We start from the raw sequence: 69,018 nt of genomic DNA, 5'->3' as shown, positions 1-69,018 counted from the left end.
TTTCTCGCAGCAACACTTTGGACAGCCCTGTTTAAATCCTCAAAGGATAAGAAGAATACATTTTTTGAAAATTAACTAAAGTTGAAAGAATCAATCATCAAAAAACAGGCTAGAGTCAAATTTCTAGCAGTCTAGCAAGAATTGGGTTGTTGTAACACGATCACTTCTATTTTATCGTCATTGAGTTTGCGGAAGTCTTAAGAAGTCCAGAAACCGATATCAGAAAAGCAGGCCATACGTTGGGTTAGGCTGCTACAATTAGTGGATTTTAACGGGGCATGTAACAGGGTGTCGTCAGCATAGCAATGGTACTGTACTTTATGTTTAATAATGACCTGACTCAATGGCAGCATATGAATGTAGAACAGAAATGGACCCAGGTTTGATCCTTGAGGAACGCCATGAGTGAAATGTAAGATGAGGACTATCCAACAACAGTGGAAAAGGTTCGATTAGACAGATTGGAACTTTTTTCAATCGAGAGCAGAAGATTTCAGAGAAACCCAAGTTTCAAGATGGTGGAGGAGGATGGACTGATCTAATGTGGCAAAAACAACAGAACAGTTCAAAACAAAGTATGACCTGTGGTTGACCTTTCTCTAGAAGTCTTCAGAGTATGGGACACTTTCTTCATCAAATGAACCCTTTCTAGTGTTAAGACCATGTCAAGTTAATGTTCTGCTTTGTTTCTAACATTTTTGATGGTTCACTGTTTGGTTTGCATGTTGTAACATTTAATTATAACACTAAAATGTATCAGATTAGTTTAATTTCCATCAGTTGTGTACTAAACATTAAACACTTCATATCAATTGTTATCTTATTTTTTTGATACATTCAAATATATGTTGTATTTTGTCATCTGAAGAATCAATTAAAAGAGAAAAGCAAGCAGAAATGTGGGAACTCTGTCGGAACAGCAAACGTGTTTCTGTTAAGCAGCTAGCTTGATGAGACACCAACACACTAGCTCCAGACAATACACCCAAACAGAGCCTAATGATGGATATATCAGTTACACAAAACGGGATCCACCACAAGTAAATATAACAAATGACACTCTGCCTCTCCTCTAGCTGTCATTGCCTCTCTGCCCTCAGTGTGTTCCCGCTAACGCCACTCCCCTGATCTCAACACCCACCTGCTCACCTGCCCCTAATTCCTACATTAGTCACACACTCTATACATCAGCCTTTGCCATATCATCCATTGTGGAGCACAATCTTAACCCAACCAGAGTTATCGTCATCTGCCTTCTCTTTGTTTTTTCCTGCCTGATTTTCTTTGTTCTCGGTTTTGTTTGCCTTTGCTGATTCACTGCCTGTTTTCAAGCTCTACATGTAAGATCACCTAAGGTAAACTTCTTTTTCACCTCAGCTGCTCCGTGTCGTCAGTCTTGCAGTTGAGTCCTAAGATCTGGGTTTATGGACCTTAAACATAACAAAACTAAATATCTGGATTATTTTTTCTTCTTCCAGTCCCACTGAGGCTGTAGACAAAGAGGAAGAATATTATATGATTCCTTATGTAAGCAAAAAAGTTTGAATTGTAGAACAAGACCAAAGACAACGATCAAACAGATCTAAAATCAAATTCTCTGCCTGTCTTCCTTCAGGTGATTATATATGACCTGTTGCTAAGCGAGCAGTAGGTGAGTGATTGGTACTCTTACTGTCACAATGGTGTATTTGTGTTAAAGCAACTTTTGAAATATCAGACAACCATAAGTGTGGGTTGTAATCACTGCCAATAATATAAAGTACACTTATTAATAGATAAGGCCGGTGAAGTGACACACAGCTTGGACTTTGTCCTTTGGGAGCAATGTACCGATATGACTGCTCCACGCACCCTGACACCCCTATCGACCTTTTGGTTCACTGAAGTACAAGGAAATGGAGACCAAAACAAGGCTTAATAAAGGGTTAATATTGGACCAACATTCATCAGGTGGCCAGAAACATGACTCCAAATGAGCGCAAATGTTCCCCAACTTAAAGCTAACAAACTAAAATCAGTAATTGTGAACACGAACGTGATGCACCTGGTGGAAATTAGGGGTTTGAGCTTGTTGAATGATGGAATTTATGGTATGGAGGCAAGTATAGCAGTTGGTTTCAAATCCAGCCACTGTCTGTGTCTGTGTTGTTGGTGTGGCACTCCTCTGATTACTGTTCAGCTTACACACCTGCTCCAAGTCACTCACCTGCGACCGATCAAGTCATCAGCTCTGCAGTATATCAGCCTGATTACCCTGATTTATTCTGTTTCCTTGTGCTTTATTTTCTTCCTCTTCCTCAGTCAGCACCACACCAATCTGCCTTACTACCTGTCTGGTCCTGCTATCCAGACCTTCATTTCTACATCCAATCAATAAGATGTTGAGATGTTTTTGGGTCTGAAAATTAACACCACCTCAAAACACTTTGAAATAATAATAAAAAAAATGTAATTTATTTGGTCCTAATTGGCCTGTTATTGTTTAATACTTTCACTTTCTGCCAAAATGAAAGTTATCTTTATTCTGCTCTTTGCAAGGTCCAAGGAGAGTTTTGTCTCCTCGGTCACTTCAATAAACCAAAAGCTTGTGAACGATCACACAGAGGTAGTTTTAGATTCAGGTCTTCTGAAATGATCACTTCATCTGGGTGTCCATGGGAGGAAATCACTGTTCAGGCAGTGGTAATCAATACGCCACACAAAAAGAAAAATATACATTACTAAGAACATTTCTCCTGATTTATTCCCTTAAGCAGCTTTAAGTTTGGGGGAAAAAAACATCTAATTCATGCTGTATGAAAGTATCACGTACACTCAGCGCGTTTTACTGACTGATCAGCTGTTTTTGTTCACGGTTAAGAGGGAAACCAGCTTTGTCTTCATGCACCGCGATGATATTAATCGGCCACTAGATGTCCCCCTAAATCATGACCCTCACAACATTGTGACAGATACAGGCTTTAAACACAACAGAAGTTGGTGTGCGACTTTCTTAAACGAAGCGTTTTCTATTTGCAACCTCTTCTCATCGACTTTTTCTTTCCAGACTGTTTTATTTTGCATATTTTTATGATTTTTTTGATGGTGGGAGAGTCAAAATTTGTGTTAATTGTGTACAAATATCAAAAATTGTGTGTGCGCGTGTTGGACCAGCGTGATGTGACAAATGAGGGTTTTGTTGTTTTTTTTTTTTTTATTATTATTATTTTGATTTTTAAGATACTGAAAACCAACTGGTCACCACCAGCTGAGGTCAAACTGAATGAAATGACGGACTTCTTCCTAACACCGACGTATTTTCTAATTTCCAGGGAGCAGAAACGCCCTCAGCTTTGCGTGGTCCTCCCTCCAGCAGAGAGCAGCACACAGGAGGAGGAGCGAGAGGACTCCCTTCTTACGACCCCCGATGTGCAGATAAAAGTTAATAGTACTTTACTAGGACCTTTCAAATCCGTTTCATTTACTTCTACTCACATAAATGATCATGTATTATTAATGTAAGGTGACATTTATACTCATATTCAGCTTGTGAATTTCTCTCAGGAGATCAATAAAGTCTTCTTCCCTGATCTAACCTGTTACTCCACCTGTAATATTAAAGTGATGTACTCATGAATGCATCAGTAATTATATTCCAACAACGTGAAATATATTATTCTGAAATGTACCTCTCTGCATGTTGAAAACGTGTACTTTTGTTACTGTAAGTGTCCGATATTTTGACGCTAATACTGTTGCACTTCTGCTGAATCAATATGTGTACACCATGCTACTATTACTACAGTAAAAGATCTGAGTACTTCCTCCACTGCCAGGTTTCAGTCATTAAAGGATGATCTGTGAAAAAGACCCAGCTTGTGAGTTTTGTCACTGTTTTCACGTTTGATGCTTCTGCAGTGATTTGTTTCACAAAAACACAAACGGAGCGTGGAGGCCATAATGGGGATGCTTTGCATTTCAGCTCATTTATTGTTTGTTTTAAATTTACTGTGCATAAGGACAACATAACTTTTTATTGTTCATGTGAGAATAATATGAAGGATGAGTCATAATTTCAAACACAGACTAATAGTGTAAGATGTGAAAACTTGTGTGCTTTCAACCTCAGAGTGCTTTGAATAATGTCAGTTATTGGTAATGGTAAATGTCTGCACTAGCATATATATAATATATAGTTTAGCATTATTAAAGCAAAAATCAGCCCAAGTTCCCAGCTGATCAACTACAACTAAAAAAAATCCCAAACCTAATGATTGAATCAGAGGTCACACCATGTGCCGCCATTTTGGATTACCTGACGCCTTTGATCCATCACAAGTTCTAATGGATTCCATTCCGTGTGATGTCATACTGGGCAACATTCTAAGAACTGGGGTATATATACAGGTGCACCTGCCAGAACACAGACCAGTAGAGAAGTACCAAACGAACAGATAACAAACTCATCAATTCATTATCGAAGGAATTCACACAAATTGCTGCAAAGATGTTTTGCTTCCCCTGCAGACGAACAAAGGTAAGTACCTGATGCTCTCATGTCTCACCTGTTAGTTTGACTTTGTGCATTGAGAAGTTTGCCTCTGACTTTTGACAATATTCATGTTTTTTATTGATATTTCTCTGTGAAGCAGCCGAGTCTGTCATAAAGCTAATCGTATGTGTTTTCATGTATTTCAAACAGAAAAAAGATAAACTTGAAGTGGAACCTGGAGCAGACGAGAGCTCCAGCCCACAGAGGAGGTAAGGTCACTTTATCCTTAATATTTCTTAACATTTGTTTTGTTCTTCATGGCATCTTGTATGCTGTTTTATTCAATTAGGTGACACACACACACTTTTTTGTCATACTTTTATGGATATTTTCTGCATATTTCATCAATATAATGTCACAGATTCAGTCCAATTGCTGTTCAGGACATGATGACACCAGGATACAGTTGAATAATCATCAATTTTTTCTCTTTATTTCCAATGACAGTGCGGAGGAGAACCCAAAACCAAACGCTGTGGTCCCCGACACTCCGTCCACCTCTGCCACCACAGTCTCAGCCCCACCTGAGGTTCCCAAGGGGAAGGCCAAGAAGACTTCCTGGTGGCGTAGACGGTTTTCTCATAAGAAGGTATGTTGATCAGAGCTGATAGAAATGGTGCAGTCATGTGTGTCTGTCTCAGCGGTGTTTAACTTTATTCATGTTGTTATACCCAACAGAAAGCCAAACCAGTGAAGGAAGAAGTGGCAGAAGACACAAACCAGCCACCTCCCGCTACAGAAAAGAAGTATGACATTATTTTACTGTCTATTACACATCTTTTTGTTGATAATTATTCTGTACTTAAAACCTTGGTTTCATTCATGTTACTGGACCAGTATAAGATCTGTGTTTCTGTGTTTCTCTTTATCAACAGTGTCTGTACCACTGTGGAGACTGAGGGCGAAGAAGCTGGTGTCCAAGAGGCTCCACCCACCCCTGACTCTCCCGTCTCATCTGCAACCGAGACCAGAAACCAGAACTTGGAGTCTCCGGCTGAGATAGATGAAAAAACAGCGACAGGCCCTACATCTGAGACAGTAGAGGTCCATTCAAACGTTGAATCTACCAAGACAGATTCAACCATCATTAGAGACGACCCCCCCACTGATGTGTCTGAGTCCACGCAGTCCACCTCATCAAATGACGGTGGGAGTCCACAGGCCGAATCTGACGAGGTCGGTCTGTTGACAACATGTGACGGTGAAGCTGGTGTCCGAGAGGCTTCACCCACCCCTGACTCTCCCGTCTCCTCTGCAACCAAGAGTGGAAAGGCGGAGTCCAGGAAGGTCACCCCATCAGGTCTCGGTGGAAAACTACAGGCCAAATCTGACGTCGGTCTGTTGAAAATCCCTGACACAAGACCACATCCCCCAGTGAGGACAAAAAGCCTCTCCAGGAAGGAGCGAGACTGCCTTGGGTAAGTAACTGAGAACAGACTCATATCCACTCACACATGTCCAAATGTTGTTTTTAAACTTTGTTGTTTTTAAGCATGTATGTAAAGTTATTCCACGTTTAGTTGTGTAAATCTTCACTTCTGGAATACAGGAGGAGAAAACCAGCTCCAGTCTAAATTTGGTCCTCTGTGTTTTTGTGTTTCAGGCTTCCAAACCTTGGGCAGACCTGTTACATGAACTCCACTCTGCAGAGCCTCCTGACACTGACTCCTTTTGTCCAGGAGGTCCACAACCAGGAGTGGGTGTGGAGTTCATACCCCATATCTCAGCTCTTCAGGTGCAGCACCTCTACACACACTCACACAGATTATTTTCTGATCTCTCTGCTACCTTTGCAGGTCAAAGCTAAGCAACAAAACTAAAAATGCATGCATCTCTCTTGTCTTTTGTCCTTTCCTCTTTTGCTCTTTACAGGGGACTTGTGGAGGTCGCACACTCCCGTTTGTCTGCAGACAAGAAGGAGAAAGAAAGAGTCCTGGCTGCCTTCAAAGATACTGTCTCAGAGTTTAACTCAGAGTTTGAGGACAGCAATCAGAAAGTAAGTATGCTTTTTATTAACAGCACACAGCGGGACACCACGCTGATCTTTACTGGACTAGTTTTAATTGAATTTCCACCTCCTGAAACTCTTTTTTTCTGTGTGTTTCTGTACAGGATGCCTATGAATTCCTCAGCTGCGTGCTCAGTAACCTGAGTGTGCTGTCCAATGATTTGCACGCAGCAGCATTTGACATGGGCCTCAGTTACACCTGCCCTGTTAACGCTCACATCGGCTTCCAGATGCTCAACACCAGGACGTGCAAGGGGTATGAATCCACAGCCACTTACTCTTTTATACTTAGACTGCATAGATTTACTGTTGTTGTTTCATTGGAGTTGTCTCTTTTTTGTGCAGATGTGGTATGCAATTCTCAAGGTCGGAGGATTACATGAACCTGTTCCTGGACCTGGTGCCTGAAGGCTCAGTGAGCCAGTGTCTGCAGGACTGCCTGAAAGTAAGTACATCTACTCATCTACTGAGAGTGTGTGTGATTTCAACCCCAATTATGAGATTAAAACTAAAACCTGTTTCTTGCTTCCGTTCCCTGCTGCAGGAGACCCAGGTGGAGTATCACTGCGATTGCGGCGCTGAGGAGTCGTCACAGCAGAGCTCCTTCTTGACTCTGCCAAAGTGAGTAATACCATCCATAACACAGTGCGGTCATTTGTTGGGGTGAACTGTTTCCCTCTTTCTGTCCTCCTCTGTCAACTCGTGATCTGACCCCCTTTTTTCCTTCTCTTTGCTGTCAACAGTATCCTGATCCTCCAGCTGAAAAGATTCACGTTCACCGAAAGCTTCAGGAGCAAGAAGCTGAGCACACACGTTGTTCTATCGAAGGAGCTGATGGTGAATACTACATGCGGCATCATAGAAGAGGTAAATATGATACTCAGTGAAGGAAACTATGACTGTCTAACAGCCTTGTTTTCTGTTTCTAAACTGATTTGAGAAGGAATATTGAAAGAAAATAGAAACAGAAATCAGGCTGTCAAATATACATTACCCACATTAAAATGAAATCTTTCTGCAAGTGGAGCCATTTCATGCTAACTGTGTTCTTTCCTAGACTCGCTACTCTCTCGTGAGCATCATCAGCCATTTGGGATCCACTACTAACTTTGGTAAGTATTGCGTTCAGCAGCTGTTACATGTTCAAAATGAGTCTTCAGGTTTCAGATGAACCACTAATCATTAATTTGTCCTTACAGGCCATTACATCTGCGATGGTGTTTACCGACCACAGCATGCAAGAGGGATGGCAGATCACTGGTTCACATACAACGACGACAACGTGAAACCGACAACCACCGAATGTATCCTTCGCCAGCGACAGCGAACAGCGTACCTGCTTTTCTACGAGAAACAAGAGGAACCTTCAACACACACACAGCAAAGCAGAAAAACTACTGATTTCACCTAAACACCTACTGATTTAAAACATTTGTACTTTCAATAAAAAAAAAAAATCTTTTTTGAAAAAAGCAGTCTTTATTAATAACAATAGCAATGAAAGGTTAACTTTGAAAGGTTCACGAAAAAAACAAAACCCTGCAGCCTCACAGGAAGCTGCCACCTGCTCTCCTGCTGCCGCACATCAGCGACTGGCCTCTTACCATAACTGGAACCTACCATCTGCTTTGGACGTTTCCAAAGTGGATCGAATAACAAGGAAAACACTCACTCCAGATTTCTCTGTTACTGCTTAGAATTTATCTCTGGGCACACACACACGTACCCATGATGCACCAGGTTTAACAGAAGCAGCTGCACCCTTCCTTCCACATCTTCACACTGTCCTGTCACTCACTGCTCAGAGGACAATGCAATGCTACCCTCTATTGGACACATCATGCTACTTAAATTTGAACACTGATCTGCTTTCATCACACCATGCAGAGTTTGCTATGTGCATGTCCATTCAAGGATTTTACATTTCTTTGACTTCGACACGTGTCATCTTTAGTTCTTAGCACTCAGATGTAAAGTGTATTTAAACATGAGTTAGATTTTTCACACAGTTGATAGAGTTTGTTGCTTATAGCATAAAAAATGACTCAGAATTGTAAAGTGGTAAACATGTCAGTGCTTTAAACTGGTCTCATTTTCTGCAACAAGATGTGGACACAAGCACCTGCCAGCAGCTGGTACAAGACCTCAACAGACTATTGGCCAGATGACTGTGTGCAGCTCCACCAATGAAATGCTGTGAATCCACATTAATAACCAACCAGTCAGAGAGCACCACATTTTCAAAGCAGCTGCAGTGTAATCTGTTTGTCAAATGCAAGCATCATCACAAGAGGCACAAAGCTGTCAAAGCATGAGGAATCAAATGTTCTGTTGTTTCGTTTTTGCTTGTTTTGCACTCCATGCTGATATAAAAACATGAGTTAAAGAAGATCTGATGCTACAATATAAATGAATGTTATATTAACACTGACAGATTTCTGCAGCTCTGTGCAGCTGCACAAAAATCAAATGGTTGAGTCTCATGGTTCCACTGCTGTTTCTAGGAAACAACCTCAGACAAGCCAAGTGCAAGTTATAGTACCGACCAATGGCAGAGAGCTGTGATGCACCACTGACTGGAGGGGAAAGTGGGATATTTGCACAAGGAGGGCTGTACAGGATATTTTGAAAAGGGTGTCCAAGTGGTGGCACTACAAAACACTAGGTACTGATGTAATATGCAGTTTTGCATACGTCGACGCATATACATTTCCTATTTTGTATGTTTTATTTCATGAGTATTGCTATTCATGTCACATTTTAGAGAACATAGAGTTTCTATGTACTGCATGTATGTCTGCCACCTGATGAACTGGTGTAATAGATGTACTTTATGCTGTGTTCATTGTCTTGTAATTTTGACATTTGGTAAAATAATTTGCACTTTGTTTTGTGTTTACATGCATTCTGCCGTAATAAATCTACTCCCATTCCAGATTAGGGTGTATTTTTGTAGTAATGGTTATTTACAAACTGGCATGTGCCCCACATCTGCACTGTTTACAGCCACTGAAGAACCACACTGTCGGCTGCATGCCTTCGGCAATGAGTGGATCTAGTCAGTCTATGAATCCAACTACAATAAGACAATCACAGATGTGGATCCTTACTGCAACAAGACACTCTACATGTTTGCCTTCTGGACCACCAACGTGACTTACATCATGATGGGTCTGATCATTTTCTGCTTCTGCTGCCGTTGCTGTTGTGCCATCACTTGGATGCCGTATGAGATTATGACACAAATATAACAACCTTAAAAAAGCTTAATAAAAGACCACATTGGTGGCGGATGGTGGATTTAATCTGTGTGTCATGTTTGTTTTCATGTGGATATAAAAAAAAAATACAACATGATAATAATAACCTTCTGCCTGGAGTACATCATCTCATATTCTACCTTGAAAGCCACAGCTGTCCTTCAGGTTTTAGTAATATAATCTAAATGTAAAGTCAAATTTCATTATGTGATATCAAAAGAAAAAATACCTCAAGCACCAACATCATATGGTTTATTTGAGATCCATCTTTATCACAGAGGTATTATAATTTACATACAAAATACAAAATATAATAGAGTTGTATGTTCACTCTTATTTTCAAGACAGTATTTTACAACCCTGATTCCAAAAACGCTGAGACGCTGTGTAAAACATAAATGAAACCCACTGTGATCATTTGACATACACTCAACTGAAAACAGTACAAAGACAATATATTTAATGTTTGACCTCATCAGCTTCATTGATTTTTGTAATTATATGCTTATTCTGAGTTTGATGTCAGCAACACGTTTGTATGACACACGTGACACATGATTGGATAAAGGATATCACTACAGGAACACTTGTTAGTTTGCAAATGATCGCATTCTGTTTTTGTTTACGTTTAACACAGCATGCCAGCTTGTTTGGAATCGGGGTTGTATTACGTAAAAAAAAAAATATGTTTGGCTATTACTTAGAATATTTTCACACTTTATGTAAAGTTACATGTTTTCAGAGAGATAGTCGGGACTACCAATCTGACTGGTGGGCTTAGCTGTGATGTCAGCATGGATTGCTTGAGAGGTTCGCAAGTGCTTTGGCGTGGATGGGCTTATAGAGCAGCGTGAAGCTGGAGGGCCTGAGAAGGCCGTTGCCCTGTGCATCGATGTTTCCCATCAACACGTAGTTTTGACCTGGATAAGTGAGAAACAATGGTCAGAATATAGCGGCTTATATTCAGGACCAAAAAACATTTTGAAAGTGCACAAGATCAATTCAATAGTTGAGTACCAATACCACAATGATGCTCTTTTTTTTTCTACTATTTATGTAGTAGTCATTATTTATTACAATAATTACATCCAGCGGGACCCAAACAAAGTCACAACTGCACCCCATAGTCTTTTACTTTATACATTACTTCCTGAAATGACTGGGGCATTTTGGTTAAATATAGAATCACATCATTTGCATACACTCAGGAATAGACGAAGGCTGTAAATACGGAAAGGTGTACTGTACCTTTGATTAAGCCAGGGCATCTTTTGCACTCAGAGGTGAGTGTGACCGACTTGACGGGCCCTGATTTGGTGATATTCAGGCGTCCTGTCTTATAGGCCTTGATTAGGAACACTTCAACTGTCGCTGAGCCACTTGGACCAGGGGTCAAAGATGTGACCTTACCAGTGATCACTGACAGAGAGAGAAATACAAGAACAAAATTAGGATGTAAAGAAATAGAGAGGAAGTTTGATGAGGATGAGGGGGGCAGGTGATGTGACTCACCGAAGTCATGAGGACAGAAGCTGGATTGGAGAGTTCCTGTCCTCTTACAGGCTTGTGTACACTGTGGGTTCAGTGGTAAAGCTGAAAAAAAACACACATGGCAATAAACACAAACAAATGATCAGCACATTGACTTACACTTGCATGAATGCAAACAGCAGGTAGTTGATATTGAAATCAATTAATTCATCTCACGTTTCTTGTTCACAAGAGGCTTCTTCGTCACTGTCTTGCTTACTCCAGGTTTGGGTGTCACGCTGGGTTTAATCTTCGGTGTGACTGTTGCTTTAACTCCACTCTTAGAGGTTGGCCTTGCTGGTTTTACACTAGGTTTTAAAGTGGGCTTGGTCTTCAGTGCAGGCTTACGTGTGGGTTTAGTCTTAATGCTTGGTTTGAGCGTTGGTTTAATAATCTTAGGTTTGGGTGTAGATTTAGGTTTAAATCCAGGTTTAGGTGTAGGCTTTTTCACAGGTGCTTTAGGCGTGGGTTTAGCTAGCTTGGGTTTAGGTGTGGGCTTGACTGCAGGCTTGACGATAGGTCTGCGTGGTGGAGGTCTCGGTGGTTTCTTCACCAGTGGTCTTTTGGATGGTTTTGGGGTGGGTTTGGGCTGAAGGCTGGGTCTAGGTTTGGGGGTTGGTTTGGTGGGTTTGCTTGGCTTCACGGTTGTTTTTGCTGGCGTTGAAGTGGTCTGAGGTCCATAGATGAAATCTCCTCCGGCGGTGGGCGTCCGAGACCCACGGGGCACGCTGGAGTAGTGGGCCATGAAGCCATCTGAGGTCACGCTGAGATCAGAGACGAACTGGACAAGGAGCTCGTTCCCATTTGTTACGATAGTCCTAATGAATGGATCAGGAAAACAGAGAAAACAAAATGTGAGAAGGAGGAGACATGTGAGTATTCAGGAAAATGTTCATGCCATGCCATGTTTTTCAAAAGCAACTTTAAGACACTAACACTAATTTGTACTCAGCAATCTCACCCCGGTGCCCTGTCTCCGCAGAATTTCCCAATCCGCCGCGAGTTATCCCTCTCTCCCCCGTTAAACAGTGCCACATAGTCGTAGCGACAGTACGTGTCAGGCTCCAAGTCCAGCTTCTCGAACTTCACCTCAATCACCTGGGGAAGAGGTGGCAGTGAACACACAAACATGCTGGCACACGCTATGATATTAATGACGGGGAATGAATGGTGTGAGCTGGTTTATTCCCCAGTGCAGTGCAGACATAGGCAGCGGTGGTGAAGAAGGAGAAGGGCCAGAGTTTTGAAATACAGAAGGGCATTTACTCTCTCCCTCGCCCTCGCTTCCTTCCCTCTTTCCTTACGTTCAATCTCTTGGCACACATGAACACACCTTCAGGCGCTCAATGAAGTCTTTCATTTGGCCGCTGTCACACTTGCACACACATACGCTACGCTAGGAGCCAGAGGTAGAACATTTCCTTGTGATGGGCCCCTTCACTACTATTTTCACTCCTCCTTCTCCTCCTGCATCAACCAGCCTTATTCAACACACCTAGCTGCCCTATAAATAACATCATTGAACTGCATTTGATCACTTTTTGCGTAAGAAACATAAAGTATAAACATTGTGGATATTTTTCCAGCTGTCTAATGATGAAAAAGTCGTTAGCTGGCTGACAACTGAGAGCTGGTAATGCTAGCAGACATTTTCAACTTAGGTGACTGGAAAACGTCATAACTCTAACACACGATCCATCTTTTTACCCTTTTCCAACAAGTCTGTCCAGCGTTTGCTATCGACCAGATCGTCACTTTCATGCACATTCAATGCTGTCATTCAGCATTAACCTATCGTGTTGTTAAAATTGGACTCTACTTGAGAAGGAAAAGCTAGCATGCTAGGCTAAATAACAAGCTAGGCTAGCAAGACAGTGATTTTAAAATGACCACATTTTCCCATGCTTACGTTGCTTGGTTCAACGGAGATGTGCCACGAGCAGCTGATGCCTGCTGGGTAATTTGTGTTGGGCCAGTTGGGCGTCTTGACGGAGCCCTGGGATTTGGTCAGTCGTCCTCCACAGAACTGGTTCTCTGTGGGAATAAAAACAAGAGGACAGAGTCAAAGGGAATTAAAATGTTAATACGCAGACTTTAACCTTTTTCAAATAAGTCAAGGGGGGGGATCTGAAATAGCTTTAACAAATCACTAAAATATATGTAAGAACAGCAGATGAGGTGACCACAGTGCTGCCATTTAACACGAGATAAAACTGTTTATCCTGGTCTATGTGGGATTCACCTTCCATATGTGGCTTCCCAGCGCTGAAGGAAGCCAAAAAGCCTCTTCCTCCAGTGCCGTCATCTGACACCATCTCTAACATCATGGTGTTGGAGGTGGAGATGAGGGCGCCGGGCCGGAACGTTCCACAGAAACGACCCAGCTTCTGCACCAAGCGGGAGTGACCGTTGTAGACGTCCAGGTAGTCGTAGCGACAGGTGGGGTCCGCCTCCAAGTCGAAGAGGCGGAAAGCCAGCATGACCACATGACCCTCTGGGACCTGGAGGGGGTCACAGGTGATGCTTTGAGGAAAGACTACAAGAACAAGTAGTTACAGGCGTAAATGAATATTAATATTACTGATACTATAACGCTAAATCTCTTTATACAACCATCCTGCGCTCACAAGGTGAAACAAATCAATGGTCAATAAAACAGTTTTAAAGGTTTTCATTGATGTAACCATGTGAAGTGAAATGTGAATGTGAATTAATAATTTGATCTGTTCATTTGTCAGAATCCAAGCTTGTTTAAGAGCATCAAATACTCAAGATCAATTAGTGACAGTGGAAACAGGTGTGCCTTCAGTCCTCTGAAGCAGTGAGCAACTGGGCGGTGTCAAGCTGTGGGAGAAGGGGTGAAAGTTGTCACCTGTAAATGAATTTCTGTTAAAGTTGGTGCGTTCAAGAGTGTGTTTGTGTGCCCATAAATAAACTGTGATTGTCAGCAGTTAAAGGCAGTTTTTAAATGAGTGTTTTGTTTATTATTCTGTGCCGTTTGGGAACTCTGTAGCAGTCCAGCTCACCCTACGTTCACCTGAGCAGATGGTAGGTTCCAGTTCAGGCTGAGAAGATAAAAGGCCAGTCAGATGTCTATGGTAGGAGAGGTGGTGTCAGCTTGCTGTGAGGCTGCAGGGTTTGCTTTTTATTTGGGTTTTATTTCTCCTCCTATCAGCTTAAATGACCTTTATTGAGAAATTTTGGTTACAATCAACTTAATAAATACCACCTAAATCTCAACCCCATTCAAATTTTCCAGTGCCACACGACAGCCATTACATTTAAAAAAAAAAAAAAAAAAAAAAAAAAAAAAGTTGTTTAGCTTCAATGTTTTGGAGCAAGCTGGGAAAGCTATGTGCAGGTGTTTTGAGTAAAACAGGACTAAACACCAATTAGCTCTTTAGTTGCTGTTCACATTTCTCAATGCTGTGCAAAAGTCTTTCAAGCCTTTTATCACTAAGGAATGAATGAATGTGCAGCACTATTACCCTTTACAGACTGGACAAGGAATCCCAATCAGGATTCATTCTCGTGTGAACTGACAGAGGTCACTGCTTACATAGAATCGCGTAAATGGAATTAAAAACAACACTGACCCTATATAACTGACAGGCAATAGTTTCCTCTATCATGAGCAGTGAGATTTCTGACACTAATGGATCATGGTCATTTTGCCTCATCGCTGGCAGCTGTAGAGTCCTCTTTCCTCAAGCCCTGCACGCCCACACAGGTGTTTTCACTCAGTGTGGCTGGTTGTAGGTGACCGGAGCTATAATAGGAAATCCATTAAGCCAGCAAACTCCATATAATAATGAGGATGATAAAGGTGTAATTTGTCCGCCCTAACAGGTGCCACAGTTGAACAGGAGATGTCTGTACCCCCACACACAGTCCTGAGAGGAGGTGAAGAGCTCTAATCAGCCAAAATGATCAGCTGTGTGGCTCTGCCATGGTCATGCAGGGCGTTAAGTGCCTTTTCACTTGCGAATGAATGGAGACTTTTGATGATAGCAGCCACTCTCGGACACACAGAGTTTGAATTGGATGTGATGGTATAGTGATTTAAAGTGACTCACAGTGATGTACCAGACACATTTGCTGTTGGGTTTGTAGGAACTGGGGAATCCTTCGCTGGCCACGATGCCCGAGTCTGTGACCAGGTGGCCTCCGCAGTGGAAGACGGGCCTGAAAGAGAATCACGCACCCACCGATCAACTGCGGTACAACATTTAACCTGACGTGGAAGAAAAGGCAGTTTTACTGAGAGTATTGAGGCAGGGCCCTTGCGCACACACACATTTTTACATACGCACTGAAAACCACAGTGGCACAGTCTGTCTCTGTTCTCGGAGTCTGGGGAGGTTCCCAGTGAACTGGTCTCCTGGTTTGTGTTTTTTTTTTTTTTTTTTTCATAAAAACTTGGTCAAACCAAACCAGGATGACTGTCAACATACAGTATATGCGCTGTGAGGCTTCTGCACACACCGACTGCACCACAAGAAAGAGACATCAGCAGACGTAACATGTATTTCAGCTGTAGCACTAACAGGCACTTTCAAAGGCTGCACAACAGCCCGGCTCACACATGGAGTTTGGTGACACACACCCACTCTTTCACACTCAGATAAACACGGATCAAAGCAGGCCCAACCTCGACTTTTAATTTTGCAGCACGCGTCAGGCCCCAGACTCGCTAATTTAGATGCTGGCTGCTCTGGCATCTGGTCAGTCGTCTTTCAAACTTGGCTCAGTTTTTTTTGTTTTTGTGGGAAAAGGTCAAATTAATTATTTCTTACATGGTCAGGACTGTATTTCTGCGACCCTCAACCCATTATAGTCCCTTTTTCGCTTTTCAGGCATGCTTTGTGTGGCTGCTGCAATACTATGAGGCCACATTTCAGCCAAAATATCCCAGTGGCGGTGGAGTCCCTCCCTTCTGACCCTCTGGGGCTGAACAGCCCACAGGCATTTGTTTGTCTGTAGTGTTCAATTTACACCCTCAGTGTCATGAAATGGCAATACAGTATCAGAGCAAACACCAAGGTCAAAAAACACCTAAAAAAAATTAATTCTTAACACTGACTGAGTGAAAAATGTGGATTTAAGAGGGTAAAAGTCTGAAGTTATTGTCAGTTTTGACAAAAATGTCAGACTTGAGGACAAGCTGCTGTATATTTGCCCAGTTGAAATGCTGCATCAATTACAGCATGCTGTCATTTGGTGTGTTTATGGGACGCCAACCACATCTTCCTAACATTGCAACCTTCTATTTCTCCTGCGCTTTCTGTAATCATAATACTGCGACCAGGAGAGGAAAAAACACGGTAGTTAATCTGGACAGATGTGGGCTTGAAAAGGGTTTGCCACATGTGCACAAGCAGGATGTCGAGAAGAAAACAGATGCACAAGAGGGACATTGATAGAAACTGTAAGCTGGCACACATGCCTGAAGTTTAATACAGCTCAAATCTTAAATACATGCAGTTTACCTTGTGTAGTTGGTCTGACTCTGAGCCTCAGTCCATCCCAGAGTCAGAATGACAAGAAGGCACACAGTCCACACCCTGTCCTCCATCCCGCTGTCTTCCAAAATTAGGAAAGACGGGAGAGGAGAAGAAGAGGCAGGAGGAAGGAGGGGGAATCAGCGGAGGGGCGTGGACAGACGCAAGGTTCTTAAGGGGAGGGCAGAGAGGATGGAAGTGATGGGTGAGGAGGAGGTGTGCTGTGGAGAAGAAAGGGAAATGTGAATGAGCGTGATCTTGAGAGGACAGAAGGCTGTTTGACACAAGTTAACAGGGAAAACGTTGATTACACTGTACGCTGACCCACGGCCAAAAGCAACGTATGTACAGCTCAGAGTACAGTGCGCTTCTTATGTTCCAGCTCTGTGCGCTGCTTGACAGGTGGAGTAATGGAATATATGGAACATGTATGTTTCTGCAGGTGTGCGTGCTGATGGACAGAGTGCCACTGTTGCATGTGTGTATACTGACCTTTACACTTCACCACCAGCGACAAACTGGGCTTTTGTTAGCCACGCTAGCGGCAAGGCATCTGCATTTGGCAGGGTCCGCCACTTTGGTCCAGACAGAAATATCTCAACAAGCATCAGATGGATTGGCACAAAATTTTCCGCAGACTCTCATGGTCCCCAGAGGATGCATCTACTGTATGTTCAGACAGGAAATTTAGAGGGAGTGCGGCTGCATGTGAAGTGGACAGAATAATGGGACAAGATGCAAACCGCCACAACGACACACCTATGCATGTTGGAAATGTTGTAACTCGACAAAACATCTCTGTGACCCGCGGGTCTTTAATCTGCTTTATAAATGTAGAGATGAGAGGAAAAAGGAGGGATGAAAGAGGAAAAATGACACAGCTCTGATGAGTCAGAGGCTGAGCTGAACTCAAACACACAGGAACACCTCCTGATATGGCCTGTAAGTCCGCTAGCTAGCTTACAGCTAACGTTCAGGTGGTACACTGTTAAAAACAAATGATCCAGTGGTGAAATTTCTACAAATGATGCTGAAAATTTCCTCTTCTTTGTGTCTGAGGACACCTCGACTTTGACGATCCTTTGACTTTTCCTCTAGCGTCACCAAGAGGTTGACACTTGTGGTTTTGTGTGAAATGTTTTGACGCATATTGGATTGTGAAATTTGGTGAGCTCTGAGTTAGCCTCTCGTGCAGCATTTCAGTTTATCAAACGCACTATTTTTGCAGATTTGGTCATAACCAAATACCTTCAGCACTAATTAACTGCTAAACATCAGCCCGTTGGCATCGGCACTGCAGGCATGTTAGCCTTCTGACGTTAGGCACAGCGGCGCTTTAAGCGAAATGCTAAGTACAGCCTGACTGCATGGCTGTTGCAGACTCTTATTTTAGACACACACGCAATTTACTCTGCAAGGTTATTATGAGGATTAAATTCCTTTCCGCAGAATTCACAGCGGTGGAAAGAAGTAGCTGGTGAAGGAGATTACAGTAGGTTCAACCAAAACACAACTGAGTCTGGACTTATAAAAGTAAATATGGAAGTCCTGAAATGGGCTCAATTCCACAGTAAAATGTATTTTATTTTGGCAGGGAAGGGCCCCTCATTATTGTAAAAAGTGACTTTACAAACGTTTTCAAGCTGGTTCATTCACACCAGCTCTTTTACAAAAGAACCCACATACATCACGATCACTGCTGTCATTGTTTTAATGATAAGTGTGCAATGAAGTCAACTTGGCAGCCTTGCCTTTGTCTAAACGAGGGCATGCCTTTTGTCTTTTTTAAGCTGCGGTGACCACTCTGGGTGGAAACCGCAGTTGAATAGAAGGAGACTGTGGTTCGGTAAAGAAAGTCGCTGCCTGATTTGCTTTCTGCTTCCAGTTCATTCCGGACACTTCTGCGTCTCCAGGCCAACTGCTGCAAAACACCCACTGACGAAAATAGCCTGCAAAGAGATGTAATCATAAAACTAACTGCAGGAGAACAAACAGCCGAAAAAAAAAAAAAAAAAAACTTCACATTTAAACTTTTCAAGTCTCTTTATTGTCTTTTTTTTGTACAAAGAATTTCACAAAAATATTAAGAAACTGTTGCAGACACCACTGACGCCATAAAGCATAGGATATCACATGACCAGAACAGTGCCACAGAGAAAGGGACAGAGAGGAAAAAAGATAGTAAACACTCTCCAAACTCTCGAAACCTTTTGCTACCTCACGTCCACCTCTTTCAAACCGGCTGAACGCCGTGAGCCAACACTGGTGACAAAAGCTCTCCCTCCGCTGAAGGCTGTGCGAGCTCCGATAGGCAGTTAGGAAATAGTGTCTGTGTTTGTGAAAACTAATGCCCGGCTGAAGAGGAACTTTAAAAGTCCAGCTCAACCTCTCGGCGACTCACGCTGCCCCACCTTTAGCTTTGTGTCGCTCAAATAAAGCAGCTGCGTCATGAGAAACACCATCTCTGCTTCGGATCCTAAAGTGATTGTTTTTCTGCCGGATACGATTTGAATCATTCACATACACTTTTTACAGTACAAACACTCTTTTGGGCATGGATCCTGTCTCTATTTGCAGTGGACCGAAAGTATAAAAATATACACAATGTTTACAAAATAAACCTGGTTCTCACTGCACGTTTTATCTATGGGGTGAAAGTCGCTTTTTCTTTAGTCTGGAGAAACGTTTCACGTCAACAAAAACTCGAGTCTCCGAGAGAAACGGGATCTCGGTGGGAGCGGGATCCCAGAGAGCCTAGGAGACATTCAACAAGAAGTCACAGACTTAACTCGCCTCTTTCCTCGTGAGCTGAACCCCGAACAGGAGAGATGAAAACGTCAAGGAGGACACTGTGGTGAAGAACATCCATCTTATATAAAGGCGCCTTTTTGTAACACATTCACCTTAGTCCTCTCTGATTATCTTACAAGTTAAATAAATATGCCGAGAACTACGAGAACGGGGGGGGGGGGGGGGGCGGGGAGTAGTAATTCACTCTCTAAAACTGAGTGTGCGTGTCCTGTAGTTTCCAAGGCATTTAATATGCAGTCATACAGCATGCCTGGTGTGCTGTCGTCAAAGCGGACTTGATGCAGAATGATCTGGGCCAAGTGTCCCGCCTGACCTGCCAAACAATAAATGGAAGTCGCCTCGATCAGTATGCACTGTTATGTCCCAGCGGATCCCAATTTTAACAACTTTACACCCTGTGTAACGATGTTTTGGGCACAGAAAGTCCTGGAAGGTGCACATTTTCTGCATATCGGCGTCAAAAGGTCATGATAGTGGCTGTATCATTGGCCGCCGTCTTACTCAGTCATGGGAGACTTTTCTGTCACAGCTTCTTCTGAGGCCACTCTCTGCTCCTCTGCTGGCATGTCTTGTTGGCCGTCTAGTGTTTTGGTGCCTTTCTCCTCTCCCTCGTCCTCTTCGTCCTCGTCGTCTGGGTGAGCTTCATCCATGGCTGTCTCGAAAAGACTTTTCTTCTCCGTGCTGGCGTCGTCCTCCTGAGCTTTCAGCACGCTGCACAGCTCCATCTCGTGGATCTCCACGTCGAACGGGGCGGCGGGAGGCACAAAGGGGGGAGACTTGCAGCCTGTGCAGCCCTGAGAGACACCAGAGAGAGACGATGATTTTGCTGCATGTCCATGTGTGTTGCATTCAGGTTTACTTGATGTATCTGCACACTGAACGCTTTCAGAGCTCGGGGTCGAGTCGCAGCGTACTCACAGAGAGGTTGATGGCTCGGGGCAGGCGTCCCGTGCGGACCCAGGGGTGCACCTGGCTCAGCTCCTTCTTGTGGTCCTCGGTGAAGCGTGGCTGGTGTTTCTGCATGCTCCTCAAGGCCTCGCGGTCCTCTCGCAGCACCGTCTCTATGTCCCTGTTATTCAGGCACAAGGGGGAAAAGGTCAATGAACACCTGACATCTCGACAGCAGCGAGTCCGACCAAAGTTTGACGCTGTGTCGCTGGTCACCCTTTGCCCAGTGTCATACCTGACAGGCAGCTGATAGGTCATCATGACCTTGTCGTCAGTGTTGGCCATCAGCAGCCAGATGGGGTCCTGCAGGACACACTTGATGAACTGCTCCTCGCCACCGTCCCCTCCAGCACTACTGCTGCCCCCTGCTGGCTGTTTGCGGGAATGGTCGTTCTCTGATGAGTCGATGCTGCCGAAGTACTTGCTGGTGTGGCTGCCCTGGCTGCTGCCTGGATGGACGAGGAAGTGAAATTTGAGAATGAACAGTGAGTGGACTTTAACTCAAGGAAAAATTTCCTCTTGACACCTATTATGCAGGAAGGCAGTGTGACTTTGAACTAAAATCAGTGTCGGGGTAACTCATAACTCTTACATTACTACTTCAATTCCAAAAATTCTACTAACTGGTGCCGCTGGTGCCAGAGGAGCTGCAGCCGTTGGAGCCAGAGCCTGAACCAGAGGACCTCGTCCCTGAGGACCCTGAACCAGAGGCAGCTGAGCCGGTGCCTGAGCGGGAGTCCTCCTGCAGCAACATATCCAGCAGATCGCTGGAAGTGGACATGGCATCTTGGTTGGACTCATTAGTTTCACCCTAAAGGAAGAAAACGATTATGTTTTTAAACTTACACGTTTTGAATGACAAAAGAGGTTTCAAAGCTTAACATCTTATCCTGAAAGTCCGTGTGCTTACATTCTCATTCTCCTTGGAGGCATCATCGGAGCTCCCCTGATTGGCTGAGGTCTGTCCCCCGGCGGCTCCGCCCTGCACAGATGGCGTGGCCTGCTGTGATGCTGCCAGGGCCGTGGCAACCTCTAACCGGTTGCTTGGCGATTCCTCCAGCTGCAACAGGTTGAGAGGAGAGGAGCATCGGGACTGGAAGAGGGGGGACTCTGCACCCTCACGGTCAGCGGGGGTCTGACTGTAGGACTGCGGGGTGCTGCTCCGAGATGGGGCGCCAGTGGCTGGAATGGGTACGGGGTTGGAAACGACAGTGGGGATAGCAGCTGGGGTGGCGCTGGGGTACGTGAAGTTAGGGTTGTAGAAGTGTCCAGGGGTGGCGGCTGGCTGAGGGATGGGTGCTCCCATCTGGGGGAACATGTAGTTGGGCAGAACGAGGGCCATCATGGGAGGCACCATCTGAGAAGCGGGGAAACGTGATGGATCTGGGACCGGCTGGGGGAAGGGCTGTGTGAGCGGCGGGTAAACGGGGTAGATCGGAAGCATACCGGGAGCGAAAGGGGCGGCGGGAATGCTGGCCTGGGAGCCTACGGACGGCCAGGAGGAGGAGTTTGTTGGGGGTCCGAGAGGCATGTTGAGGGGCATGGGGACTGTGCTTGTTCTGGGGTCACGGCAACTCCCGTTCAGGCCCAGAGAGCTGTGCTGGTCGGATGACTCCTGGTGCTTGAGTCTCTTACCGCCGCGACCACGTCTGTGACCGGTGCTGCTTCCTGCGGCTGGGTAGTCTCGAGAGCAACGCACTCCTGGCAAAGAGAAGGAGGCACTGACTTAAGCAACGCTTTTACAACAATCGATTGTTTATAGTTAATGTGTCATATATATACATTAGTGTGTGTGTGCGTGTGTGTTTGACTGGCAGGAGCAGTGTGTGGTCTTACCTCGTGACAGAGGGTTGGCAGCTGGGATATGGCAGCGCAGGGTCGAAGACGCCGTCTGATCGAAAACACGCAGCTTGCTGAGGTCCTTGAAGCGGTCAAGGAACGCCTGCTCCTCCTGCTGCGTGTGGGCGGACAGCACCTCCTTTGTCAGACCCATCCTGCCCCCTCCACCTCCTCCTACACTTCCACTTCTCCGGCTGTCCCTCTCTGACTGTGTGGCTTGAGGGGGAGGGGGAGGAAGAGGGGTGATGGCTGCGTTAACGGGAGGTGTCGGGCCGCTGGCGGGACGAGTCGAGGTAGGTGTAGGAGGAGCAAGGGTGGGAGTTGTAGGAGCCTCTTCCATGACGATGTCTGTGATAGAGAGAAAACAAGGAGGGGTGTTTCAAGACTTAAAGTGAGACAATGAACCTTTAGAAAGAAGAAATGACACGTTCTTCCTCTGAGACGTGAAAAGCTAAAAGCACAAAGTGTAAAATGCTGCAGACTGATACAGACAGAGGTACAGAGACAGTACTGTGTTAGTTTTGCTTACACTAAGATGCTACGTCTTCAAATTTAACATTACTCCACAAAAGATGCATCATCAATCTGTTAACTCATATTTGGGTAAAGCCAAAAAAAACAGAAAAGAGAGGTGACACTGAGAAACTGAAGAGAGAAATTTAGATAAAAAAGATAAAACAAGATGAAAAACAAAGGCATAGATCAGATTACCTGCAATCTGCAGTTTTATCATGCGGCTACAGGTTTCTGCAAGATAATTCTGAAGACTTTTAAAGTAGTGAAAAAACACTTTGTGGTCAGTTCCTTAAAATAAGCAAGGAAGCTAAAATAAGACAGTAGAGTGTTACTGTTCAACATAAAAAGTAGGGCTCCAAAAGAAAAAGATTTGGAGGCTGAACTTAAACTCCAGCCTTAATTACAGCGAAGTCAGTCATGGACCTCCTACTTCGTCACTTCAAAGAAACAACACGCTGAGCAGCGCACGAGACAGAGCAGAGAGTTCTGATGATTCCCACCTGACTCAGGGGGCTTCTTGTCTCCCACATGCACGATGGTGCTGCTGAAGCTACACTGCGACGTGACTGAGGCGACACTCTCCGCCTTTGCGGCCATGGTCAGGGGGGGCAGAGAAGGTGGTTCACCTACGAGGCTAACTGAACCACCTGCAGGGACAACAAGTTCAACAAGTTCAGTTGCAGTCATGACCGTGTAAAGAAGCATGCTCTGCTGGCTCTCATGAGAAAAATCAAGGATGCTGTGTAGAAAAATCCATATTCAAAAGCAAGAATACCATTTTTCTAGCAGGATTTTTATTGGTAAATGCACAATGGTGAAAAAAATGGATAATGCGGGGCTTCGTAAAATGGATCAGAGATTGCGAGAAAAGCAGCCTGATTACCTAAATTCATCATCATCTTCATAAAGACCCAAACCAGTTGTAGGTAATTCATAAAAAGTACCTTTGTTGCTGCCGCTGGCCTCCTGCTGTTTGTCGTCATCAGACGTGGAGGTGCAGGAGGAGGAGCCGCACTTCCTTTTCACCGTGTTAGGAATGTTACAGCTGTCCAAGTACCTGTGTGGAGTCAGAGCGTCGTCGGATGAGTGATTGATGATCACCAAGCAATGATGAGACCGAAAGACTTCAGGCTGGTGCGCACACACACACACACACACACACACACACACACACTCATACACACCTTATGATGCTGTCCAGACAGTTGATCTGCTGGTAGGAGTATCCAGTCGGGGCCTCCTTCTGCACAAGTGGTGCAGGGACCAAAGCTTTGGGTGGTTTCGTCAGGTCAGCTATCAACCCTCTGACTGGGTCACTCCTGACGTGTTTGATACCTGTTGGGCCTGAATGAAGAGGAGACAGAAACAGGAAATGGAGACTTGAGATGACAGCTGAGGTCATCGGCAGTCATAGCTCGTTGTTGACTGTGCTTTACGTTTACCTGTGCTGGTGTTCTTTCTGGGCGGTGGCCGGTTCCGGGACTCGATAAACACCTGCTGTCCATTAGTCTTGACCATGTGAACGTCTTTGCAGATCTGCTGGAACGTCATCTGGAAAAAAAACAAAAAAAACAAAGAAACACATTAGACTCCTTAAAAAGTCAGTATTAAGGAAGTCTGATTTTCCATGTTTCTCATGTGAGTGATGACTATGGAAAAGGTCGCATGTTGCGAGGTAACCACGAGAAGGTGGTCAATTATGTTGTATCTTATGGAAAAAGTGCGTTTGTAATGTCGGCCTACAACCAGTTGTCGCTCAGCAAAACTCACCGGTTTGTGCAAAGCGATCGCGTTGGCCGCCTCTTCCATGGCGGGGCCGTTGCTGTCGCTGGACGAAGCGGCGGAGGCACTGAGGTGCTGTTGGTGTGAACGGCGGGACTCCCGCGAGCCGCTGGACCCGAGCGAGCTGTAGCCCTGAGAGCTGCCGCTGTGCACCGGCTGCACCAGGATTCGGTGGATCTGCTCGCTCAGCTGGACGACGTCGGGCGTGGTGACCCGACTCTCGTAGCCCTGCGGCGTCGTGAAGACGTCTTCGTTCAGAGGGCTCCTGGAGACGGGGGCAATGTTAGCGCCCAGTTAGGACAAGAGAAACATGCAGGCAGCATTTGTTTGTCAGTGAGCTTATTAAGAGTCTTACGTTCTGACTTTGTGGCGCCCTACGATGAACGCCACCTTCCGGCTCCAGGGGTTGACGAAGGAAGACCAGCTAGTGTCGATGGTCAGATATTCCCCGCTGCGGGCGCACATCCTTAGGGGTGAATACTCAAACGGCTGCCCTGCAAACTGAAAGACTGAGGGGAGACAACAGAGCAGACATGGATGAGAAAAGATGTTTATATGGAAGATATGAAAGATTTTTTCATGTTATACACTAGAATTTCAGTCAGAGTTCTGACTCAGTCGTACAACAAACTATACTACTAAATAATAGACAAGTGAGGAGAAATAAAGAGAAAATCCCTGAATAATTAGAAGAAATCAACACAGAAAAAAGCCATTTTCCAGTTTATGACAAATACAATTAGTTCACCGCTCAATAGACTCACTCTTCTCATGTATAGCCACCATCATGGGCCTGTCTTCAGGGTGGATGTAGAGCAGGGTGGGGGTTCCCACCAAGTCCTGAGGCAGGTAGCCCAACAATGGCACTGCCCTGCAAACACAACATATTTACACACTGTTAGGCAGCAGCAGTATGTTTGTTACTGTTCTGGAGCAGCAAACAGATCAACTGACAATTCAATGAAAACTGGAAGATAATATATGTAAGAACCGCCAAAACTGTATCAGAGGTCGGACAACTGACCTCTCATCAACTTCCTGGAAGAGGCAGCTGGGAGTGTGACTGGTGGTGAAGATCCTCTTGTCTGGAGGGATACGAGGAGCTGAGAGGACACAGACGCAACAGATGAACAGCGGGTTTTGAGGACAGTATGATAAGTTTAAACAGACAGTATAATAAAGGTTTATTTGCAGTTCTGAAAGGTATCCAATCATTTGGTGTACATGATATAATCCACATTCAGAGGAATACGATGTTGTAAGCATGTCTCTGGTCTCTTTCAAGTACTTTACAGCTTTAAGTGCATGTTCCACTAGCAAATTATACGATGAGTCATGATGAGGAAAGTTCAGAATCGTGCGGGGAGCTGCTCCATTGAAGCAAACGCATCACATTCATCAGCGAGACGACTGTTATCTGGATACTCGAGTGAGTCAAATCAGATTTGCAGTGAAAAGCTGATGAAGAAGATGACACTCAATTATCAGACAGTAATTGTGATTGTGATGCCTGGGTTACTCTGACATAACATTATCAGAGCTGCACAGCCACAACAAAAACAGGAGGAAGAGCACTGCTTTGTGCTTCACCATCTTTTCTCTCGGTATTACTAATAACTGACGACTGCTCAGTTGAGGACAAGAAGTGACTTAGCAGCTCCGTAATGTTAAATGTGTTATCCTCGACATGTACGACGTGACAATAACGACGTTTGCTCTCCGAAGTGTTTCGACTCAGGAAGCTTCTTGCCATGTGTCCCTCTGCTGACACAAACACCCCTCCCTAATGGTACACTGTGCAGGAACTGTAGGTCACTGTTTGCAAACACAACATTCAAACTTGGGCTCTAAACGCCTCCTGACCGCAGTTGCCAGAACACACACAGACCAGTGTAGGCTGACCATCTGGGGCATCGCATACCTGCATGCAGTCGGGCAGTGAGAATGTCGCTTCCTGAACTCCAGAGAAAATCCTGCATTGTCACATTGCATCCTGCATACATTTAGCTGCTCACATAGAGAGGCAGTGGTATGATAAATACCCTCATATCCGGAGTGGACCTTCTCTGTGATCAGCAGGCAGCAGGGCTGTGGCTCAGCGGCATCCGAGTCTCTGATGGTGAGCTGGTAAGGAGTGAGGCGAAAGGGGTAGTAGCGCAGCTCGCCGCCCTGCGTCCGGTCGGCACTGATGCGACAGAACATGGACTTCTCCTGAGTGCAGTCGACTGGAGGAGATGCTGGGAGGGGAAAGAGTTGGAGAAAGACATTGAACAAAAGCTACAAATCCTCCTGACTGGGATAGTGGAGCACAGAAAATCAGATATTGAGCAATTTCTTCTGTCAGAAATCGTTTAAATTTGTCGTCATCCTGTGGCTCAGCTCACCAGACCCGATGCAGGAGGCCCAGGGTGGCAGGCGGCAGGGGGCCGTGCCGCTGTAGAATGTGCTGACATCCTGCGGGGCCAAAAGCTCGGAAAAAACCGTCCCCTGAAGACCGTCGGGCTTGCAGCGCAGCAGGGACGAGCCCTGGGGTGACACGTACACCACCTTCCCCGACAAGAACGACACGGCGATGGAGAAAGTGTCCTGAGGAAAAGTAAACAGACGAGGAAGGTGGAGGAATTTAGCGAGACGTCTCCAACAAGCTGTCAGTGGGAGCTTTCTCTGTGCAGTTGTGTTTGGTAGTTTCAACCTTTTCTTAGTGAATGAAGAAAGTGTGAAGCAAACTGTTTCTGAACACAAGCCAAAAAAGGTTTTTAAACCTAGGACTGTGTCTTTCAATGCATTATTGTTTGCATCACATATACAAGCAAATGAAGTGGACTGGATGTCTGTACCTCAATCTAAATTTCCCATATTATTCCCAGTTTTAAGCTGCAGCACATTCCAACTAACTGCATTGATTAATCAGGATCAACGTGTTGTGAGTTCCTCGTTCAGTTTCATCTTATACCCAAGGGTAAAAAAAAAAGTCGTAAAACTACCACGGCTCACTAACCGCAGTAATGAGATACTTGTCTGAAAAGTTTACTCAAACACCTACGAGGCAGGAATAAGTAATACGTGTATAAACCTACTGTGTTTTTGAGGGTGTATTCTGAGGTGATGTTGTCGAGCTCCTCGATCGTGAAGGCAGACAAGTCCAGACTGCAGCCGTGACACTCCTCTACACTCCACTGATGGTAGTACTCCTTGTTGGCTAGAAATGGTAAAAATCAGGGCGTGAATGTAGATACAGTTACACACATAATGTCTGCAGCAAAAAAAAACAAGCACTGAAGCCTGAATGAAGAGGCGGGGGCTTCAAATTCACCATTAACCAGGGAGAAGAAGAAGATACCAACAAACAGGCCCTCACCTCGGACTTGTTTCACACACTGAAGTGCGTATTTGAGTGCGTTCAGGGTGCTGGAGTGGCTCTTGCCCTTGCGCTCGCTGGGCAGGCGGAGCTTCAGCTCCTTGATGGCCTTCATGAGCTCTTTCTGGGTCTGGACCCTCGCCGACTGGTCGCTGCTGCAGCCGGAGGTGGAGGGGGGGTCGTGCTCCGAGCTGGTCGACAGCAGGCTGTAGGCCAGGGAGCCGCCGGGAGGGGAGAGACTCTGGGAGTTGGAGCTGTAAAAGGAGGGGCGGTCCAGATTACACTCGCCATTTCACCAACGTAGATGTCAAACCAGGGCAGAACAGTTTAGAATCCGTCTCTTACCTCTTGTTGCTCTCCGTGGTTTCCAGCATCATGCCTGAGTCCTTGCCGTTGGACGAGCTGTGGGAGCTGCGCGTGGACTGGCGCCCACGTGACCCGCCCGCCCTCTCCATCCCGCCCTCGCTTTCCCTCTCGCCGGAGTCGTTCCCGCTTGAGATTCCGTCCATATCGTCGGAGTTGGGCCCCCTTCGGTGTCCGGACGAACTTCCGGATCCTGAACCTCCACTGGGAGACGAGCCGCCTCCAGATCCACCTCCCTGCTCCTGAGCGGCGACATTGGCACCGGGCTGACCGCTGCCGGTCTTCGGAGAGTTTAACCCTTCTGACTCTGCTTCCTGGTCATTGTCTTTCTCGTCGGCCCTTGCCACTCGTCCCCGAGTGCTGCTGCTGGGCATTGATTTAGGGTTGTCATAACTCATAATAGAGTAGGATGAAGCTGGTACAGCCTGATTAAGGCGTCAGCCGAGGTGAAGACAGGAATAACTGTAAATTAAGTGGGACTACTATGTATACACAGGTGAATCATGGTTGCTGGTTGTTTGTTAAAAGAACTAAGGAGAGAAATTCATTGTTTCTCCAGCAAAAAATGTTAACTTAAAGAGGTGTGGGCTGAGAGCCCTTCTATGAGGTCTGTCAATGAGCGCTGTAAAACGATTGGCCAAACCGCTGCCTTTCCAAAAAGACAGCAAGAAAAAAATGTCACTCAAAGTAATTCAGACAAGAGATGATTTGCCGTTTATGAAACAGCCTTGGCATAAGCGCTCCAACAGATGGGACTGTGAGGGAGAGTGAGAAAAACAGCACTCGGTAAGAGCAAAAAAAACAAAAACAAGCTCTACACTCCGTATCTGGTCTTCTCGCCTCTTGGAGATGTGTTGCTCTAGGTGCTAAAGGCCACCTGAGATGACAGAAAAAGAGAGAGGGACAGAGAAAGAGAGGGAAGAATATTAGCATGGGGATTAACAAAAACGCTTGTTATGGTCTTGCAAGCATGTCTCAAGGACTACAGATGCGAGAAGATAAAAAACGGAGCGCTTATCATCAGTTTATCGTGTCGGCCTCCAAGACTCAAACATGGCCATGAGATGTTTTCACTGCCTCGCGGTGCACGCTGAATGTTTGTCTGCCGAGCGCCCAGCTGTTAGCCTTTTACCCAGATTATCTCGGGAAAACAATCACCTCATCTTGTGCACAGATTGACAATAATCTGCAAGTGCGTATGCATGCATCTGAATATAGAACAGGTGAACATGCGCTAATTACGTTCGCCGGTCGTCATCGATAAATCCCTTTATAACCAGAGGACGGTCAAAACAAAGAGAACACCAGGAGGACGGGACAAAGCTCTCCATCAAGTGTTGTTTTAAATTAAGGTTTGTTAGTGATTGGTATCACAAAGTGTATATATATGGCCACCACCTACGCAAGTGAGAGTCTAGCGCTATTTATTCTTTAGGCGAGGGAGACACCACATAATCCTTTAAGCCCTGCAGACGCAACCAGATGAAGAGAGACGCCAGTCGCCAGTCGTCATTCATTCCAATTTTATGCACCTTGCTGCCCCACAACCCCCTTTACCTACGTTGCTCAGGTGTGCTGGGATGCTTTTAGTGCAGAATTTGTTCAGGACAGGTTTAGCCTCCTGTCTTGACGCAGTAACCCAATACGGCTGACTGGTCAGGTTCAGAGAGGAGGACAACATGCGTGGACAGCTAATGACAAATGTCTCTCATTCCACAGAAATAACTAAAGCAAACGTAACGAGCCGGGATGGAAAGTTGCGAAAGGCTGCAGATACGCAAGTTCAACGGATTCGTGTGACGCTGCCTCAATGCAACTAAGCCGCCTGTCCGATGAAGGTGAAATGCTAATTAGCTCTGTGTTTGGTCAGATGGATGATGCACACTTGCACATGACAAGCTGTGTGTGCCACGGCCGAACTGGGCGGGGGGGAGGAGGAGCGGTTATTATATGGAAATATGCAAGCATGGTGTGAGTGGGCGACGAGGCAGGCTGGCATCGATGCATACTTCCACATTGATGGCAAAGACACATGGCTGTGGGTGGAGGTGGTGGTGGGGAAACTGTGCTCGGGCTGCTAGAATAACTGGATGTGCCCACCCCACCACCTTTCTAAGCCAACTACAGTGGGCCTTTTGCTTAAGACAGCGCATCCCCAAATTCAATCAGTTTCCTCCTACCATTGCTGCAGCCAATCCCAGCATGCACTGGGTGACAACGGGCGAGGCTAAAACATCAACAGACATAATATTAATGCTCATGCTCCCATCTATAGGCAGTTCAGCGTTTCCAGGTCACCCAACATGCGTGTCCTCTGGACTGTGGGAGGAAACCCACACAGACACAGGGCGAACACGTACACCGCCATGCCTGAACCGGCCAGGTCAGGTTTGAGGCCATGACTGTGAGGTAACAGTGTCAGCCGCTGAGCCACTATGCCACCCACTCAAATTATTCACAGGAAATGCACTCAGTAAGACCAATGTCTGATTATGCAAGATAGGTGTCTATCTTAGTGGAGGAAAACATATTGGATGCTGCCTTGCCCTCTGACCAACATGCATCATACTCTGAAAATATGTTTGTTACATGACTCACAACAATTTCTGAAATTTCATGTCACCTTTTGTAACTCATGCATCACTCTCATGTTACACAAATGAAGAAAAGGCCAAGTGACTCAAGCCCCCCCCAGGTCTCTGAACGCTGACTGCTCGGTCGGGGTGTCACTCCTGTCACATCGGGGAACATTTAATTAAACTTCTGTGCAGCAAATCTTCATTAAAATGTCCCATTCACTTCAACTGAAGCCAATGCGACTAGTAAATCCAAGGGTGCTGTCCCGGTGTCATGGCCTGCAGGTCAGAATTCACTTCAGTTCAACTTCTTCCTGCTAATTAGCACACTATTTTCTGACATTTTACAGCTTAAATGATTAAACAATCGATGAAGAAAATAACTGCCAGTTTGAACAGTAATCAAAATAAGGATCAGTTGCAGCCCTGCTCTGCTCATTACATATTTATTACCTCTGTGAGAACTGTGACATAACTTCCTTGTTTGGGGCGGGACAACTCTGTTGGACAGACGGCTAATGTTACTGTGCCTGTAGTGTGTGCAAATCCCCCTCTTTGGTTGAAACACCTTGCCATTCGGTTATAAGTGGCTAATTTCATATGCATTGGCAATCACACTCTACAGGCCGACAGCTGGTTGCAACTTGCATACATGAAGAATTGGGGAACTGTCTGCTGTCTGACAACCATGACGAGGGAAACTTCCATCATGATCTAAAAATTGGGAATATTCCCCCCTGACATAGATAATGGTTCCTGGAAATGATTAACATTTGAAGTTGTTAAAGCCAGCGGTTATAAACACAAAGCTGATTTTAGAACAATCGAGCCACGCAAAGGGAAACTGCACACAAGACAAAACACTGCAAACTGGTCAAAGTTGCTTTTAAAGACAACAAAAGCGCACAGCTCGCTGGCTGAACTGCCTCAAAAGTGAATATTTGTCAGCTTTCTTTGCCAAATTGAACTGATTCTGAACTGCTGTACAACCAAAACAAGCAACCAAGACCTCAACTTTATCTATTGATTGGCATTTTCACCATTTTCTGTTATTTCATGACTAAACAATTAATTGATTTATCTAAAAAATGATCTGCAGATTCACCAATAACGAAAACAATCATTATTGCAGCCCTAGTTGTGGTCAATGTAACTGACTGTGACAGTCTGAGTGTATGTTGTGCAGTAATCAAAGCATGGGAGCACATGCAATAAACATCTGCAGTCTGGACAAAAGTGCAAACATAAATTGTTCACACAGTGTTTCTTTCATTTATAGTGCAGAAGCTCTGACTACCATGAAATGAACATAATCTGGCCTACGGGGCACAGTGTGCTGGTCTGCCACAACAGCTTCAGTGTGTACAGTCACTGGTTCATAAGGCTACACCTACACAACATCACGAAAAAGACACAAGAAACACACTGCTTATACAAAACCATCCGAAACCAACCCATGATACTTCCCGATTTCAATGAGGCTGCAGGAAGGTGTGGCGTAGCTCCGTGCGTGAACATGTGTGAACTTCTCCGCTTGTCTGACACAACCCGCCGCGCACCGATCCGTCACAAATCACTGCATCACGACATGTTTATATTGTTGGATCACGTTAAAAAGCAGTACCGTTTCAGTGTCTTCACCGGTGTGACCGTCCGTGTCACAAACGCACACTGCGCGACATGCCGTTGTCCTGCCGCTTGCACTGCAGCGCGGCGCCGCCTCGCTGTCCTGTGTACAAACGGCACGTGTCCGCGGCGGTGTTTTCCGCAAGCCTCACCGGCTCCTGATTGGTCGGCTCGCCGGGCCAATGAGAGCGCGCGTCATGAGGAGGCAGGACCGCCTGCTACAGGGGTCTGTCTGGAGAGTCTGCCAGACACGGGTCTCAGCTCCGCCTCGAGGTTTGTCTTTTAAATCGGGAAAGGCGATGAGCAGACGCGCGGAGCTGATTCAGGACCAGTGTCTCTGAGAGAGCGGCCAGTGTACATGATGTACGTACATGAGACAAAGAGACACGCGCTAAACCTGAGCTGGGTGGGGAAAAAGCCGGTCTACCTCTACGCGCCACAGCCACATGACTTCTTCGAGTAGCAGGAATTATATAACAGTGTATTAAGTTATTACATTATTAGAAACAAGCATGTACAGACTGTACATTTTATATTTACCTACATACGGACTGTTTTTGCTTTGATGCTTATTTGATATACAATATATAATGTATATTATGATTTACAGAACTGACATTTTAAACAGTGTAAGATTTGTCTTCTGTCATCCAATGCAATTAAGCAATCTGTCATGAGCAGTGGTTCACTCTCACACTGAGGTCACCAGGACAAGGTACCTCAGATAAAATGAGCATATTTACTACGAACAGTGAACCTGAAATCACGTCTGAAGGGCATCCTGTGCACGTTCAGAACTTTTTACCTGCGAATCTGCTCAGGCCTCTTTGCTCCACTGCTGCTGAACCACTTCGTTCATAATCTTCCAACTGGGTTATTGTACCGTCGGTTTGTTACGCACACACCTCTGCAGCTTGGATGTTCACTCACTCTGGCGTGTGACCACACCACAACCAAACCCCTCCTGTCCGATTACTGCTACTTCCTGGATTACTGCATTTTTTTTCTGTGATTTTTCGACCTCATCTTGCACAATATATGCCAGTTTTCTCTGTGTCACTGTATGTCAGCTGTTGTTACAAGTACCATATTGTGTCATCCACTGAGGTAATCTTTAGTCAATGGATGGCAGTGGGCTCGTCTAGTGAGGCAAATGTTGACTTATTAATGCCTTATTCTGCATGACCATATTCTACACCTACTAGGCCATTAACTACCAGTTTTCCCTCAATAACGTATTGCACATGGATTTCGATTTTAACAACCCAACCTTAAAAATTCCTAATAAAGAGCCAATATGCATACTAACATGCAACTGAGTAAAAGAGTGATAGTTCATATAATTTCACACAACCTAGTTAATGGTGAATATGTGTACCTTAATGCAAAGATTCAGCCGTGGAGTGGCATAATGGGAAATGCAATAGCCATTGTGTTCACATGTTTGTCAAGCCTAGTAGGTGTAACCTGTTGTCCCTGAGCAGAAAACTTCTGGTGATGGCAGCCAGGTAAAAACAATGACTCTGAGAATGTGAGAACCTTGCATGGCGCATCATTCTTGCCTTGGAGGCAACACAGACTTCTTATGAATAGCATCAAACTAGTTGCAGTTATAATGGGCCTCATTCACCACTGGAACAGAATGGACGTTCACAGGATTAGTGGCCATTGTTTCGTTAATAATTCATCTACGCATCATATTATCTCTATCATTACTGATAAAAAACAAATTTAAGCACAACCTGGCAGAGTTGGCTATGAAAACTCTTCTTTTTTGCACTCAATAATTACTAAAAGAAGAAGGAGAATAAAATTGTGGTGATGAAGGTGAGCTGAGAGTTACACCCTTATCAAATTATCTTTTAAGGGAAATGTCAGACACTCGTTTTCCAGCCTCTGTCAACAAATGAACAGATAAATAAATAAGATAAATGCACTTGTCGCAGCATGCTGATGTGTCTGGTCTACTGTGTGTGGTGCAGGAGGAGGAGCTCCTTTGTGTGAACAGTGTTGTAATTATGATAATGTACTAAAAACAAAAAGCATAAACATCCAAAATTCTAACCAGATAAAACTTTATAAATTTTTACTTCTCTTCAAGTGATGACTAAACACGTGTTAATGCTTTTGAGTAATCTGTCTGTGTCCTGTGCCGCTATCCTATTTCAATCGTAAATATATCAAGTTACAGAGACAAAATGCTCTTCACAAGTCTTTTCATGAAGTTTACAATGTTGATGAAGGGTGGGATGACATAGCCTCAATGCACGGTTCAAATTTATGAAACTTTATTATCTTTAGTCTCGCTTACATGCCAAGTTTCTTGAGTCAACAACGCGATCCGTGATCTATGAGGAAGCCAACTTTTTTATCTTGGGAACTTCATGTACCTAATCACAGTCTAATAAAGAACACTATCTGATTAGCCTGCCCACAAAAATCAGACCCATATCTTGATACACTGTAAAATCAAGCTCCGGCTATTCCACTGGCACGCTTAATCACAGTAATAAAAGAAGAATTCATGGCATAAACATGGAGATTCGTTCAACAACCCTTGTGCAGCTGTACAGAAATACAGACAACAAATATGTAAATGAATCTAAATGATAAACAGTTTAACAGTGGCCATCAGGTGATGCTTTGAATGTAAAATCAGAAAACCAAACCCGGGATCCATAATTTTAAATTGCAACACAAGCCTCATTACAACAGTCGAAACTACTACCACTTAAGGCATGTTTAAGGGGCCACCAGTGAGCTGCTTCCTGGCAGCCTGTGGTACAGTAAGTACAGTATCCTTGATTGTTTTGCTCCCTATTTCCCTCAAATCAGGCTCCCTCTCTGTCCTTCTAAGGCTTAAGCTTTTTGTTTTCCAGCGTTTTAAGGCAATTTAGTTCAGTTTATAGTGGAAAAGAGATTTGGTGAGAAGCCACTTTTTGTGGCCGCTGAGGGCACAAACAAAGCTCTTGAAGCCAAAACACGAGAAAAGAGTGTTTCGCTGCTCTATGGTAAGTTTACTCGTCCTGTCTCATGAGTTGAGTCAGTCCCCTACATTCATGTGACCGCGCCGATTAAATGTGGATCACACCGCCTCGGCCACTGCTTGCCATCTAACACCCATGTCACCCATGCAAAATGAATGGCGCTTGCTGGTGTCGAAACTTTGAGTTGCTCATGGATGAGCTGGAGGAGTCATCGTGGTGGTGCCCCCCCTCCACAACTCTGAGACTTATTAACAAATCGCACCTTAGGAGAAGGAAGATTTTCTTTTTTAATTTTCTGTTTACGGTGCTGTCCAGCACATGCCTTTTGTACGCTTTCTGGGTGTGTATGCACAGCTGTTTTGCACACTCAGGCACTCAATAGGGTGAGATATCTGTAAGAATCTGCAGGGTTGCATCTGAGCAGATTCCTGTGCATCTCTCAAGCTGCCGTGGTCTGTTATTGATGGCCTGTCGTGCCACACTGTCTGGAACACTTACTGCAAAGCAGAAAATAGAGCATAAGACACGGTGCAGAGCGTCTATAGAGCTGGAAGAGGATGTACATTCTCACAAACGCCACATGTTGTACATCACGAAGGATGGCGGTATGGAAGCCAGCTTGTCACCGCATGGTTGCCACTCGCGAGGTGTGAAAATACATGCAAATGGTTGACTGAGAACACACGAGAAGAAGAAGGCCCACACAGACATAGCTGGTTTATAACTACATGTTCTGCAGAGGTTTTGCTCATTTTCTGTGATGCTTTTTAACATGTGTGGCATCCTTAATGGTGATATGTCAGAACAGCGTTGGGATGCAGCCTGTGTGGATGCAGCTGTTTTCCAAAATTACAGCAGTACAGTGCACAGAACTGGGTGGATTGCAACGGCTGTCAATCACAGGACATCATCAGACTGACTAGATGCACACAACCTGCATTCAACAAGCATGCAAGCATATTAGGAGGATTCACTTACATCTGGTTGATTAATCTTATGCACAATTTAGACTGGTGTAACTGGACAGAAACTGGACAGCATTTGTTGTTGCTCCAATTGCTCAGTGACCAAAATAATCCTGGCACACAAGTCAACATAAACGGTAAACATCAGCAAGGGAGTGACCATGGATCAAGTGGGGCTCGACAAGCAAGCATTAATCATGTAATAATGTCATGTTAGCAAGCTAATAAAATAATGGATGATTAACTTGATGGCCAAAATAACCGATTGAACAGAACATGTTTCATATTTTCGTAATAACGCATACCGTAAATGCTGTAAATCGTGAGCATTTAGCAGGGCTGATACTACACTGTGCGACGTCTGCAGGCGGATCCACCCCACAGAAACAAAACCTGCCAAGTTCACTTTCTGAAGCAAAAATAGCTCGTGAAAGTTGGATGAATGCCTTTATTTACGGGGTCTTTCACGAGTTAGCGGTGTTGACTTGCTCTGCTTCAAATGGTTAACAAACGTTTTCTGACTGTGGTGTGGTCTATAAGCACGAAACACCCTACAAGGTTAAACGAGAGCACTAGTTTCACCTGTAACGTTTCGTTGTGAGGTTACAGAATAGCTTATTGATAATGGGAAGTTGTTATTACAGCTACGTTACGAAGCACGTAAACAAAACGATGTCGACAATTTGTACACTGTCGCAATGACAAGTATCATGCTAACGTTAGCTACAACGCCATGACTATAGACAAGACAACAACCAAACCCAACCAGCTTACCTCGGATATGCTTCACCAAAAGAACAGCTTTGATATTCCCAAACGAGGTACGAAGAATTCTCAAAGAAGTGATATAAATCCCGATAGCATCGACTGTCTTTGCTTGACGATGTCAGTATTTGCTTTCAAGACATTTTCGGTCGCCCCCCTAACCGGAGTTTACACGCAGGGATACACGTGCCAGTGCATGGCCTGGCGAGTCCTGTCGATTCAAGCCACAGCGATTGGACAGCATGAAGCGATATCTCCGCCCAAACACGCCCTTTTGCGTTGTGATTGGCCGCGATGGGCGTGGTTAGCTGCACGGGGCTCGATGGTCACGTTGCAGAGTGTTTGGTCCTTAGTCCGTTTCCAAACATACTGAACATGAGAGCAGTTGATGTGGCCTACTTGGATCACCGTAATACGTGTAATATTACTATTAAAAAAATGTAGGGTGTTAATATAGTGTGTTATTATGTTCTTATTAGCAGTTTGTTCAAAGCATAGCTGTGACAGTTTCAGTTGTGTTATCTATATCTAGGCACAAATTGAGATGTCAACAGAATATCTGATGAGTTATGGTGAATAACTACTAATAGTTATTTTAATTATTGGTTGAATAGGCTGCTGATAACAATAATAATCACCACCATAGTAGTAGTGGTAGTAGCAATTGTGGTAGTAATGTTATGTTGTTCCACGAAAGTTAATTGTCGACTTTGAAATAGTTTGACTAAATCTAAATCTTAACTCAAAGTCCAGTTATTTTATTCTGAGATAATTTGTATGTATGTGTATAAATCCTGAATAATTTTGTTCCAAGGGTAACCAAGCAAGGTAAACAAACACGTCAAAACCCAGATTAATTCAGATTTACTAGATTAAGATTGCCCATAATACAAGAAATCGACCCAGTCCTGTCGAGTCATCTATTTAGAGATGAGTGGGCGCATTATGGTAAAAACCACACGGGGCTATTTCTGCTGCGCGTTTGGGTCGGACTTACGGCTGCGGCAGGACCCAGGCATGCAGATTTCAACGTGCAGCCAGGTGGTGACGTCATTTGATCTGCCTCCCCGCTCCGAAGGCACGCGGCAGACAGTGTGGTTCTTCAGTGGCTGTAAACAGTGCAGATGTGGGGCACATGCCAGCGTGTAAATAACCATTACTACAAAAATACACCCTAATCTGGAACGGGAGTAGATTTATTACGGCAGAATGCATGTAAACACAAAACAAAGTGTAAATTATTTTACCAGATGTCAAAATTACAAGACATGAACACAGCGTAAAGTACATCTATTACACCAGTTCATCAGGTGGCAGACATACATGTAGTACATAGAAACTCTATGTTCTCTAAAATGTGACATGAATAGCAATACTCATGAAATAAAAAATAGGAAATGTATATGTGTCGACCTATGCAGAACTGTATATTACATCAATACCTAGTGTTTTGTAGTGCCACCACTTGGACACCCTTTTCAAAATATCCTGTACAGCCCTCCCTGTGCAAATATCCCACTTTCCCCTCCAGTCAGTGGTGCATCACAGCTCTCTGCCATTGGTCGGTACTGTAACTTGCACTTGGCTTGTCTGAGTTTGTTTCCTAGAAACAGCAGTGGAACCATGAGACTCAACCATTTGATTTTTGTGCAGCTGCACAGAGCTGCAGAAATCTGTCAGTGTTAATATAACATTCATTTATATTGTAGCATCAGATCTTCTTTAGCTCATGATTTTATATCAGCATGGAGTGCAAAACAAGCAAAAAAGAAAACAACAGAACATTTGATTCCTCATGCTTTGACAGCTTTGTGCCTCTTGTGATGATGCTTGCATTTGACAAACAGATTACACTGCAGCTGCTTTAAAAATGTGGTGCTCTCTGACTGGTTGGTTATTAATGTGGATTCACAGCATTTCATTGGTGGAGCTGCACACAGCCATCTGGCCAATAGTCTGTTGAGGTCTGGCACCAGCTGCTGGCAGGTGCTTGTGTCCACATCTTGTTGCAGATGGTCAGACCAGTTTACTGCACTGACATGTTTACCACTTTAAACCTGCTTCAATTAAATGAATACAGTGCATTTCAGCTCAGGCAACAATTCTAAGTCGTTTTTATGCTATAAGCAAGAAACTCTATCAACTGTGTGAAAAATCTAACTCATGTGTAAATACACTTTACATCTGAGTGCTTAGAACTAAAGATGACACGTGTCGAAGTCAAAGAAATGTAAAATCCTTGAATGGACATGCACATAGCAAACTCTGCATGGTGTGATGAAAGCAGATCAGTGTTCAAATTTATGTAGCATGATGTGTCCAGTAGAGGGTAGCATTGCATTGTCCTCTGAGCAGTGAGTGACAGGACAGTGTGAAGATGTGGAAGGAAGGGTGCAGCTGCTTCTGTTAAACCTGGTGCATCATGGGTACGTGTGTGTGCCCAGAGATAACTTCTAAGCAGTAACAGAGAAATCTGGAGAGAGTGTTTTCCTTGTTATTCGATCCACTTTGGAAACGTCCAAAGCAGATGGTAGGTTCCAGTTATGGTGAGAGGCCAGTTGCTGGTGTGCGGCAGCAGGAGAGCAGGTGGCAGCTTCCTGTGAGGCTGCAGGGTTTCCCCTCAGCTTGATTTGTTTTTCTTGAACCTTCCAAGTTAATTTTTCATTGCTATTGTTATTAATAAACACTGCTTTTTTCAAAGAAGTTTTCTTTTTTTGTTGAAAGCACAAGTGTTTTGAATCAGCAGGTATTTAGCTGAAATCAGTCCAGTTTTTCTGCTTTGCTCTGTGTGCTGAAGGTTCCTCTTGTTTCTCACAGAAAAGCAGGTACGCTGTTCGCTGTCGCTGGCGACAGACAAATTCGGCGGAGTCAGTGTCAGGAGGCTCTGCAGAGTGGAGTTCATGTAACAGGTCTGCCCCAGGTTTGGAAGCCTGAAACACAACAACACAGAGGACCAAATTCAGACTGGAGCTGGTTTTCTCCTCCTGTATTCCAGAAGTGAAGATTTAAACAACTAAACATGGAATAACTTTACATACATGCAAGTATAAAAACAACATTTGGACATGTGTGAGTGGATATGAGTCTGTTCTCAGGTGCTTACCCAAGGCAGTCTCGCTCCTTCCTGGAGAGGTAATTTGTCCTCGCTGAGGGATGTGGTTTTGGGTGTGGGACGTGGTCAAAGATTTTCAACAGACTAAAGTCAGATTTGGCCTGTAGTTTTCCACTGAGACCTGATGGGGTGGCCTGCCTGGACTCCTCCTTTCTACTCTTGGTTGCAGAGGAGATGGGAGCGTCTGCGGCGAGCGTAGCGTCCTGGACGCCAGCTTCACCGTCACATGTTGTCAACAGACCGACCTCGTCAGATTCGGCCTGTGGACTCCCACCATCACCTGATGAGGTGGACTGCGTGGACTCAGAAACATCAGTGGGGGGGGTCGTCTCTAATGATGTTTGAATCTGTCTTGGTGGATTCAACGTTTGAATGGACCTCTACTGTCTCAGATGTAGGGCCTGTTGCTCTTTTTTCATCTATCTTAGCCGGAGACTCCAAGTTCTGGTTTCTGGTCTCGGTTGCAGATGAGACGGGAGAGTCAGGGGTGGGTGGAGCCTCTTGGACACCAGCTTCTGATAAAGAGAAACACAGAAACACAGATGTTATTCTGGTCCAGTAACAGGAATGAAACCAGGGTTTTAAGTACAGAATAATTATCAACAAAAAGATGTGTAATAGACAGTAAAATAATGTCATACTTCTTTTCTGTAGTGGGAGGTGGCTGGTTTGTGTCTTCTGAGACTGTGGTGGCAGAGGTGGATGGAGTGTTGGGGACCACAGCGTTTGGTTTTGGGTCCTCCTCCACACTGACATTGGAAATAAAGAGCAGACATTGATCATTATTCAACTGTGTCCTGGTGTCATCATGTCTTGAACAGCAATTGGACTGAATCTGTGACATTATATTGATGAAATGTGCCCCAAATATCCAGAAAATATAAATTCACAAGCTGAATATGAGTGTAAATGTCAGCTTATATTAATAATACATGATAATTTATATGAGTAGAAATATAAAGGGAGGGGAATTGACATGCTCAAGTAAAGTACTCGTAACTTAAGTCCAGTATTTGAGTAAAAGTATGCCTGTGTAGTCCTATCAACACAACGAAGACGGAAGTAGTAAGACGGGAGTCCTCTCGCTCCTCCTCCTGTGTGCTGCTCTCTGCCGGAGAGAGGACCACGCAAAGCTTAGGGCGTTTCTGTTCCCTGGAAATTAGGAAATACGTTGGTGTTTGGAAGAAGTCCCTCCTTTACTTCAGTTTGACCTCAGCTGGTTGCGAGCAGAGCCTCCGACTGCCGCCTGTACCGAACATCACCGCCGGCGTGCAGCGGGTCCGTCCATCAATGGCCAACTCAACCGTCTTTACGCGTAAGTTTCCAGCCGTTTATCTTTTTCTTTCTGTGTCGAGAAGACACAGAAAACAAAACGTGAGAAGTGCCGCCAGCGTTTTCTCGTCTCCCCCTCCTCCTCCTCAGAGAAGTTTGGCTCTGGTTTTCAAACTGCCAGAGTTCATTAAGTTTACAGTGTCGTCGGTGTGTTGATGCTAACGTTCATAAAGCGTAACGTTAGCTGAGCTAGCATACAGAAAGTTTGAGGGGGATACTGCACGCGCGCGCACACACACACACAGCACGGTGTGACAGCCAAACTTAACGTTAGGCTGTCAGTGTGTTGAAGGTGGGGAACACTCATTTATAACAGGATAAGATAGTATAAAAGACACTGACAGTCTGCTTTAAAATGTCTTTGTAAACGCAGTATGGAACAGAAAGCACGAGTCCCTTGTTATAAAGGTATTTCATGATGGCTGTTATATAATCCTGCCATGAAAACAAACTAAAGGCTGAGCTGTGCTCTATGATATTCAGTAAGTTAGTATTAAAGCATGTCAGCCCATGTCAGTGAATTGGTTTTTGCTGCTGATCTAGCAAAGTTCAAAGTCGTATGTAGTGTTGCCTCCAAGTTATGCTGCACTTCTGGCTTTATTTAAGCTAATTTTTCCAGGGTTTTTATTATCCAAGAGGTTTTTGCTGCAGACTTTCTCTGCATTAAACACGTGAAACCTCAGTGGAAAACCTCATGACATGTTTCAGAGGGCAAACTTAATTGCCTATCAAACCAAATTAACTAATTACTGGTTTGAGGATCTATAAGGTTTGTGTATGTCAGCGAAGGTCTGTGTCACGTTAAGGCGTGCCTGTAATACGTGAGATGGAAAAACAGCACTGTCAAAAGATGTATTTACTCGCTGTGTAGCTTCAAGTTATTTGCCTGAAATAACACCAACAAAGTGTGGTCAGGAAGTAACGTCCTAGCTGTAATAATATTGGGGTAGCACAAAATAAACAAACAAGTATACAGCGAACACAATCTGTGATGTCGCTGTCAATGCAGTGAAGTGTGTGTTTGAACAAAGTGTTTGTCCGGATGATTGTTTTCCAGCCTGATGAAGCCCTGAGTAAGAGCCCGTGGATATGTTGAAATACGAGAAATGCGAGGGCCTCTTACGTGTCAGAGAAGAGTGCTTAACGTGTCTCTGCATCAAGAAATCCTCAAGCCAGAGTCGTCCTGTAGCTCCAGCCGACGCTTCGGTTTTCTTCATAACCTTTAATATGCCAGGCCTGTTTCCAGTTTTCATGGAAAGTCCACAGGAGTCTGTGGCTTGCAACAGGCTGAACCCTCATGCTCATTGAATTAGATGTAGTCATGCAGTATGTTGGCTCGGTGTTCAGAATGCATGTAATGTGTGTGTGTGCGTGTCTTCACCGCCTCATGCATTGGCCTGAACGCTCTCCCAGCTGAGCTTGACGCTCATTTGCAGGCTGATTATTGTGGTGGAGGTCAGCGGTTCCTGAACTTGGGGTCGGTACCCCTCAAGAGCTCCCTCCATAAATGTGAGCAGTCATAAGATGATTAAAGGAATGAAAGATGAAACAGTAATTATTGTTTATTTTGCTGACTTTGTCTTTTTTTTTTCTTTGAAAGGCCTGGATACTTTCACCTCCTCAGGCCTGTAAAAATCCTTCAAAGGAAACCGTGTCTGGAGGAAAACGTGCGCTCATGTCCACACACAATAGTAAGACCTGTGCTGATGGGTCACAAGCACATGTTGCTTTATTTTTGCCTTAGAGGCAGAACATAAAGCAGTTGTGGGCTGTTGACCTGACAGTAGTAACACTCACTGTCAGACTAAAGTCAAACGACATTTCACATCTCAGAAATGATCCAATATTAACCTGCTGGTCGCTTTTGTGTTTGATATTGCACATAAGATGCTTTTAAGTGAAGATGAGTAGTTTTATTGAGTTTCTGTGTCCACAACATGATAGCAAATCGTTAGTTTGGCACATGGCAGGCATGACATTTCTTCAGAAACGTATTTGCAGTGGAGCTAAAGGGGTGTTGCTCCAAAGCACACAGATATGGATGAGGTAGCCTTGCTGGTGAAAGCTCTGGGGCCGTGCCAAGACTCGAATCGAGCTACATTTTTAAAGTTGCAGCACTAAGAAGATCCTCTGCTGCTGCCTTCTTGGTAATTAAGGTGCTATTCTTGTTTCGTATGTTGCGAGAGCTGAAACAGTGTGATGAATACATGATTAGTCATTTGGCAAAGAATTAACGCATCCCCTCCATCCGACTGCTTTTCTTTGTTTTGCTGATGATGACATCTTGGGTTTTTTTTCCCACTGTTTTCTGACATTTTACAGACCAAACCTTTGATCGATTCTTTGAGAAAATAACTGGCAGATGAAACAATAGAATAAAGAACATTGTACTTGCATCCTACACATGACAATCTGTTAATTTAGAGAACTCTATTTCTGGATTATTTGTTTGAATCTGAGTCTCTGCCTCCCAGAGAGGATGCAGTGATTGTCTCATTCTTCGAGCGAAGTTTAAATTACCCGTGAACTGAGCAGCGTGCAGTTCAGCAAGTTTCTTTCCACACCGAGTGCACGCCTCCGTAAATGCAGCGCTGTATAAATACAGACATACCAGCAAACAGAGGGGGATTATTTAGCATAACGTGACGCCTGAGATCTCGCAATTGCCCGCAGTATCAGAACTACAGTGTGACTGCAAGTGGAGCGGTGATTATGAGAGGTTTCTTCTCCATTTTTGACCGAGCTCACTTAGTGACTAAATGGATGAAAGGCCGAGGGGTCAAATGACAGCGCTGTGTCGTGTAATCTGAAATGAGTTGTGGTTCGTTTAAGTCCACGGGTGTTAGATTTGCTTTCCTAGCTGCTCATGATTTCCTGAATGTGAGGAAATGGCTGAGCCACAGACGGTTTGAGTCTTTTAACCTTTAACATTCAGTGTTGAGACGAAGGCCGCAAACTCTCAGCCTAATGTGTTGTTGTGGTCCATGAAAGCCTTTAATGTACTCCTCCTGCCATTTTCTCATCAGTTGAAAAATGTTCTCCAGCTCGGGCTGGGCAGTTTGGACGGTGTGTGAAGGTAGAAATGTGACACATTGGGCAAGACCGCTCCCACCACAGTGATTATAAAATGACATGTACCGGTGAAAACAGAAGATTTTGGCCATGTCGGCCATTTGTAGCTTGAGCTGTGGAGAAGCAGTTGAGTCTCTGTGGGCTCTGTGTGCTGCACCTCCTGGGGTGAACGGACAGGAATAGACTCTCAGTGAAGGAAGGAGCACAAAGACACTGTGGTGTTTTGGGTGCCCAAAGTTTATTGTTGACATTGTCTTTACGCATGAAAATGAATATTCCACTAATATTCCCATTTACGTGCAGCCTTTCATACTCTGATTAACAAACACAGCCTCTCGCTTTGACTCATTCAACCGCTCATCCAAAAACGTGTCGATATCTGTGTCCTTCGTGTTGTTTAGATGTAGGTCTGTCTCTCCTTCCCACCACAAACGTGGGCTTTTCTTCGTGCGTGCATCTCCACCCCAGCCTTGCAAACTGTTGCCTAGGCAGTGCCCAGAGCTGACTGTACACACTCAAGAGGCCTTCACGCGTGTCGCAAACTACAGTTAAAACCCAAACTGAGAGTGTACGTTCAGAATATTTTCATATTTGCAGTAATAGTTGAATATTATTGCTTGTAAAACGGGTGAGAGGTTGTGGACTTGCTAAACGGCGGCCAATGAGGAGACATCAAACAGTCCCTGTTTCCTTTCTCTCTCTGTCTGAAGATGAATAAATGGAGGGGAATAATGCAGTTACATCTAGTTCAGGATCAGATTACTGGCTGAACGGAGCTGAGCGGTCAGTCACGATTCAGAAAAAACGCTTCTGAGCTCTTGTTTTCGTAGATTTTGCTCAGACTAGTACTGTTTGATGCAGTGTTTACCATGAAGTGACTCACAAAATTGGAAATTTTCTGAGAAAATGTATTTCTGGTTCATCGACACACAGTGTGCTACCTCGTGGCATGAAGTCTTCTGCTGATGTCAGCAGGAAGGAACATTTACGTCCTCTTTTCTGACATGCTCTTTGGCATTGCGGTGGGATCATCGGCACGAACTGCTGATAAGCAGTGGGTGCTTTCCATACTCTTTGTGTGTGGGTGCTAGGAAAAGAAAAGGAAACAGAAGATAAAGGCAAAAATGTCATAAATACGATGAGACGAGGCAGAACACACTGCTTAACTGTCTCACAGCTCCCTTTTTGGGGTTATTTTCCAGGTGTTTTACAATCACAAATCATTTTCCCGCATGCCTTTTTGCAGAGATTGATTTTACATCATCTCATGTTGCAGCACAGATGTCGATAACCTTCAGGCAGACAGAACTTCTCGCAGCGTAAATCCTCATAAAACTGCAGGAAATTAAACTGGCAGAACCGTAATGCCGACCTGTTCCGCCTGCGCTCAGCTCCAAAGGATGAATCAAGTGAAGGATTTGACTCTGCAGACAGAAATACTTTTGCTGATACGTTTGGGAATCCCTCTTATCAGTGATGGTGTCAGCGAGTTTGCAGCGAACCACTCCTGTCTGAAATGGTCCAATTTGATGTTTACCTGCTTCGGTGCTCAGTGCAGCTGCTGTTCACTGGAAGGTGTTTTCCTTGTAGCCAGGACCACTGGATCTTTCAACCTGGTGTGTAACACAGTATGTTACTGAGACTTAATCTCATCCCAAAGTCAAAATAAACACAGTTCATTTTCAGTAGGCCTTTACACGTCATCAGTATGACACCTGAGCGCTTTGTTCAGTTAACAAAACAAACCAAGATGCACCAAGCCAGCAGAGTCTTGTGTTTTTGTCATTTGAGCAAATTATCCAGCAAAATCGCCAAAGATTTGCTGCTTTTCTCTGGTTTTGCAGCTGCATACCAGCTTCCTTTGAAATAGATTTTTCAACTTTCGCTTCTTGTTTCGATCTGTGCTTTTTGCGGTTCAGTACTCAGCTAAATGTATATCTTCACAAAACTGTGGCGGGTAGCTAATCAAAGCCTTTCAAAGTTGCTCCCAGTCACACAGCGTTACTTATGAATCCACGTATTTCTTTTCCGAATCTGCGCCTGTGATGTGTATGTGCCTCACACATATATTTTCTGGCTGTCCCTCTGAAGACTTATCAGCACCAGCTGTGGTTGCTACTCCATTCAACCCATCTCTATTTTTCCCCCCAATGTTTTTAATATAACCTTCATACTGGCCCATGATCACGCGCGAGTCTACTAACTCTGCAGATATAAGAACACAACAGTCGGTCACAGGATGGTCAGCGAGCAGACAATGGTCTTTATCAGTGTGCTCAGCCTGATGCACTGGGGAACGGGGACAATGGGAGAGCACAAATGCCTGTATGCATCCGGAGGCACATGGTAGGATATGCAGATACATGCCTATGCATGCACACGGTGCTGTGGTACGTTTCAGAGTGGTGTGAACATGTGATTTGATTGTGCTGTGATTGAGACTCTATTCAAACTGTGATCTACACTTTCTGTCTCACTGTGTGTGTGTGTGTGTGTGTGTGTGTGTGTGTGTGTGTGTGTGTCTCTCACTTACACACACACACAAGCTCGCACACACTGATGCAAACAGGAAGCCAGACAAAAGCCCTCTTGTGCGTTGCGCTGGAATGCCTCACGTGGTGCGCCAGCAGCCAGGGGAGCTTTCGCCTATAGCTGACGACAGGTCACGACTCTGTGCTCTGACCTTTTGACCTGATCGCTCTCAAGGTCCAAAATGAAAAATGTGATAATCATTCAGCTTTCAGTGATGCAGAATACAAAGTCTGCAACAAAATTACAGGTTTAAATTCTTGATATTTTAGCAGATTGGACATGTTTTACAAGTGTTTTGCTTGATTTTTGATTTTCTAAGTAAGGATCTTCTGCTTCGTTGCATTATATTAAACTGAATATCTTTGTGTTTTAGACTGTTGGTTGGACAATACAGGCAATATGAAGATGTTACTTTGGTCTCTGGGGCCACATAGCATAGACCCCGGTGTGTGCAGACTGAGTGAAAGTGTTGGAGCAGGCTTAAATGCGCTTCCTCTGCCTTTTTCAAAAATAAAATACAAAATATTGCATGACACGATTATTACACGACTTTACATGTTCATTTCACATCAGGAGCAGGAGGTTAAAAAGACATTTTAATGAAAGACACTGACAAAACACTGATTGTCCCCCATTCCTCCCATCCGAAGGACGCTTGTAAAGCTGTCTTTCAGCAGCCTCGCTGTCGTCCTCTGTCTCATCAGTATGTGTCTTCCCTCACATTTAGTATTTTTGGTTTATCTGTTCTTTCTCTCTGCCTCTTACACCAAATGAGTCCTCGAAGCGGTGGGCAGCTTGCCGCAGACCGAGCTGTTAGAGGGCAGAGACGACAGCAGGCCTGATTGGTCCAGGAAGGGAACATGAAATCTCTGTCATGTCGCAGCTGATAGCATTTAAATCCCCTCAGCTGCTCAGCCCGGGCCTGGAGTGAGTCCTCAAACTCACTCTGGGTATCAGGTTGCCATCAAGGGCGTTGTAATGACAATCCTTGTTTTGTTTTTTTTGTGTGTGACAATATTTAAAATGATCATTACTTTCAAATCTCTGTTTCTTCCTACCCTTCATCCATCTCCATCCTCCAGCGGATCAGACTCCAGATGCTGGAAAAGGTGATGGTGCAGCAGATGCGGGCAAACCAGACTACATGGCGTTCGTCCTGGTGCCTGTTTTCTTCCTTCTGGGCCTGTTGGGGGTGGTGATCTGCCACGTTCTGAAGAGTAAGGGCTATCGATGCACCACTGAGGCCCAGGATGGCGAGGAGGAGTGTGAAGAGGAGAAGGATCTTGAGCTGGGTGGAGGTAAGGAAACTGGAAACTGTTTAGGCAACTTTAAACACTCTTAAGCTGGACTCAGACGACAGGTGTTTTAACATCCAAACCCGGTTGCGTCACGCTCATATGGAGAAACTTCACAGATGCTCTTCTAATTACAAACATGCACACAGTACAAGATTTGAAAATAATGAAACACACTACAGGATGTTATTAAGATGATGAGACCAGAGGGAGCGCCTCACGTGATCTCCGTCACATGATCACATCAGGAAGCAGATGTGAGCAAAGCGGAGGCTGACGTGGGACAACAGCCTGCTGGAGTGATGCTGTGAAGAAGAGGAGAGAACAAAAACAGAAGACTGAGCGAGCCAGTGTGGAGTGAGGAGATTTTAACTCTGTCAACAGAAGTGTGCTCGCTAAAGTTAGCCTCAAGTGCTAGAAAGATTTCCTGTTGCTTGGTAACACCTCTGATTTCCTTTCGTCCTCTTGTAGAGTTGCCCTCTCATTGGATGTTTTAGTCCTGCTGGGAAAGTACTGATGCAATCATCCAGATTTTAACTCTTTAATACCAAACATGCTTGATGTTATCGGTGCGGCTCAGACGCATCTGTAAGCAGTTCAGGAAGTTTAAGATGAAATCTGGAAACCCCTCACATTACCAGATAATCTGGCCTGAACATCGATACAGACCGAAGTCCCAGACCAGGTTTCTCCTCTGATTGTTTGGAAGAATTGGCCCCAAACTCCTGCAGTCTGATCTCCACTTTAGGCGTTAAACATTGTCATCAGCTTTATGTGTTTATTGCATCCATGTACTCATTGTTTGAAGACATCCATCATCGTTATGCAGTACACACCCGACCTTATTGCTCAACCAGTCTCATATTTATCTAAAATGGAGATAAGATTAGATCTGTGATTTTATAGAGAAGAAGCTATAATTTGCTGTTATGCAGGCGATACATTATCAGGGCAGACACAGGTCAGTCTATTGATTAGCATAGAAGCATTTTAACTTGTAATGTTGTCAGTGTTGTAGGTTTCTGATGCAGTGAGGTTTGAGTGACTTGGTTGCCGTGGGGTTATGTGGGGGCTGCAAACACTCCCTGAGCAACTGCTTTGTCAGGATATCCAACAGAAGAACAACTGGTTCATGTGTTTACAGTGCAGCCAAACAGAAAAACGTTGTTTTCATAAAGAGGCCAGTCAGTCGTCGTCGCACACACAATCTGGTTCCAGGCGTCACACAGCATGTGTAGTTTTCCACACAACAGCAGGACGCTGTGAAGTTGGTTTCGTTGAGTTAGACGAGCAGAAAATTGCCGTTTTCTTTTCAGATGAGTGATGAATGTCAACAGCAACAAATGCGCTCACGGTGTTGTGTTTCCTGAGGCTTCCTCGCAATAAAAGCCTCCTGTGTTTGACCAGACGAACCTTTAAACGTGATGCAACAGCGTCTGCATTAGCAATAACTTAATGCAGCTCTGATTTGGCAATACTGCAAGATTAGAATACAAAAAGGGACAATAAGGATCGATTACGTGCTGCCTTGTGTCCTGAGGTACTCGGCATGCTCAAATCGAGCATTCAAATAATGATAGCTGCCACAAACAGTAAAGATTACTCTATGAAGAGGTGATTACAGAATGTAGGTACATCGAAGGGCTCTTAAAAAAACTTGCAGACCATCGAAAATGGGATTTGTTTTTAATGAAAATCTTAAGGTTATAACTTTTTCCACCTCATCTCCCTCTTTGCTTCACAACAGCAGTATATGAACAGAAAAATTCCAATCAAGTTAAACATTAACTGATGTCCACTATCGGGCCAAGCTCCCTCCCTCTCAGTCACACTGAGTTTCAATCGGCGGAAAAATAAATGCCGAAGCGGCGATTTGTTTTGCGTGTTTAAATTAGTGACTGGTCTGCGCGAGTTTTTTGAGGATTTTCCGGTCATGTGATGGCGAGATTCAAAGTCGGCAGTCATGCGGAAACAACACAGCATTCCTGAGATTGATTAGCTTGGTGTGTGCCAGGCATTTCTATGTGCCTTATATAATATTAAAACAGACTATAGAGCTGCATGTGTCAGAGCTTATGTAAAAATAGGAATTTATTTTATGCAGTGGTTTTTAAATGGTTCCACTGATAGTTGATCTTATCTAGTTGATCTTATCTTCTGAGTAAATCTTCAGAAAACCCCTTTGAAATCATAAAACCATAAGCACCGTATTGAAGTCATCACGTGGTTATCTTGACGGCGCCTTTATCATTGTCTTGTTAAATCCCGGCCTTATCTCAGCCATTTTCCTCCGTCTGTGGAAGGAGTGGAGGCCTATAGAAACCAGGAAGACTTTTGGCACCGGCATCGCTCATGTTCTGACTCAACCAGGGGTGTGTTAAGCGAGGTGGGACAAAAAAACTCTCTGCGCAGGGCCGCTTAATTTCCCTCGGCTCGTAATGATAACTGCAGATAGCGCTTAATTGCCGCGAGCCTTGCGTGTATGTGATGAGTTCTGTGGCCTCGCAGCAGAAGAAGAAGAAGAAGAAGAACACAGTCAGACTTTCTGAACTTCACGTTTGGTTTTCCCAGTTCTGCATCTGTCGTGTCACTTGTTGAGCTGAGGGATGTGCTTTGCTCTCTCTCCTCGCCTCTCTGGTGATTCTCCCGTGCAGACGTGAACCCTCTGGCATCACCGGGTAGCCCTGAGGTATTTCACATGCATGGGAGATGATATGGATAGAGGGAACTGTTTGTACGCCATGCCTGCCTTCCTCACTTATCTGTTATCGCACAGAGGATCCCTCCACTGTTTTTCATGCTTCTCTAGTATTTCCCATGCTGGCCAAAGCCTCGAACCTGTCCACTGAACTGTGTTAATTACCACCCCATGTGTTACGTGGAGTAGGTGTTGGATGGGTAGACGTAAAGCTGGTTCAGCACTCATATGTGCGTTCAGGTTTTTCCCTGTTGTCTCTGTCTTTGCTCTGTGTCTTTGCACAGTGTGCCCAACCCTTTTTCTCTCATACGTCGAAACAAAAGAGTAGGAAAAAAAAAACAACCCCATTGCTTGTGCGCCTCACTCATTCAGCCTGTCTCGTCCTCTCTTGTTTCATAACGATCAGGTTTCCTCTTTCATTTCTCTCTCTGTCTGTGTGCTTTACTTGTTCGCGAAGCTGTGAGCGGCAGCCTTTCACGTTGCGCAGGTGACTGTAAAATCAGCCTCGACGCACCAGAAGACTCCTACAGATTCCTGAACGAGCGTTATGTTTGTCAGAGGGGAGGAAAAACTTAGGAAGCAATCAACAGGAAGCTCCAGGAAGTGCCTCCCAGGGGTGTGTGCTGCTTCTGTTTGGTCTGCAGTCTTGAAGCACATTTGTATGGATCTGTGCATGTATTGATCACGTCTCCCACTGATTGAAGGTATTTACGCATAATAAATGATGATCGAAGTAGTAGAAGCATGTGTTTTTTACTACACTTTTATAGAATAGGCTGAAATGTTGATTATTGGCAGGTGTAATTGCGCCTTTAAAGCTGCTATAATCATTGTTTTTCTTTGAAAATGGACCAAATGATGACGTGTAATGTGAAAGGGGTCCCTCACAGTGACAAACCCACACAGAGTCACCAAACTGTGCATTTCACCACAGCTCCACAGAGCGTTTTAGCATCTTTCTGCTCGTTGTTTTGGTTTTACAGCCCACAGCTTTACTGTTTTGTTTCGTTCTCACTGCTTTTATCATCGTTGGTCTTTGAAATAAGCTCTGAAAGGAAAGTAAATCAGAGTTAAAAGTGAATTTTGGGCATGCATTTACCAGTTGGCCAAGTAAATTAGAATTAGAATAGGCAACTGGTTGCTAACAGATTGTTTTGTGTTTCTAACTTGTAGCGCTGCCCCCAAGTGGCCAACATTTGAATGAATCCAAGCCATCATCCCAGACAATATCCACTCTCATGTTGCAATAATAGTGTTATATCAATATGGAAAAAGCTCCATGAATTCAAGAGGGAGTTTGCATCACAGCTCATTATTTGCTTTCCTGCCCCAGTGAAACAAGTAGACATGTTGGAGTAATGTCACCAGCTCCCAATGTCAACAAGTTATGGAAACTATGGTAGGCATTTGTGATTTAAAGGGTCCTTGCTCTTTAGGCCTGGAGTGTTCAAACATATTTATAAAGAAGCTTTTAGGCTGCATGGTTTTCTGTAGTTGCGTCCTCTGTTTTATATGAAGCTGGTGACTTTCCTTTAACAGGGATCATTTTCTGTCCACTGCTTCAGGATATGATCATTTTGAATGCTTAAATGCACTTATTGCTGTTTGTCTTCCTCTCCTCCAGACATGAATGACACCTTCAGTGATAACAATGACACAGTCGGGCAGATTGTCCACTACATCATGAAGAATGAAGGTACGTGTCCAACATATGAAGCGACAAACACGGACTAAATCAATTCCTTTTGCCGCCTTTTCGAGTACACATTTTACTTTAGCTTTCTCTGTTGTTTTGCCTCTTTCATGGAAGGAGCAGGTGTTTCAATGACGAATGAAGCTGAGGATGTAGGGCTGGTGAATATTGGCGTAATTGTGGTATTAATTACTGTATCATGATTTGAAATGACGTATACTGTGGTGTAATAGAAGATTTTGGCTGTATCGTTCACCTCATCCGGATACATCTGACTCACTGACTCTGACTCTCGCTGACATTTGACCCTCAGTCACGTCAACCTTCAGTAGCCCTCCTTTTAGGAAGCCATTACAACTAGCACTCCAGCGTTGTTTTGACAGCTTCATTGTCACACACATTCAGGGGAGGAAGTGTGTCAGTGTCTCTGTAGTAATAGTGGTGTGCATGTGGGTGTGGGACTCGGGAATGAGGGTCTTCGAGGAAGTTCAACACCAGGACAAACTGGCCACTGCAGAGGAATTTATGGGAAGATTAACGATGACTGTGGTTTACATGACACGGTCAGTCACGGTAGTTTCCCACTGAAGTCACCCGAGTGTTTTAGCAGGTATTTCATTGCCTCATTCCCGCAAATTGAAATTATTTCCCTTAGCTGGAACATGAAGTTAAATTCCTAATAAGCCACAGCACCCTCACGATACCAAGTAATTGCTTTATTGTTCGGCTGAGTTTATAAATGGCAGCAGGAGAGATAAGAATCGATGCTGGGGTTGTATCAAATACAATCAGCTTGATTAGTATGAAAACACATGCCTTTCGTGACGGTGTCGATGGCAGCGTTTCCCTCAGTGCCAGTTAAACTCCCACAGCAGTGGAGCTCTATCGAAGTCAGGCTAACAGCTGTTAATACTATTTGTAGGTAACCTTGATTTAAAAGTCATTTTGCTTGACACTTGAGCAATTTATTGGACAGAAGGTCTCAGTTTCTGGCAGTGTCGCTCACTTTCCATTGACAGCTAAACCACACATATGTCTCTGCAGTAACAGGTGTACCCCTGCACCTTATTGAGGATTTATAAGCAGTATATAAACATTTAACAAACAGCTAATTACACACTATTGTAGGATAATTATTAGAATGTGTTAATCTAGTGCTTATAAATGATAAATAAAGGAGTTTAAAGTGTTAACACTGTTAATTTATGATATATATATTTACACCCTTCTAAAACCACAAAAACATCTTTTTGCTATGGCTTCAGTTTACCATGTTATGGACTTTATGGTCTGTATGACCAATATGAAGCAGCCTAAACTGTCCTCCACGTCCCGTCCTGATGTCTAAAATATGACACACGCAGGCAGCAGCCGTGCGCTGTGTTGATCCCTTTGTCCACCCTCAGGAGACGAACTTTGAGCTGACTCATCACTGCTTTGGTCCTCACGATGTTTGCAAGTGTGACTCACCCTCACATTGTCAGTCTGGTGACACGGTGTGGAATAAGTTATATACTGTGTATTTATAGAAAACTTGAAAGCTTCATTACTGGCCACTCTAAAAATCGAGTTGCTGGTATATTTCATGGGGATAATAATCTGGAACACAGGAAGTGATCTGTGTACTTCACATTTCCACCACCGGCCACAGTTTTGTATAAATAAACATGAGAACTGAGTCGACGCCGCAAGTAGCAGTCGTAGGCCATATGGATAGGATAGATTACATATGTTTGCACCAAAATTACACCCTTCAGTTGTCCGCCCTCTTTCGTATTCCTGAAAGATAAACGGGTGGATATATTCAGGGTCTGTACCGAGTCTTTTTTTGTCTTTAAAAGCTAAAATAGCCCATTACTACTGATGAACTGACACCTGACCTGTTAGATAGAGAACTGCTTCAATTTCCCTGCAGTAAAGTTTTATTGTAGCTGCATTTAGATGATGTGATATTATCTGCTTGTGGCCAGAAACACACAGCACATTACACAAACAGTTCAGTTAGACAAGCGCCTGAAGTGTTTTTCTCTTTCACAAATATCCATGACTACATACACCAAACAAAAAGTTAAAGTTTAACACTCAAACTCAGCTAATCTTCTTTATGAGTGTGATCAGATTTTATTGACAGTTATCTTGTCAAATCCTGATTGGTGCTCAGTGGTGTGTGACATCACAAAAACAAGTGAGAAAAGCAAGAAAAGCCTTGTACAATCCAATGACAGAAGTTTAAGAGAGTTCATAATACCGGCGGGCTAAAGATAACAAGCAGTCATCAGGGATGTTCTTGTGAAACCCCCTGTGCTGCGTGATGACATGAGGACGATAAGGAGGACAGAGGTTGAAGTCAGTACATGTTTGAGATAAAACCAGATCATGAATCTCCTACATTTACTTGCATGAGTCATCTCTGTGTCTCTACACTGTGTGAGGCAGTCAGTGAATGCATCGCGGCCAGGCCTGAGAGAAGTCCTGCCTGTGTGTCGTAGCTGTGGATGCTGCTTTGTCTGAGACCAGAAGTTGGGCTCACCTGCAAACTGACTTTTACTCTCAGAGTCACTCTCTGGAGTTTATTTGCTCCGACAAAAGTTTTTCCTGGTTTGGCATCTTCCCCTGAGGTTGTTGTGTACAGTAATTATGTGTTCGGTGGGTGCATGTGATGTGGCGTTTAATTGTGTTAAGGAGTTAATCTGCTGTAGCCATCTTTCAATAAGCACTCTGCTTTTGAAGTCACTGGAGCGTTCTCCTCGCTAATTCCCAGCGCTAGTTTTATCTCTGCCTCTCGCTCTTCCTTTCTTCTGTCTGTTTAAGTGTGTAACTCCCTCTCTCTCTCTCTCTGTCTCTCTCTCTCTACAGCAAACTCAGATGCCCTGAAAGCCATGGTTCATGAAAACAGCATTGATTCTGATGGGTAAGTGTCCTCTGCCTGCAAAGCATTCACTGCCTCAACCACCAGATGGCGCCATAGGCCTCCTTGAAAGCCTGCCGGTGTCACTCCTGAGCGAGAGTGAGAGTTGCTAGAGCAGGAAGTGAACTCACAAGGCAATCAGGCCACATTTCTCTTCTGATACTCCTCCAGATTGGCGAGGTTTGATTGAGGGCGAGCAGCTGGGGACTTTTCCCGAAATGCCACCGTGCCCCATATCACTGTATTGTGGGATGATTAAAGCGTATTGAGCACAGTTGTTTGCATGTTTCCTGGTTGGATTCTTAGCCGCGATACAGTGAGTGAGACTATGAGTCCACTTAAAAAGGGAGCGCTGTGCCAAAGAGACCGTATCTGGTTGGGCTGGGACGCTGGCAGTTTGATGAAAGTAAAGATATAATACAGTAAAACAGTAAATATCTTGTGTTTGTACTCTTTCCAGTTGAGCATATGTCAAAATGGATGAGCAGATTATCACACCCTCTTTTATGTTTTTCACAGCGTCCCAGCTTTGTAGGAATCAGGGTTGTACTCGAGGCTTTACAAATACAGCAGCCCGCATTTGTGCTGCAACAGTTCATTTCTCAGGCAGAAATCACAAATGTACGGCAGTCCGACCTCTCAAATGCAAGAAGGATCGGGTGCTTTCATCTGTTTTATATCACTGTAAGTTAATAATCTCTGGGGTTTGGACTGATGGTCAGACAAAACAAACCATTTGGATACATTGGTTAGACCAAGAGATTCATTTTAATGACTGGAAAACAGATTAATCAGTGAGACTTGGCACGACAGGCCTGTGAAGCTTGGTGCTGTTCATGGGGCTGTAGTAGGAGAAATACTCTGCATCTGAAGAGTTTAGAGTTTTCTTTTAACACAGGAGTGTTAACACAGACAAAAACACAGTTTAATGCATTCCTTATGTAAACTGCAAACATTAGCATTTCCAGCTAAATTGCTCACTAAGTGGTAAGCGTTACCACTGTAGTTACTTCCAATGTCCTGGAGCTTTTCATGTTTTTGTGAGGTAAAAAGTTAGGCTTAAAAATAAACCATCACAATAGCACATTCACTGTGTCGTGTACGTATGGTATCCAAGTGCAGGCTAACGTTAGCGCCTCTGTCCTGTTCTTTGGTTTGGACTGGGAGTAAACTGGATTAGGGAAAGTTTACACTAAAGCAGCCCCAGCTGAGATAGTATTACTTTTGCCAAACACACTGGTTCATCTTCATCGTAAAGGACATTTATCCTCAAACATTAAGACGTACTTTTTGAGGATAAAAACAATAAATCATAAACGATGAATAGCTAACTTTAAAGTGCTCTAGCCTGCATTGGATGGCCAGGATCCTTCAGTGGGTCTCTCACATTTTGACATTCACACCTGGAATCAAAGGCTGCCTGGCTGCCCCACGTCGTAAGAAGAGGTGGTGGTACAGGCTGAGATTAGACGTCTTCGGGTTGCTTTGCCCCTGAGATAAGGCGAGAGGGAGTCAGGCTGATAGACAGATTGGAGGAGGAGATGGCCGTGACAGAAGAGGACTGTGAGTAAATTGAGTTAGAGGAGTATGTTTTCCCCTCTCTCGCCTCCTGTCATCTTTCTCGTCCCGCCACATATTGTTCTGGGAGTGAAGGAGAGAGATAAAGAGGGGAGAGATGTTCTCCTTTATACGGGAGGACCTGTGTGGATAAATAGTGGGAGCGTTGCCTCTGTTGCCAAGGATTAGATCTTGAGGTATTCTGCTCAGTCACATTGTGGAAAAAGCAGCAGAAATCTGCAATTGCACACATTTTCCCGGCGTCACTTTCATGTGTCTCGCTTCCTCACTTCTCTCTCCAAAAATCTCTTTTTTCCGCATATTTCCTCCGCTTGTTTCCCTCCACTTATTTGCCCATTTGGTTGAAATTGCTCTCTGTGGTACTCCCTCTTTCTCTTGCTGTTACTCTTCATATCTTCCTCTCGCTCTCTCTCTCTCTCCCAGCCAGGTTGGGCAGCCTGCCAGTAGATCACTTAGAGATGGTGGAATGGGGGGGAAGAGGGGTACGGCGGGGGTAATTTATGGGACACTTAAGGGGGAGAGAGGGAGACGGACAGACAGACAGACAGCCAGCCAGCCAGGCAGGAAGAGGGGGAGGAAAAAGGAGAGAGAGGGATGGAGGGAGACGGCAAGGAGGAGAGTGACTGTAGTGTGGCCAGGCTCGCTATCTGCCTCTCCAGATTTGGCACTTAACTTCCCCTCGCCTCGGTGCTGCTCCCACCACCAGTCCTCCCGCCTCCACCTCTCCACCATCCCTCAGCCTCCTTTTCCATGAGATGCTCTGCTCACATCAGCTGATCTCCCCTTTGCCGTGTCTTTTTCCCCCCTCTGCTCATCGGGGCTCCTCGCACCGCACACGAGCATAATGCATATTTTCTGTGCATTTGTTTGAAAAATAAGAAAAGCAGAATTATTCATCTCACATGTGTGTTACTCACACATTGTTTACACCAGTGGCCCCCAGGCGAGGTCTGCTTCCTGCTTCCCCCTCTCACTGGTTGCATATTTCTTCGTGTTCATCTGATCATATTTTTTCTTTTGTTTGAATAATTGTTAAAAAGGCCTGGGTCGCCTAAAATTATTCAGTAATTCACAAGAAAACAGAGAGGGAAATCTGAAAAAATGGACCCAGTTTTGTGTTTTTTGTTGTGCTTTCCCCATCAGCGACCCCTGCGATTTAACTCACAACCCTTTACACTCACCCTAAAATATGACATGCTTTTATGGTTTGGACAAGGCCACGAAGAGGGAAACTTTTCCAGCGGACCAAGAACCTTGAGGGAACCTCAGGAAGTTGTCAGATCAAAGGATTGCAGCTCATTATGCCGCCTGTCCCTTGACACACATGCACACATGTTAATGTCAGTGAGTAGAAACACTGTTTATTCCACATTTGTGGAGAGATGAAAAGAAGAGCTGCAGATAGTTCGACCCTTTTAATACACTTCTAGGATGAATGCAGGTACCTGTTCGTTGTCTCATGTAATTCTCTCCTGATCAGGTGTCCAGCGCCTCACCTGGTTGCTTCCATTGTTGTTATGAAACATGGTTGTTGTTCAGAGCTTGTCAGTAAAAGAGTCACTGCAGGATTCACCGAGCTTGAATTCTCTCTGTTGAATAAAAGTGTCTTGGACTGAATGTAGGTCAGCTTGTGAACTTCCTAATGTCTGCTTTTCCAGTCCCCCGCTCACCCCCACCTCTCCCTGCACCCCGACACCTCCGATGACTCCCGTATCGCCGGGTGCACCCTTAGGAGCGGCCAAGCACACCTGCAACCACCTGCACACCATCGGCGGCCCGGGCGGCAACAAGAACATCTGCACCCGCTGCAGCCAGAAGAAATGGCCGCTGATGAGGAGGCCGTCGGCCCGTAAGTCGGAACACCGGCGCAGCCACCACGGAGAGGTCACGGTCCTGGCTGTGGGCAGGTGGGCAGGTGTGTGTGAGTGTGTGTCTGAGGCAGGAGCAAATGATGACGATGATTTCCCTACCTACAATAGTTCTTTTATTAGCAGATGTAAATGACAACAGTTTGCCCCAGAAGCCTGTTAGGTATTAGTGTGCACACAGCACCGAACAGTCAAACATTAACTCTAAATATTAGCCACTGAGAAATCCAAAGTTAATTGCTCAGTTAAAGACTGATGTGCACTCTGACACCAAACCAGCGACCTGGAAAACACACAGGTGGAGGGTTCAGGGTGAAGCCTGGGAAAATAAATGCTGCAGGGTTCAGACTGTGTTGAGGGTGCGTGGGAAGCGTCAGTGGTTAATCTGTCTGTGGCAGCGGTCCCTGTTAAACAGCTCGCCAAACAGAAGGAGGTTCTCACAAAACTGAGACGGTGACAGAGACTTTTAGGTGATAGTGAAGCATACACAATGTCAACCTGCCTGTGTTTTTAATATCAATATGTGTCCCTGCGATGGCAACTGTATGCAGCATCTCACAACAACGATACACAGTAAACAGGAGAAGAAAGACAAACTAATGTTAATCACAAAGCAGCAAATGTTCAAAATATGAGTGTAAAATTCTTAATGAGCATATTAGTAAATTACTACTATAGTTATGTGGTGAGGATGTTGTTTCAGTTCACCTCATTTCACCGGACAGGTCTGAATTTAAGTGTGCATGGTTCCCAGCCGGGTGGTTTTCCATCCAAATGCATCGCAAAGTTCAACTGAATTTCGAGAAAATCGACAAAAAGAAAACAAAAACGATTGCTTTTTTCCATCCACTGCCATCATGAGAATATCAGCAGTTGGTTTGTTGAGATGAGCAGTAGGTGGCGCCAATTCTCCAGTCGCAAAAGCGTTAAAGCAAAAAGGAAAAAGTGGAAAAGCTTTTTGTGTTTCATCAGCCTTTTCTAATGTGACTCCTCAAAATGCATGTAAAAATATGTGGATGCAAACACGCAACTGTTGCTGTCTTCACCAAGTTTAATGCAGGCGTGTTCATTCAGACCTGCAGACAAACAATCCACACCTTCCAGCCAATCAGAACGGAGAGCCCTCAGTGGGCTTTTGCCTGTTTTTGCACAGATTTCAGCAGTGTGGATTTCGAAGGATGTCACACAGAGCTTTCTTCATCAGACTGTCAGTCCTTGGAAACATGACATCTTTATAGAAGGTAGAAAAGTGGAGGACAGCAGCTTGATTCTTGTATGTCGGAGAGTTTTTCTCCCTCCTCAAGGCACACAAACAAACTACTTTTGTACTTTTTGTCCTTAATCTCGAACCGCAGAACATCTTATGAGCGGATGTCAGATCACAGACTCTGAAAGAACCAATCAATTGAACCTGATGAAGGCTGGAGGGCTGAAACGTCGTTAATATCAGAGATCAACAGTGTTTTTTGGCTCTCTCGCACTGTGATGGATTTTCTTTTTTTGTCCAGTTCTCACAAGACTTTTGGGGGTCGGCTGGTGTCTCACACTGAATCTGTATTTACTCATTCATTCAGGCGTGCTTCATGTAGCTGCCTCACAGTTGCAGCCGCCCTGTGTTTCACCTCTTGAACACTTTCAATTCAAAGCAGCTGGAGTTGAAGGTTCTGCTTGCATTAAACTCCAACACAGTGCGAAGAGGCACGGGAATGGCGGACTCCGCCACAAACAAGGAAAACTACCAAGAGTTCTAACGTGAAGAAAACCTCGTGTTGAGTTTTCGTGGTATTAAAGATGGACTCTTCTCCGTTGCTTTCCAGTGTTTGAAAGGTATTTAAGACCAAACGCCACAGTTGGAAGTGAACTCTGGAATAGAACTGTCTGAGGTGTTTAAGGTAAAGATGGCGTTCCTCAGTCCACCGGTGAACCCGGGAAGGCACGCAGGCTCGACGCCGTCACGCCGCGAGCGCTCCCCTCATCCTTAATGTCCTGCTGTGAGCTGATTGGGATGCAGAGAGCTTGCTTTTCATTTGCACACCCAGATGAATGGCCGCGTACGCAGAGGGGTCAGCATGACCTGGATACGAATATTCATTTGCTGATTTAATTAAAGCTTTGGAGTGTGTGTGTGCGTGCGTGTGTGTGCCTTTGGGTGGGTGTGTGGGTGGATGAGAGGGGTCTAAAGTTGAGGTGAGCGAGAGTCACAGTGAGGCAGAAGCAGACGCCAGCTGTGGCCCAAATAAGAATATCTGACACCCACTGAGTTTATGTTCAGCAGCGTGAACTTCAGGGCCGTTTTCTCCGCTTTATTTTCAGTACGTATGATCTCAATATACTTTTAACAAAAACACCAACAGCAAAGCAAAGTTCTGACCTAGAAAAAGCTTTCACTGCAGTCCAAACTTCATGTGGTTTCCAGGCTGCAGAAACCTTCCAAACCTTCATATGGTGTCTTTATTTGTTTTGTCTTATTCATTTCAGGTTCCGGGTGACGAAGTGTGAAAAAGCAGCCAGGGACAGGCGGACCCTGCTCATAACAGACTCCAACGGGAGCGTCCCCACATCTCCGACGGAGGTGGAGCCCAAGAGCCGGACGACGTCCGAGTCCCAGCAGGTCGGTATCCTGGAAACTTCTTCGTCTGTGTCGTCTGCTCCCCGCTGACGCTCTGTGTTTGAATAAATGTTGATTTATGTGTGCGCGCTCACAGCTTTTAGTGACAGAGAACATTACAGCTTTGATGAGTAAAGAACTCTGCATTTAGCACTGTTTTGATATACATTGTAAATGTGTTTGAGCCTCAGCTAAATACTAAAAACTGAAAAGAAAGAGACTTTCAAGTAAGAGATATGAATCCGTGTACAGACTTTACCTTCCATTCAACGATTAGCTAAATAAGTGTTAAAAAATTCATGATAAAGATAAAAAAAAGTCGAGCCGTAGCAGCAATCAGCCTCCAGCTCTGCTGTTCTGTCTTTAATCACAGGAACTGTGGTTTGTCAGATGAAAACGCTCCAGGTGATCATGAGCAGCCTGTCGATGTCTTCTCAGATTCTTATGTGACAAAAAAAAAAAAAAAAAATGTTTTCCACATGTGCTAAAAACCCCGAGCAGATCCTGACGTTCACGCTCAGTTGGCTGAATCGACGGCAGAACTGAATTTGTATTTTGGGTGGAGAGACATGACACTCGTGTTTCATGGATGATACAACACATTTAACATCCGTGTTGGTTTAATTTCACACTGTTTTTTCACATATTGACTTTAAGCTTTCTCACGTTGACTGTGCGAAGAAGACAAATGCCTTCCACCCAAGAGAGTAAACACAGGCTGCGGCGTTGAGGAGGCGATTACTTTCTATTAAATCCCGATTATTTCCTCCCCACCAGGAGCAGACGGACAGCTTGGACAAAGAGAAGCGATAGAAATGAAGGTAAAGTGTCACGTTTTCATCATCTGGACACTTTTTGAAACCCAAACAAGAACATTGAGACCTCAGCAGTGGAGGAGCGAAGCAACAGAGTGGTCCCGGGGGGGTCGTCCCTCCACATTCCTGCTCCGCACGGAGCCAAACGCGCTGCTGACGACGAGGACGGCGGCGGCGAGAGTGGCGCGTAGAGCCACGCTAGCCAGTTATTTTTACAAGCAGAAGGAGGTGAGGTGTGTCTATTTAAGACGCTCCGTTTCCTCCTTAAACAGATTTACAATAGTGCCTTGCTCAAGGGCGTTAAAGCAGGGCAGCTGCTTAACGTCATGGAAGCCTGACCCGAGGATGAGGTCCGCGATGCCTGGACACATGTTTTTGTATGAGGAGGTGAAGACGAGATTTCGCATGTCGGCCAGTTAATTGATAACCGTTCACTCCAGATGAGGGTGAGATTAAATTGTGCGGCGTCATTCCCAAACAGGAAGCAGGAACAACCTAACACGCAGGCCACACAACCAGGAAGTAGACCAGAGCGGGAGCAGATGCGATAAGAGTTACAGCATCCCGTCGCGGCGTGAACGCGATGTCAGAACGCGCCTCGCCATCAGGGTGGTTAAGCATTATTGTCAGGTCAGTGTGTCTGTCAGCTCCCGTCTTGGTGTCGATTTTCCGCACTGACCTCTAACGTAGAAGAGCGTGCAGGATTCTGGGTCAAACAACACATTAGCTCTGATGTTCAGACACGGGCTGCACGCTCGGCGACAGTGTTATTTCCATGTTAACAGCAGACCTCAAATGTGTTAGCAAACGGGAGACGTTAGCGGTCATGTGCACATGTGTAGACATTTAAAAGGGAAAGCCTTTGTTAGAAATTGGATTTTAAAAGACACAAATTTCTAAAGATTTAGAGAATATGAAAGTCCAGTGTTTCTGGAGTTTGGCCCATACTAGAGACTAAAAGCCAGTTTTCTTTTTCAGCCTTTGCTGCTTTGGTTTTGATCACTCTGTTTTTAATCTCACGTGAGTCCTGCGACACTAAATCGCTGGAGCAGCTCTGTAAAGATCCTTGTGACGTCGGACGTGATCATCCAAATCTGTAATTGCCCCAGATCTCTCTGATCAAAACGTGTTTGTTTCGGCTCACAGTCTGTGAATGTCATTTCGTTGTGCCTCAGTTTTTTTTTAAACTTTAAAAAAAAACCTTTTTGTCAGTCATATTTTTGGACAGTTTGCTGTGTTTTTATTGTGTAATGAAATAAATAAAGCAAATAAAAATGACTAATACAAATCAAACCATACCTAATTCACCTTATTATCATTTAATCACTGTCTACCGGCTGAGACATTTCATCAAATCCTCTCCTCCTGGCCTCAACAGGGTCTTGTAGCTGAGCCTGAATTCAAAGGAGCACTAATGTGTGACCATTGGCTAGCATGACGGCAAAAGTCAGATACTGATCAAAGACGATACTGAGATTCTGAGCTTTGGCTCTGATATTTGAGCGAAATCGATCAATAAACTGGAGACAGGCTTCAGTGTCGGGCTTCAGCTCTGGAAAAAGGCTTTGGATTTTCACACTTTTTTAGCTAGAAAACACTGATATGTAGCTCCACCGGGCTTCTCTCTCTGATGTTCACCGCACCTCCACCCTGCAAGTTGAAGGGATCGCTTCCCCAGCTGTGACGTATGAAACCCTGACTGTCTGAATCCAGGTTTGTGAGTCACTGGGTCACCGCAGACCGAAGAGGAAATGCTCATCTGCGGCGTTGACCGCTCATTTCTCTCCTGACTTGATAAAAAAAACACCATGCAGACACAGTAACGAGGTTAAAAACTTGATTTTTAAAGGCGCTGAGAGCCAGAGCCCGCTGACCTGCAGGCTAACCTCTCCCTCTCCTCCTCACCTGAGCGAAACATCCGTCTTCATATTCCATTCCGTCTCATTTCCTTCCCTCATCTCTGCGCCCTCCTCGCTCCTTCTCTGCCTTTTTGCGGCGTAATGAAAAGATGATTTGTCTTATTCATCTCGAGTAGGTAGTCCGACGACCTCGGGCTCTCGATCACATTATTTCCAGATAATGGAGATGAGATGGAGATGGAGAGGTGTTTAGAGCCGACGCGCACGACCGAGGACGAGCGGTTCTTCGCTCTTTGTCTGCTTGACCTTCAGAGTCTTATCGGGGTCGCTCAGGCGAACATGCACGCTTTCGATAAAGGAGAAACAAGTTTTTTGACCTTAAAGAGACTCGAGGAGCAGAAGAAAAGATAGAAATCTGTTAATTTAGGTTATTACATCGCTGAATTATTAACACGACGCCTAACTGCTCCGAACAACAGCGAGGATGTGATTAAACAAGGCCTCTGAGTGACACATGGCTGCCGCTGGTGTCACTTGACAGCGCTGGAGGGAGGATTGACTTTCAAAGTGTTGACAGGGACGAAGGAACATTTACATGCAGTGGAAAAGAAACCCAGATAGCACACAAGGCGACATCACCCCACCCATGGCTGGAGGCTCAAAGCAGACCTGCCTATTATGAGAACACACACACACACACACCGGGTGGCTTGAGGGTGTTAAACCAGCCTGAAAGATGTGGTTGACAGTGCAGGACATGTCGGACGTGGAGCAAATATTGACTTGCATGCGTGTGTTTACTTTAGCTCTTACAGGGACACAGAGACACAGAGTGTGTCGCCGCTTCTGTGGAAGGTTTCCCACACTGCATTAAAGCCACTCAGAAATTCCAGGAGGACATTAGGTATGCACATAGAAATGGTATAGATAATAATAAAGCTCTGTTCTGTCTCTTTTGCGTGACTTCATAAGCAGTAAATTTATCTCAGGCACTGAATTATTCAGGCCTCCAGGCGACAGGGTTCCCATGCCGATGCCAGGCTAAGTGCCCTACATCTTATCTTTGTCTCTGGCGATCAGCCAAGAGGATGGCTCGCTCTGGCTCGGGAGCGGAAAAAAAATTAAGGGAAATATTTGGGATCAGAGGGAGGAAATCTAGTCAATGTTTAACACCTTTGAACCACATCAGGGCCGTAAACACGGTGACCTTCTGGGACGGCTCACTGCCCACCTTTCTTTAACTCAGAGAGAGTGATTCCAGAGGACAGTGAGGAGGGGGAATGGCAGTATTTCAACTAGAGTTAAAGCAGCACCATCTACCCTCTGAAAGGAAAAATAAGTCATTGATTCTTTCAGGAATGAGAAGCTGAGCTCATTAGAAATGAAACTTGCCCTCGATCAGTTGGAAACACTTCACTGTTTTGCTGGTACACCCTCACTTGGTCTGGTATGACCAGCAGCTCACGGTATGGTGTCTTCTTTTTTTTTTTTAGCTAATGTTAGCAAACGTTGCTAACGGCCATTGACGAGGTTTTCTGATAATCAGTGTTTTCACTGTTATGCAGTAGGGGGCGCTGAGCAGCCGTAAGCGACACTAAACAGGCATTTTGAGTGTGTTATAGTGCTTCCTGTGCAGAAGATCACTTCCTGCCCTCCATCTAAAAAAGTGACATTATGTCATCTGCAAACAAGCTATATAAATATGAAATCAATTTTTTGCTTGAAAATGCTTTTTTCTCAGGTTTTGGTTCAGTTTTTTTGGGGGATAAAACATTTGTGTTGATTAAAAAAAGAAACTTTTGTGTCTAAAAACAAATTTACTTTGTTTTGACGTATTCACTGTTTACATGTGCACAGAACAAGATATTCTTGGCGGTCTTGAAACTTTAGTGAACCTGGTCTAAAGTGACGCTGGTGGCTGGCGACTTAACTCTCAGGAAAGAAAAAATTGATCTGAGTTTTCAGGTAAAGAATTTAATATTTAACCAGAGTGAAACTTTTCCAGGGACAGCGGCTGAATTCCAAAACATGGAGGTCTATTTTGAGCTCTTTCTCACACATTTAAAGGTGAAAGACACCATTTAATGTGGACACTGATTAATGCGCTTTCAGCACAGGAAGGTAAAATCAACAAACACTGACAGGCGAGCGGGTGGCGGACCCTGAAATCCAGCCTGTGCCGTGTTAACAGAAGGAAACCAGGAAGTAAAATCAGAGAAAAAGCCGGCTTGTTGCGTTCCTGCAAGTTATGTGGCACTTGCTGTTTATTTCCAGCTTCAGATTTCTGTTTATACGCTGATATTAGTGATATTTCCTCTTTAAATACAGCCCTACCCAATCCTCTGAGACAAGGAGGTGTGCTACAATTAAGGGTGACATCATTACTGCCAACAAAGCCTTGAGAAAAACAAACATGTTAACCGAGCGCGCACACACCTCAGGGACTCTGCAGCCAGCTGCCTAATGGACCTAATAAAAACAACATGAAGGAATCTGACACACAAGTGCTCCTTATTCGCCTGCACACACGCCATCTGCATGACACTCGCAGCAGGTTGTGGCACAAATTAGCTTGTTGCAGAACTGCTTTTGTGCCGTTATCTCGAGGCGGGGTGAGGCGAATTGATTGCTGGGAGTCACTCGGATGACAGGAACAGTGGAGGGTACTGAGAGGTGAAGTGTCACACAGGGACTGTCAGATATGGAAGGTGTAAGATTCAAGGATAAGTTTGGTCAGTGTCAGAAAATCCTGTGAAAAACCGGAGATTTAATCAGTGCATAAAACTGGAGTATCTTTGTTTTTAAATGGAGGCAGTGGCAAACAGAGAAGTCGAGCAGAAGTTTGGTGCAGACCTCAAGTGTTTATGAGCTGCACTTCTCAAGGTCCAGATTCACAGGAAGGGGCTGCATATCTTTACAGCAGTTAAATCTATTAAAAAGCCTCAGGGATTTGGTCTGACGGCTAACACAATGCTAATATCAAAGATATCACGTCTTTATTAAGTGAGGCTCCGGAGAGAATCCGGGTATTAAATCAAAAAGCCAAGGTGTCGGTGTTGAGACGTTCGTCAGGACAAATGTTTGACCACAGGGAAAGATAACGGCAGCAAATAGAGCACACCTGTGCGTGTTCATGCAGGTATACATGGGAGTTGTTGTTCCAAAAGCTCTAATACAAAAGAAGCTGCACTGATATATGAGGAGGACGACTTCTGGTGTGTCATTCTATTATTTTCATTTCTTGACTGCTGTCTGTGCTGATGTGTTTTCAGTTTTATGGCTTTGGGATTTGGAATTGTGAACTACATTTCCCATGAAGAATGAAGCACAGGTGAGCTCTATTTGACGTCATTATAAGCCCTGAGATTCCCCTTTGTCAAACATTTGCCCCTGATGAAGGTCTGAGGCTTTTTGATGAAAGCGTGACCAAAGTCATCAAAAGTTTTCTTTATCAGGATCTGATTTGTTTGGTCTTGTTGGACCTTGGCTTTCAGTTCAATAGATAAATTGTAAATGTTGTTGTGGGTAACTTTAAATGCTGCTGTAAATACTCACTTCTGCATCAAATGTGTGATGATCCGCAGGTTGAAAATAGTCCCAAACAAAAGCAGTTCTTAACCAGTACACCGTGCTTTAATCATGCAATTATTAAGCAACGTTTGGTTAAAAACTGCAGTCCACAGCTGTTTCGAGAGCTTACTGGGCATTTTAAAAGAATGTAACTTTATATTTGTGACCTGCTTTTAGTAAAAGGTGCTTCAGGCTGAGTGCCATAGAAAGGACTGAGAGGCAGACTCACATTTTTGGTTCCTGTCTTTGGTTCATATGTTGACAGTAAAAAAAAAAAAAAAAAAAAAGAAGTATAGAATAACATGAGTTCATCTCTTACATACTGCTCCATGGGTTGATACCATTTTTAGACCCTGACACACTCTCTCAGAGCCTAAAATGTGTTGTCATTGAGCCAAAATGAGGCTGAGTCACGGGCGTAAAACTCACTAAAAAAGCATTGAAAAGCTGCTTTAACATGAACATTTTAATTAGAGGATTTTCACCTGACAACAGTGATGTGATAATGTTCATCTGCAAAACACATTTGAAACTCATGTTTTGATTCAAATAGAGACTCTTATTGTGAAGAAGTTTCAAACCAACATGGAGCTGCAGTTCTGTTGAGCCTGACACTTCCCCCCCCAACGCTTACTTTCCAAATTCATACCTTGTATTTGTGCCAGAACAAAGCGCCAGCTGTGCTCCATCTATCTATACATAATCTACCTTT

At 44.5% G+C, this 69,018-nt stretch overlaps 3 protein-coding genes across 4 annotated transcripts; 1 reads left to right on the top strand and 2 right to left on the bottom strand.

Annotated features, from left to right (window-relative positions):
• Nucleotides 1-10,192: 10,192 nt before the first annotated feature.
• Nucleotides 10,193-16,920, bottom strand: LOC143317119 (procollagen C-endopeptidase enhancer 2-like). The gene is made up of 9 exons (XM_076725090.1): nucleotides 16,819-16,920; nucleotides 15,406-15,514; nucleotides 13,572-13,830; nucleotides 13,239-13,363; nucleotides 12,291-12,427; nucleotides 11,507-12,147; nucleotides 11,312-11,392; nucleotides 11,048-11,218; nucleotides 10,193-10,719 (listed from the first exon to the last, which is right to left on the bottom strand). Exons 1-9 carry the CDS (start codon nucleotides 16,902-16,904, stop codon nucleotides 10,589-10,591), a joined length of 1,740 nt encoding a protein of 579 aa, XP_076581205.1. The 5' UTR covers nucleotides 16,905-16,920; the 3' UTR covers nucleotides 10,193-10,588.
• Nucleotides 16,921-18,854: 1,934 nt separating this feature from the next.
• On the bottom strand, nucleotides 18,855-37,548 carry per1b (period circadian clock 1b). The gene is made up of 20 exons (XM_076724550.1): nucleotides 37,376-37,548; nucleotides 28,430-29,324; nucleotides 28,085-28,338; nucleotides 27,804-27,925; nucleotides 27,111-27,312; nucleotides 26,769-26,963; nucleotides 25,751-25,829; nucleotides 25,491-25,597; nucleotides 25,082-25,235; nucleotides 24,715-24,991; nucleotides 24,387-24,495; nucleotides 24,129-24,288; nucleotides 23,889-24,001; nucleotides 23,445-23,591; nucleotides 22,426-22,776; nucleotides 21,500-22,290; nucleotides 21,214-21,400; nucleotides 20,825-21,038; nucleotides 20,560-20,710; nucleotides 18,855-20,435 (listed from the first exon to the last, which is right to left on the bottom strand). Exons 2-20 carry the CDS (start codon nucleotides 28,843-28,845, stop codon nucleotides 20,139-20,141), a joined length of 4,326 nt encoding a protein of 1,441 aa, XP_076580665.1. The 5' UTR covers nucleotides 28,846-29,324; nucleotides 37,376-37,548; the 3' UTR covers nucleotides 18,855-20,138.
• Nucleotides 37,549-41,664: 4,116 nt separating this feature from the next.
• On the top strand, nucleotides 41,665-64,177 carry rell1 (RELT like 1). Of its 2 annotated transcripts, none has more exons than XR_013076598.1 (7): nucleotides 41,665-41,793; nucleotides 48,497-48,712; nucleotides 53,032-53,103; nucleotides 55,957-56,011; nucleotides 59,245-59,501; nucleotides 61,933-62,065; nucleotides 62,840-62,851. XR_013076598.1 is itself a non-coding variant. In XM_076724329.1 (7 exons), the coding sequence occupies exons 1-7, from the start codon at nucleotides 41,769-41,771 to the stop codon at nucleotides 62,873-62,875; spliced, it is 786 nt and encodes a 261-aa protein (XP_076580444.1). In that variant the 5' UTR covers nucleotides 41,680-41,768; the 3' UTR covers nucleotides 62,876-64,177. The 2 variants fall into 2 exon arrangements, 1 of the variants encoding a protein (XP_076580444.1); XM_076724329.1 differs by having other exon boundaries at nucleotides 41,680-41,793; nucleotides 59,245-59,493; nucleotides 62,840-64,177.
• The last annotated feature ends 4,841 nt before the right edge of the window (nucleotides 64,178-69,018 follow it).

Source organism: Chaetodon auriga, chromosome 24 (assembly GCF_051107435.1).
Source record: "Chaetodon auriga isolate fChaAug3 chromosome 24, fChaAug3.hap1, whole genome shotgun sequence".
NCBI lineage: Eukaryota > Metazoa > Chordata > Actinopteri > Chaetodontiformes > Chaetodontidae > Chaetodon > Chaetodon auriga.
Note: the sequence above shows the minus strand (reverse complement) of the source record. Positions and strands in the feature narration are given on the sequence as shown.

What these genes read in the sequence shown, in the direction of transcription:
- LOC143317119 (XM_076725090.1), bottom strand. Translation starts at nt 16,904, where the DNA reads ATGGAGGACAGGGTGTGGACTGTGTGCCTTCTTGTCATTCTGACTCTG. An exon ending in AATGTGTCTGGTACATCACT is followed by an intron (nt 13,831 to 15,405) that starts GTGAGTCACTTT and finishes GACCCCCTCCAG; the next exon opens with GTCCCAGAGGGTCATGTGGT. An exon ending in TCTCCGTTGAACCAAGCAAC is followed by an intron (nt 12,428 to 13,238) that starts GTAAGCATGGGA and finishes CCTCTTCCCCAG; the next exon opens with GTGATTGAGGTGAAGTTCGA.
- per1b (XM_076724550.1), bottom strand. Translation starts at nt 28,845, where the DNA reads ATGAGTTATGACAACCCTAAATCAATGCCCAGCAGCAGCACTCGGGGA. An exon ending in GTGTGTGAAACAAGTCCGAG is followed by an intron (nt 27,926 to 28,084) that starts GTGAGGGCCTGT and finishes TACCATTTCTAG; the next exon opens with CCAACAAGGAGTACTACCAT. An exon ending in TGTCTGGACAGCATCATAAG is followed by an intron (nt 24,002 to 24,128) that starts GTGTGTATGAGT and finishes GACTCCACACAG; the next exon opens with GTACTTGGACAGCTGTAACA.
- rell1 (XM_076724329.1), top strand. Translation starts at nt 41,769, where the DNA reads ATGGCCAACTCAACCGTCTTTACGC. An exon ending in CAACTCAACCGTCTTTACGC is followed by an intron (nt 41,794 to 48,496) that starts GTAAGTTTCCAG and finishes TCCATCCTCCAG; the next exon opens with CGGATCAGACTCCAGATGCT. An exon ending in ACGGTCCTGGCTGTGGGCAG is followed by an intron (nt 59,494 to 61,932) that starts GTGGGCAGGTGT and finishes TATTCATTTCAG; the next exon opens with GTTCCGGGTGACGAAGTGTG.